Source organism: Gobio gobio, assembly GCF_949357685.1.
Source record: "Gobio gobio genome assembly, chromosome: 12".
In the NCBI taxonomy this organism is placed as follows: domain Eukaryota; kingdom Metazoa; phylum Chordata; class Actinopteri; order Cypriniformes; family Gobionidae; genus Gobio; species Gobio gobio.
The window spans coordinates 42,441,390-42,510,638 of NC_137105.1; the positions used below are offsets into that span (position 1 = coordinate 42,441,390).

Sequence of the window (69,249 nt, forward strand, 5' to 3'; positions counted from 1 at the left end):
ACGATTGGTTTGCAGCGATCGACCTGAAGGACGCCTACTTCCATGTCTCCATTCTACCTCGACACAGACCGTTCCTACGGTTTGCTTTCGAGGGGCGGGCATATCAGTACGCAGTTCTACCATTCGGGCTATCTCTGTCCCCTCGCGTCTTTACGAAGATTGCCGAGGCAGCCCTTGCGCCCCTTCGGCAGCACGGGGTTCGCATCCTGAATTACCTTGACGACTGGCTCATACTGGGTCACTCTCGAGAGCAGGTTTGCGGACACAGAGATTTGGTGCTCCATCACCTAGCCCGTCTGGGCCTTCAGGTCAACTGGGAGAAGAGCAAACTTTGCCCCGCGCAGAGGATCTCTTTTCTCGGTATGGATATCGACTCGGTCGCCATGTGCGCGCAGCTTTCGAGCGAGCGCGCGCAGTCTCTGCTGACTTCCCTTCGTCAAATCGAGGGCAAGAGTGCGGTTCCACTGAAACTATTTCAGAGGCTCCTGGGGCATATGGCATCTGCAGCCGCGGTGACGCCGCTCGGATTGCTTCATATGAGACCGCTTCAGCACTGGCTACGCGATCGAGTCCCGAGATGGGCATGGCGGTCTGGCACGCTCCGGGTACAAGTGACTCGGGCCTGCTTACAGACACTCACCCCGTGGTCGAACCTCAGCTTTCTACGGACCGGAGTGTCCTTAGAACGAGTTTCCAGGCATGTTGTTGTAACAACAGATGCATCATCCACGGGCTGGGGTGCCATGTGCAATGGACAAGCAGCCGCGGGCTCCTGGATAGGACCCCAGCGCCTTCTGCATGTCAATTGCCTCGAGTTACTGGCAGTACGGTTCGCCCTGCACCGCTTCCGAGCGTTGCTGAGGGGTCAACATGTACTAGTCAGGACAGACAACACGGCCGTAGTACCGTACATCAACCACCAGGGCGGTCTACGCTCCCGCCGTATGTCTCAACTCGCCCGCCATCTCGTTTTGTGGAGTCAGAAGCACCTGAGGTCCCTTCGTGCTGTCCACATCCCCGGAGACCTGAACTGTGCAGCCGACGAGCTCTCACGGATTCAGCCTCTCCCCGTAGAGTAGAGACTCCACCCCCAGGCGGTCCAGTTGATATGGGAACGGTTCGGCGACGCACAGGTAGATCTGTTTGCCTCCCAGGACTCTTCCCATTGCTCCCTGTATTATTCCCTGACCTAGGGCACCCTTGGCACGGATGCACTGGCGCACAGCTGGCCGTCAGGGCTACGCAAGTATGCGTTTCCCCCAGTGAGCCTTCTTGCACGGGTACTGTCCAAGATCAGGGAGGACAAGGAGCAGGTCATGTTGGTCGCCCCGTATTGGCACGGCCAGACCTGGTTCCCAGAACTTCTACTCCTTGCGACAGCCCCTCCCTGGCCTATTCCTCTGAGACCGGACCTCCTCACTCAGAGACGGGGCACCTTTTGGCACCCGCGTCCAGCGCTCTGGAAGCTCCATGTGTGGCTTCTGGACGGCTCGCTCTCCTCTCGTTCCCTCTTGGGACCTCTCAGTAGTCTTAAGTGCTCTGCAGAGGCCTCCCTTTGAGCCTTTGCGGTCGGCTGAGATTAAGTTCTTGTCTATGAAGACGGCTCTGCTGACCGCATTGGCCTCGCTTAAGAGGGTCGGGGACCTGCAAGCATTTTCGGTTGACGAAGCGTGCCTTGAGTTCGGGCCGGCTAACTCTCACGTGATCCTGAGACCTGGATATGTGCCCAAGGTTCCTACCACTCCGTTCCGAGATCAGGTGGTGAACCTGCAAGCGCTGCCTTTGGAGGAGGCAGACCCAGCCTTGGCATTGCTCTGTCCAGTACGCGCTCTCCGCGCCTATGTAGACAGTACGCGATGTTTCAGGACCTCAGACCAGCTCTTTGTCTGTTATGGTGGAGAGCGGAAGGGAAGTGCTCTCTCAAAGCAGAGGTTGTCTCACTGGATAGTGGACACCATTGTTTTGGCTTACCAGCAGCAAGGTCGACCATGTCCCCTTGGTGTGAGGGCACACTCCACCCGGAGTGTGGCCTCCTTTTGGGCTCTAGCGCATGGCGCCTCGCTAACAGATATCTGCAGAGCTGCAGGCTGGGCGACACCCAACACATTCGCCAGATTCTACAATCTCCGAGTGGAGCCAGTGTCCGACTATGTACTCGCCCCTACGGGTGGCCGGTAATGGGCCAGGCTCAGGTGTCTTCGCTTGCTCGCCATTCCACTCCAAGGACTGGATACGTGCGATATTTTCCCTCAGGTGAGCTCCCCGAGAGCCCTGAGCTCCTCCAGCACTGCTTACGCCGACATCAGTTCAGTCTGCCCTTTCGAGCCCAGACCCTCATGTCCGGCCAGGTGCTCCGTGTGCATGGTTCCCCTCCGGCGACCCCCACACGAGTATTTCCACCGTAAGCCTCCTCAGCGAGCAGGTGTCTTTCCCTTGGCAAGTCCCTGCCGCCCCTAGGGTTAAAAATCCACCTTCGGCTGGTACCCTAGAGATCTTCCATATGCAGCCCTTAGCGGGTCATATGTGTATTCTCTAAGTCCTCCCCACGGGTAGGCATCTTGGCATTCCCTCACTGGGATATGCTTCCCAGTGTACCTTGGTAATCCTGTGATAAGTGGGAGTCCTTCGTCCGTACTAGTCTTACGACAGGGTACTCACACTTACGCAGGGCACTGGATGACAGCTGAGTGGCGTTGTTGTATTGGAACCCCCATTTGTTAGTCACTAACGTACGTCGTAGTGACTGAACGAAGGGGAACGTCTCGGTTACGTATGTAACCCTCGTTCCCTGAGGAGGGAACGGAAACGTACGTTTCCTTTGCCACGTCAGCTGTGCTGCCTGGAACGCGGAGTTCAGTCTTGGCTCCTGCAGCAGTAACATAATGCGATGTTGCCAGCGTACTTCCTTATATACCCACGAGGTGGGGCGGAGTTACGCATGCAAATTCCGCATGCCCATGGCATTGCCACTGCCATTGGGCGCTGTTGAATACTCGAAGATGATTGGCTTCTAAGCGAAACCCCCATTCGTTAGTCACTAACGTACGTCTCCGTTCCCTCCTCAGGGAACGAGGGTTACATACGTAACCGAGACGTTTTCTGCCTTACCAAGCGTTTACTATTGCTATTGTCTTTGTTATGTTCTGACCCTCTTGCCTGTTTACTGGATCTTCTCTCTGCCTATCGTTTGGAATTTGTTTGCTGTCTGCCTGCCCAGTATTGTTGCTGAACCTTGCCTGGACTTTGACTACGCCTTTTGCCTGTCGTCTTGCACTGTTTGATCATTTGATTGTTCCTTCCCAATAAATTACCTCTGCAACATGGATTCTGATCCGACTCCAGCTATGGCTTCGTTACATATGTACCTTTGATATATACGGACAACCACCAATAACAGTGGTGATGAGAATCAAGTGATGAATCAAAGCTCATCACAAGCAGATTTCAAGAGGACAATACTAATATATAAGGTGCTCAGTGTCATTTACACAAACACTAAATACCATGATGGTAAAACACATGAAATTAAAAAAATGCAATAAACATTCATTTAACAACATCAGATGTAACATAAAACCCTAATGTACATAACTGATTAGAAAAAACAAAGAAGAAACCTAGTTATTGCAATGAAAATGCATCAAATGCGAAGTGTCACGCAGGGAATTCTGGGAATGTCAATTTAAGGGTTTTCACTGTAAATTACAGAATTACTTGTTCTCTTTCACTTCCAAAAACTGTCAATTTAACGGTATTTTACTGTAAAATTAAATGAAATGTAAGGTTAGATCTATTACAGTTATTCACCGTATACGGAAACTTTCTGTTAAACAATTAACTGTTTTTCACCGTAGCATTTTTACAGTAAAATACCGTTAAAATCACAATCATTTTTGAGTGTGTATTTCAAGTAGGCTAATTCTTCAGCTGTGAATTGCTCTTTGTTTGTGTGAACTCTTTAAAATGGGTTAAGAATAAAATCCAGATATCACAAACGACTGTAAAAGTCACTGAAAAGCCATTTGTCAGAAGGTGTGACAGTGAGATCCCTGAAATGTACTTTACAATACGGAATTGTAATAATTAGGCTGCTTGTATTAACGTTTATGTAAAAATGGCAATAAGACACATTACTGCCAACTTGTAGGCTATGTCTAAAATAAGGCAAAACAAATAATTATACAGTAGACCTATACATCAAAATGTAGGCCAGTTAAATTATATAATTATATTGTCACGGTTATGTTCCGTTCTGTTTGCTCTTATTTTGACATTCTGTTCCGTAATTTTTTTACTATTATTCCTGCGATCTCCTTCGTAGGCTATTCTTGGATGAATTTTAATAAAGATTGTTTTGAGGATCCCCTCATCTTTTTTCTTGCGTGCTGACAGCCTATAGACTATTCCTCCATGATCGGTTCACAGAATTGTTCAGTATTCCGGTCATGTGCGATTAATCAGCATAAACGTTATTATGAATTGATTCTAATAGAGTCTCTGTCTCAAAAACAAACAAAAAAAACCTGCGTATCAGCCTGAGTTCTCGCATAGCCTTCAGCATTTATTTTGCTACCCTGACCTCTATCGGTCATAAGATGCAATAACAATTTATTCACTTTAAATCTAATATGTTTGGCCCGGAATGGTCTCCCCCCTCCCAAGGTTTGTTGTTACCATATGAGTTCGCGCACTATCCATTAAATGTGTGTTCATTATACTGTTTATAGGCTATGCAAGAAAAAAATGACATTTAGATTGGTTGCTAATTGAATTGGAAATCGGGTCAAGCTCGTGAACTTGTGATGAGGTCCCTCCCTCCCCTTTCTGCCTGACATGAAAGTGGATGGGCGGACTGAGAGAGAGATGCTCAGTCTGGAGTAAACCCTGGAAACAGCAGGAGCTAGGTCATGAGTGCGTCTATGTACTTTTTGACACAAATGGAGTTATTCTGGGATATATCTGCTTCTAAAAATCCTTATTTTTGGATGCATATGGAAATAAATAACTCTGTTGCACGGCATCTGTGTTCCTGATCTTCAGCTGAACAGGTGCGCAAAACTTCATCGTTCCTTTTCGCGTAAAGAGCAGGAAACTTCGATTTGGGAGAGATATGGATAAACACAGGATTTATGCAACTTAAATAGAAACTTATTTGTGAAAAACGCTGATTCCAGCACTTAAAATAGGCTACACGTGATAAAAATAAACTTGTAGGCTATGTGAGGAGAACATCTTACCAGCATCACCAGCCCCACTAGTATGACACCAGAAGAGAAAACACAGATTCCATGAAAAAAAACTGAATTGTTTGGAAACTGTCGCGTGGAATACAGCTGGAAAAAATAGAAATGTACAGAAACTAATCGGCTGTAAGATGGAGCGCTTTGAGAAGCAGCAGTTCTTCCTGCGGATTACTCTTCTCTGCACTATCCTATGTGAGTCAAGTAAGTTTCACTTCTGTTTTTTCACAAACATTACTTTTTTAAATAGGCCTAACTGTCCAAACTGGTTTTGGCTGGTCAAACAGTTGGCATTTGCCCAAAATAGGCTACTTATCACCTGAGTCTGGTAGCCTACTCAGGTGGTAGATCTTTGTTTGCTGGTCTTTGGTCTGTCAGTTTAAACCAGCTTAGACCAGAAACACAAAGTTCATCTTATTGGAGCCTTAAGACACAAAGTTCATATTTGTTTGCTTTATGTGTGTTTTAGGCATTACTAACGTGACTTTGATCAATTTGATTTATTTGCTTTCTCTGCTTTTTTTTTAAAAAAAAAGCTGTTTTTAAGCTGGTTAGACTGGAAGACCAGCAAATCATCAGAAGGGGTATACACAGGAGTACAGTGTAGGCTATTTGTTGTTGTATATGCATTAGAATGGCACGCACGATTGCCAGTAAAATGAAACGTCCTCTCCACGGCCAGGTCTCCGCCGCGCTTAAATCAAGGCAGATTTATTGGGCTTGCTCATCACTCTGCGTTTACGCGCGCACTCTCCACGAGCGTCTCTTCGTTTATGTGGCCGCTCGCTGTCAGCATCCGCTGGACTCCTGATGAATGAATATCACTGCGGGCATCTGACACCTCCCGCGTGCGCTCGGGCTGCAGCTGGATGCACTTTACCGCCGCTATTTGCATCGGATTTGCTTAAGAACATCCCGAGCTCTGGAAAGTTTCCAGAGTTGAAAGGAGATAGGCTACACAAAGAAGCAGGTTGCCATCCACTTTCAGGTCCGAGGCTTTGATTTTCAGCCTAGTAGACTGTAGTCAAATCCGTCCACCTGCTGTGACTGAGAACAGACGCGCTGTTTGAGAGGCTGCATAACTGACGCTTAACATAACTCATGCATAACCCTCTATCTATGTGACGCTTTGTTCTAACCATGAAATATTTATTTTTTCAAATAAGTTTTTATTACATGAAATAGCTGCAACCATAAAAAAAAATGTTTCTATTTAAATATATTTAGATAGATGTATATACTTGGGACTCATGGAAACCAAAAATTTGTTACACATCAAAAAATATTCTAAATATAAATTGACCCTTTGTTTTGTTGACTGCTTTAGGAGGGGAAGAGAGGGCAAGATAAGGAGAATGAGAGAAAAAGAAAGAGTGATAGAGATGAGGAGAGAGCAGGAATTGGCAAATAATTGACTGCCCACTGACTTAGTTTTAAAGCTATTTTTCATAATTGTTTTGTCCTTCAAACGTCTTAAAATGCACATATGTCAGAGAAATCAAAATTTTCTCGGGGGAGCATACCCACGAACCCCCCTAACTACCTAGGGTGTGTGTGTGTGTGTGCAGCAAAGTATAGGCCAAATAATTAAAGCACCTTTGTTTTCTGACCAATTATACGTTAGTGATCCTACAAATGTACATGACTTCTTCAAAACTTTTTTGATTATCCATACTAAATAACAGTGTGTGTTTAGACTGAAAAAGGTGGTACATGATCTTGGTTAGTAATTTGACAACATTGTAGTAAATATGATGTGAAAAAGGTCCACTTTTTGAAAAAAAAAAAAAAAGAACCTCCCCTTTCACTACACTCTAAAAAAAAAAAGGTTCTATATGGCACCAAAAATAGTTCTTGGCTCGTAATCATACACTCTAAAAAAAAAAAAGGTTCTATATTGCACCAAAAATGGTTCTTGGCTCGTAATCATAGGGGAACCTTTTTTAGTGCTATATAGCACCAATTTTGGTGCTTCAGTGGTTCTTCAGTGGTTCTTCAGTGGTTCTTCAGCGGTTCTTCAGCGGTTCTTCAGAGGTTCTTCACCGGTTCTTTGACTAAGGTGCTATATAGCACCTCTGAAGAACCGCTGAAGAACCACTGAAGCACCAAAATTGGTGCTATATAGCACTAAAAAAGGTTCCCCTATGATTACGAGCCTTTTTTTTTAGAGTGTAGGGGAACCTTTTTTAGTACTATATAGCACCATTTTTGGTGCTTCAGTGGTTCTTCAGCGGTTCTTCAGAGGTTCTTCACCGGTTCTTTGACTAAGGTGCTATATAGCACCTCTGAAGAACCACTGAAGCACCAAAATTGGTGCTATATAGCACTAAAAAAGGTTCCCTTATGATTACGAGACTTTTTTTGTCATGAGAGCTAACTCTGCACTCTTCCTATTGCTCTTTCCGTAAAATATTGCTGTATTAGTTTTCTGAAAAGAAGAAACAATTTTGTCACTTATACATAAACACAACTATACTACAATAAACACATAAATAAATAAATAATATGTATAAAAAATCCCATTGGGGAAATACATTACTGCAATTTCACTGTGGTACAGCATAACTATTTTTCCTTACTGGTACAGCGTTGCCATTTGGCAACATTGAAATTTTCTCAATTTACAGTAAATTTGTTACAGTAGACAAAGTTGATTTGTGAATAAAAATATCTCATTAACTTATCAAAGATGCTGCAAAAAATATATATATATAAAGTATATAGTATTTATTTTTATTTTTTTAATAAATACAAATTGTGAATAAATTGTGTGCTGCCAATATTATGTCTGCAGTGGTTACTTTAAGACAATTATTGGGAGCATTAAAAACTACGAGATGACAGGAACGATTTTAACAAGAGGGATGTATTGACAATGATGAGTAATAAGAAGTTACCATAGTTTACCTGTTTTATTTACTATGGTTAAAAAATAATGTTAAAAACATCTGCACATTAAACCATATTGCTGGTTGGTTATGAACACCTCTTTTATTTTAAGGTAGCCTATAATTTAATCATTTGGGTTAGATAGGCTGTTTTCTTAAAAAAAAAAAAAATATTCCCCAGCCTCAGAGTAATAATAGCTTTGAACCGCATGGTCTGTCCATAATATGCTTAAAAAAAGCTAGAAATGTGCCAGAGGTGACAAAATATTTTCCTCCCCATCTGCAGGCCACTGGCTGTATTCGTTAGCAGTGCTTGGGTTTCACATCATGTCCCACTGTGCTAATGCCCTGTGGTGCAGACCCTAAATCTGACTCATTAATGGCATGTTGTCATTCGCCCAGAGTGTGACTCATTGTGCCAGCATGACCCAAGGGAGCTCACTTCACCATACAGCAAATGACTGCGCCCAGAGAGCAACTCCAGCCACGCTACGGCACTCAAATAGCAGGCCTGACACATACTATGTGCAAACACTGTCCTCGGGGTTCTGTGTTAATGCCTCCTCATCTCAGAGTTGGCCGGCTTAATGGTGTCTAGGCTCTGTCCAGCATAGGTGTCAACCAAAGGTGCAGAGATTACAGGACATCTCCTCCCGGAAAAAAAGAAGAGAATAAATCATCATTCAGTTAGCCACACTGGCCCACATATCATTAAAAACTGTTGGCTTTTTTGCATATCAGGTGTTTGAAGCGCAATGTTCTTGAGATAGTTCGGTTTATGTTTCAGATAGCATTTTTTCTCAGTAAATATACAAAAAAACACAAACAAGATTAGACACAGGGGTTTTTTTTAGAAATTGAACTACTTTTAACGCTACACTATGTCATTTCTGGCCCTCTAGCAGTTACTAAAATTAAAACCGCATGACAAAAATCAAGTCCTGCCCTACATTTCTTTTTGTTTGCAAAGCCGTTTCACTCGGAAATACATCACAATAGGGAAGAAAAGACTATCAAAACTTCCATTTCATTCCGACTTTAAATTTGGGCTATATAAGAGATGTAGGCCTGTGATATGAGTGTGATTCGAGCGGGTCATTGAATCATTTACTCAACTGTTTTGTTAAAACACACTGATTCATTCAGGAACGAAACACCTGCTGTGTTTTGTGTTGCTCGGAGACGCGCACGGGATCTTTGTTTGGAAGTATTTCCGTTGTCGGATCAACAACAAACTAACTGGCCATATTGTTGCCTAAAATATTAATTTCTTAATTACTGTTGTTTATAGGTAATATTACACTGGCGAATAGGTCACAATACCAAAATTCCAGTAGTCGATACCAATACCATTAAATTTTTATGGTTCTCGGTACCAATTTCTGTACCACAGCAAAATCTGTTGGAACTATTTTTTTTTTTTTTTAAAGTAATTAAATTCAATGAGTTTTTTATTTTATTTATGATGGTTATCATTATAAGTAAATAATCAATTTAAACATTTGAAGGCTACATGCTGTTTAAAAGTAAACATTGTTTATAAAAAATGATATTGTAATATTATTATTACAATGAGACGTAGCTAAATCTACTGTACAACATGTTTAATATTTACAGACACTAGTCGTCTACAGTGCATCTAGTAGAAAAAGCGCTAAGATAAACACAGAAGCGACTGAAACCAGCTGCCTATTAGTGGGTATACCGAAAATGCCTGGTGGTACTCGGTAGGTGAGAGTGAGGTAAGATGAGCCAGTGGGTAAGTGGACCCACCCCCTTTATCTTGGCAGCCGTGTACTTATTTCCCATAGACCGTAAAAAAATATGGATGACGCGACTTCATTGACTTACGCTGAAGAGAGTTGAAGCTTTCGGAGGCCCGCACACGGCGCTGATATCTTGCGCAGATTTGGGACTGAGTCTGTGCAGTAGTGATCTAGGGACCGGCGCAGTAGAGAGCAGGAAGTAGAGGCGCGATTATCAAAAGCCCGCCCACACTCTCACAGATGCAGAACAATTCATTATGTTGGTGTGAAATAAACAGTTATGTAAATGTAGAAATTAAAGCTAAAGCTACAATCTCCTCCCAAAAATCCAGAAAAAAGTCCATTAGTGCCTCAGTGACAACTTCACTCAGAGAAGCCGTCAATCTCAGCTGTCAATCATGACGTCACAGTGACACCCCCCGTTTTTATAGCATCAAATAACTCACTAAAACTAAACTTATTTAAAAAACGAACACTTGAAATGAAATCATTGTGATAAAAACTGCCTAAAATGACAGAAACCATCTTTAGGAAAGTTATTTGAAGTGTAATTTGATTGTTTAGTTTGTTTGGCGTCCATTGTAATACATGGAGGGGTGGGGTTTATGAGCTGATGAACAGATGTAATTGCTGTTACTGTTAAAAAGGCCACCATTAAGGTTATAATCATGTATATTAGTTCACCTTTTCTATATGCCCGAAATCACATCATCTGTCGCAGCATCCGACCAGCAAGCCAATCAGCACTCGGGGTAGAACGTGCAGATCAGCGCACCCGCCCACTAAGTTCAGTCAGATCAATCGGTATTGCAAAGGGATGCGAGCTGTACTGTAGCGATTTATCTTTGCTAAAGTTGTGTGCGTGCCTGCAAAGTGAGTAGCAGTCTTTACATATATTGTTCTCTACTTTGTTTATGAACCGTTTAATTGCTTCAAGTGTGTAGAAGTTAATGTCTGCAAGTGACAAACGCGAACGAACTTGTAAAGATGTTCGTGGGTATATTTACATACCAGTTTCCTCATATATATCACTGTCATGCATCAAAGACATAATCTATGTGCCATTTACACATCATATGGTTTATTTAATGGGTATATATCGCTAATTTCTAAGAGTTAAAGCACTCGTTAAGCGCATGCGCACTACTGTGCTAGACAGAGCGGCTCCGTCTCTGTATTCAGCGCTGAAAGGTGTCGTATTTCAACTAGGGATGCACCGAATCCAGATTTTTGGGGTTCGGCCGAATACCGAATCCACTGGTCAAGATTCGGCCGAATCCGAAACCGAATACCGAATCCTACTCCCATCCGCAGTCCATTATCAAAGTAAACACATTAATGAAGTTAACAACGTCCACAGCAGTGTAGGGATGCCATTAACTGTTTTGGTCAAGTTTACTAAAGTAAACATTGTCGTGTATGTTCTTCTCGACGCTATTTCATGATGGTTTATAGAAAAATTACCCCGAGTCGTCCTCTGTTGTTTCAAAGAACAACCCAACGGAGAGCGCAGGAGGCGCGCGCTAGGGTTGTGCCGACATCAAGATGGAGCGCCACCATCGTGATGATGCCACGCCCCCGTTGCGAGTCTGACAGCGTATTAGTTAAACTAAAAACTTAGCAGGGATTGCTCTGTAAATTAAATTGAGAATGTAACTAATGCATATATGCTATTTTAAATACTGTAGTCTATGCCAGATATATAGCCTACATTTTGAAATCATTTGAGGCTGAAACATCCATAAGCATGCGTGTTTATTTTAGCACTTCCGTCAGTGAAACAACACACTACAGCCTATAAAACATCTAAACGATTATCAGTAAATAATGGTAACCTCAAGAATATATGAAAATTAAATATTAGTTAGAAAAATATTTGATTCATACTATTTCCCCGCAAAGATGTGTCATATACCGCTCTGCGCTTTGAGAGGAATGGGACACTGAATAGACACCTTCTTGAATATCTTTGTCATCATATGTTCTACTGATGTTGCAAAGCAACACTTGTTGTAAAAGGTCTGAAGAGTGGATTTTATTTTCCACAGGGTCAAGACATTTAGACAATGTTTGATTATTCACTGCCAGAGAAAACGAAACTAAAATCACCGGCGTGTGTGTGTGAAATGCGCTATTCAAATAAACCAAACTTGACGCGCCTTACCAAGTTTAATAACAAGAACAAACTGTGTTAAATAAAATTTGAAGTAAAAGGCTATTCGTCTTACAGTGTTTTTTATACTTTCCCACAGTAAAGGATGTGAAGTTATAATAGACTTAATTATAAGCAAACGAAAGGAAGAAACGTTTATAATCCCCTGCGAACATGGGTGCGACGCAAGTGAAGATTTGGGAAAAGAAACGAGATGTCCATGTCGATTGGGATAAAATGGACTAGGCCTATTGTTCAAATTCACGGAAAATCGATTGACCAGATACAGATCGCAAAACAGAATTAAAAAGAGCTCTCTGACCATTATTTCCTTTCTATGCTAAACAAAGCTTTGTGTTTCACTCCTGTGGTATTATTCACGTGAAACAGCATTCACATACAAAACACTGGGTTAGTAAAATAACGAAGTTATTTTTTTAAAGTAGAAAATAGTATTTATGTTAAGAGATATATTAATAAAAAGAGCTCAACTCTTAAGTGGAAGGAACCTATTTTTCCCCCTCCCGTGCAACCTAGCGGATGAATCATTATTTGGGTTAGTAAAAATAACGAAATGATGGTTTTAAGAGAATAGTATATGTAAAGATATATAGTAGCCTATATTATCTACCTATTTACCTAATTCCGGTTCTTCAAGCTTACGGATTCAGTGTATTTTCGTTTTGTCATCTTAATTTGGTAATTATTTAAGTGAAAAATATTTAGTGTAGGCCTATTTTATTAATTTTATTTATATTTTATCTGATCTATAGATCTATAGGCTGTTTGCAAGGTAAAATAAAATACATTTTGGCTGCTGTCTGTAGATTCCTTCATGCACAACTCGTATTCTCTCGGATGTTTCATATGCAAATGTTATAACAGCGGCTGTTGTTTAGGGTCCTTGTCATCACGAGACAAATCGGGATTGCAAATTGAACGCGTAGCTCAACTTGAATCGCCTTCTTTTGACTTAAAGTATACTGCCACGTTTTCTGTTCATGAGTTCCATTTTCACTTTCAACAGCGGCGTCATTACGTTCGACCAGCGGGGCGCGCATAGTGCAAGCCTAGTGTTCGGGTTCGGTGGAAAAAAATTCTGAGGTTCGGCAGAAACCGAACCCAGTCAAAAAGCCCAATATTCGGCCGAATCCGAACCCGAACCCTGGATTCGGTGCATCCCTAATTTCAACTGCACCATATTAGTAATTTGTAGCGATGCATTTTCCCTATATAATGGCACATTTGTTCTTCATATTTACTGTATTAATCATTGTAGTTAAATATTCCTTGTGGAGATTACTGTGCTTATATTTATTGTGACTACAGTTATTTGTTATTTTGTACTTATTTCTCTTTTATCTTTTAATTGTAGAAAACCACACACACATGCAAAGAAGATTTATTCAGTGTACTGAGTTGTGGTGACAATAAATGGGTTATTCCCGTATACCTGATCTTCTGTGTTAAACGTCTCTCACCGGACGCTCTGTAGTGGGTCTGTTATCAACCGGCAAATTCACATTGGGAAAGCTACTAGTAGCCATCCTTTTTTTCAGTTACATCAAAGCATATTTGTACAGGTCTAAAAATATATATGATCCATATTGGTGATTTAGCAATGTATAAAACTATGCAAATCGTTTAGCTAAATATTAGCCTCAATTGGTGAGCTAGCTAGGCTTGCTAGAACTGTTTTTGGGAATGTTACAACTTATTGAAAATTCAACTTCATTTGGTTTTGGTTTTATGTTAAATTATTTTTAAGTAAAAGAAATGTGACTATTTATAAAAGGAAATTTGATTATTAAATTACCTTTAAAATTTTAAATGGGTTTGATTCAGATTCTGTTAGAACTTACCTGACCTGGGGTAAATTGGGCCACATGAACACTTCTTTTTATACAAAAGACCCCTTTGTCATAGATGCATTCTGATCATTTATAATGATAGGAAACATCCAGAAATGACTTTGCCGTGAAGACCTTTTCTGTGTGTGTATGATATGACGATAGTTTTCTCTAATGAAACGGTAAAGCACTCGTGAAGTTACTCTCAGAGCGACTCTAAAGATGAAGTTCATGCATTCATGCATTGTACATCTGTCTAATTTTCTTATATCTTGAGGACCACATAAGTTAAAACATGGCTCATCTTACCCCACTCTCCCCTACTACCGGTAGGCCTACTGCAGAAATGCTGGTATCGTCACATTTTCAAACTTTTTCAAACAGACTTGGTACCGAAGTGCCTGTACTTTTAACAACCCTACTGGCAAATCATGCTGTTTTCAGCTGGGATTAGCCGCGGCACTCGGCAGATACTGTACCTTGATTTTCGGAAGCACAGCACTCTTGCTCGTGGAATATTGCTTAAGATTATGCATGTGGAATAATTCGCCTGGAAACATTTTTGAGCAAATCCATTACTGACAGTCGACGGATAAGAAGTGATGGTGCGTGTAATTATATATGATTAAAGAAATGAATGAGAGTTAATCCCCTGATAAAGCGCTTTACTATAAGTTTTACTTATTTAACATGCAAATAGTGCGGTCAGTGAGCCCTAGATAAATTAATAGACTCTCTGTCCCATTAGTTCATTAAATATTTAAAGTCTAGCTTGCTGAATTCACACACTTGCATTTTGATTTTCAAATCTACAAGAAAACTTTCAAAATCCAAGTGTGTGAAACCTCTCGGGATGTTTGAAGTTCACAACAGATCAGATGATGGAATTTAGTTTAAATGTTTGCATGACGGATATTTTATGATGACAAGCTGTGGATATAGGGCAATAAAACAATATGAATTGTCTCCACTTTTCTCGTGATTGTGTGTGTGTGAACCAGGAGTCACATTAACACAGGCTAGATGAGTTATGCAAAATTCTCATTCCATGTCTAAACATATAAAATGTTTTGCTGTTGTCATTGTTCACCAAACAGTAGCATAATAGATTATCAAAAATCGTACTAATCTTATATATTATTATATTTTATTTGACAATTCTAATATAAATAGCTTTGAATGTTTTTAAAAGTTTAATGTCTTTTCCATTGGCAGTTTCTTGTTGTGAGAAGACTCACTCACATGCTGAAGATGAACTCTTCAAAAAGCTCTTTGATGGCTACAACAAGTGGTCAAGGCCTGTACCAAACACCTCTGATGTTGTCATCGTCAAGTTCGGTTTATCTATCGCCCAGCTGATTGATGTGGTAAGGTACTACAGGCTATATCTTGAAAACACTATTAAAGAGTATGTTTGGGTCAGTGGCATCCAAATTATCATGATTTCAACATGTTAACCCCAGAAAATTCCGTCTAACTGTACAGTTTAAAATGAACACGATGAACAACTTTATACACCGATCTGGCATACTATTATGACCACCTTCCAATATTGTGTTGGTCCCCCTTTTGCTGCCAAATCAGCCCTGACCCGTCGAGGCATGGACTCCACTAGACCCCTGAAGGTGTGCTGTGGTATCTGGCACCGAGATGTTAGCAGCAGATCCTTTAAGTTCTGTAAGTTGCGAGGTGGGGCCTCCATGGATCGGACTTGTTTGTTCAGCACATACCACAGATGGTCGATTGGATTGAGATCTGGGGAATTTGAAGGCCAAGTCAACACCTCAAACTCATTGTTGTGCTCCCCAAGCCATTCCTGAGCAATTTTTGCTGTGTGGCAGGGCACATTATCCTGCTGAAAGAGGCCACATTCACCAGGGAATACCGTTTCCATGAAAGGTAGCTCGCCTGTTTAATCGGACCACACAGGCCAGACTTCTCTCCCCATGTGCATCAATGAGCCTTGACCACAGCAGACCGGTAACACCCCACAAGAGCTGCAGTTTTGGAAATGCTCTGACCCAGTCGTCTAGCCATCACAATTTGGCCCTTGTCAAACTCGCTCAAATCCTTACGCTTGCCCATTTTTCCTGCTTCTAACACATCAACTTTGAGTACAAAATGTTCACTTGCTGCCTAATATATCCCACCCACTAACAGGTGACGTGATGAAGATATAATCAGTGTTATTCACTTCACCCCATCAGTGGTCATAATGTTATGCCTGATCGGTGTATGCTCATGTGTCTTTATGAAAGAAGTCTCTTATGCTCACCAAAGTTGCATTTATTTGATTAAGAATACAGTACAAACAATAATATTTCACAATATTATTGTTTGTACTGTATTCTTAATCAAATAAATAAATAAATTATGTACAATTGAAAATAACTTTTTATTTTATTATATATTTTAAAATGTAATTTATTCCTGATGCCAAAGCTGAATTTTCAACAGTATTACTCCAGTCTTCATTGTCACATGATCCTTCGGAAATCATTCTAAAATGCTCTCAAGAAGCATTTCTTAATATCAGTGTTGAAAACATTAATATTTTAGTGGAAACTGATACATTGTTTAAGGATTCTTTGACTATAACGTCCAAAAGAACAGCATTTATTTGAAATAGAATTCTTTTATAACATTATGAATGTCTTTACCGTCACTTTTGATCAATTTAACGAATCCTTGCTGAATAAAAGTATTATTATATATATTTTTTTTAATCTTACTGACCTCAAACTTTTGAAAGGCACTGTAGTAAACTACCGTTTTTATGCTATTTCTATTATACAACTACTACTTTGAGAAAAAACTCTGAGAAGAGTTCAAAGACAAATATCTCTATTAGCTTACACAACTTCAGACTTCCATTCATTTCAAACCTTTAAAAAAATGAACCAGTTGTAGCATACACTTAAAGTGCATCCTTGATCCATATTGAAGAACAACAGTCTATTTTGTCCCAAGGCATCTAAAGCTTAGTGTACTTAGAATAACAATAAATATCGAAATGCCAGTTGTTTTTTGTTTTGCTTACAGATGCAGTGAAATATTCATTTAATAGAGGCAATAACACAGCCTCCTACAGTAAATTGCAATATTAAGGGCCCTGAAACCTTAGAATCTTGATGAAGTAGGGTACATGGTCCTTGAAGGCTCCAAGTCCATCAGAAGATTAAAATAAGGTGTTTGTGACCTCTGAACCAAAAGCTTTCTGCTGGAGCATACCCAGAATCCTGACTCATCTAATTCCCACTGTCCTTCCTTCTTTCTCTCCTCCACAGGACGAGAAGAATCAGATGATGACAACAAATGTCTGGCTAAAGCAGGTATGTGCAGCAGGAACGTTAATACGAGGAACGGAGAAAAAGAAATGGCACCATAAATAAGAGAAAGTTGGTTCATTAATGAAATGATTGTTAAATATCCGTGGCCTCTCTCTCAGGAGTGGAATGACTACAAACTACGCTGGAAGCCTTCAGACTTCGACAATGTGACTTCTATCAGGGTTCCGTCTGAACTTATCTGGGTCCCGGATATAGTCTTGTACAACAAGTGAGTAACAATTTATCTAAGCTTAACCACGCTGATGCGAAGAAATCAATGCAGAGCGAAAAATGTTTACTGTGTAATGCTGTGTAGACTGTTTTAAATGCAGAGTCGGTTCTCAGAAGCGTACAAGCAGTGACATGATCTATAAGGTGTATGTAATGCAATGCCATTGGAGTTAAACTGAAATGAACTCACACGCTTCTTTAGACTACCACCTACTGTTTGAGTGTGGTAATGCACAGAGGCAGTTCATACACTGTTTACTGCTTTATCGTTATTAAAATATGGTAACAAATCTGTCCTGTCTGAAAAAGATTTCAAATAGTCAAGGAACTGTGACATGTGAAAGGCATCATTTATGACATAACAGCTTACAAAATAATATGAATATTGCTTGACTATATTGTTTTTCAAATTATTTCTTTATTTAAAGCATTATTAATCCAGTTAGTTATCTTTTATATAGGTCCATGTGATATAAGAGAACAAAATAACCAAAGTGGTGGAAAACGTATTAAAAATGTCAGCTATTTTTACTGAAAATGAGGCTAAAATGCATCTTGTTCCCTTCATCTTGTACACCACCTGTAGTTAGCCTATACATAATATGACATTTATTAATTAATGAATTAACTTATATTGTTTTGGTTTATTTTTATAATGCTTCATTAATCAGTTAAAATTCTAAAAAGTCCTACAACCAAACTGTGAACATGTTAAAACAGTTTGGAAAATAATAATAAAAATAGTAATAAAACATCTTATCCATTGTTACAGTCATACTTAACTGCAAGCATGAAAGTTTGAATTTCTTCAAATCAAATATTACAATGTGCCAAATTAATCTTGCTGAATTGTATGATGCGTGATAGAGATGCACCGATACTAAATTTCTCTGCCGATACCGAATCCGATTATTCATAATGATATCGGCCGATGCCGATAGAGATAATTTGATTTTTCAAAAGGAAAAAAAATCTCTCCCAAATAATGCTGTAAACAGTACAGGGAACCATCTCATTTGGTACATATTCGAGGTTACAATTAATAACAAAGCTCTTATGTTCAGCTGATATTTATGTTCAGATATAATAATAAATAAAAACTGAAATCTTGTATAAAACTCACTGCACATAAGGTAGATTTCATAAGCACTTGTCTTCATGGCAAATTTATTCAAACCTATAATTAACAGTAAATAAGCTCCTCTCTAGTGTTTTTTATAGCTAACTAGGAACTGTGAACATTGGAAAACATTCTTGAGGTAAATGTGATGTTATGTGACATATTGTTCACTAGTTGTTTTACTGCCATCTTTCCGTGGTTGAAACACATATTGGGCCCTATCTTGCACCCAGCGCAATTGACTTTGTACACCGACGCATGTGTCATTCCTATTTTGCACCCGCGCAAAGCGCGCTTTTCCCTCCACAGAAGCACGTCGCTAAACTAGTGAATGAACTTGCGCTCCCTGGGCGGTTCAGCGCAAAAAAGGAGGCGTGTTCCGGCGCAAACAAACCCTGGTGCTATTTTGCTGTTCCATTAAACAATTGCGCCACTGACCAGAAAAAACCTAGTCTAAAGTCAGTGGCGCGTTGCGCGTTGTTCATTATGCTATTTTAAGGGCGCATGCTTGACCATAATGTATAGCGTGCACAACGCGCATACACTTTGCTCATGTAATCTACACAGATGCAACAGTTATTTTTGCCAATCATAAATTGTTACACTAAAAAAATATTAACACATGAGATGACGGAAATCATTGTGGTGTGCCACGAAGATGTGAAAAAATAGGCATAAATCTAGCTTACAAATGATTCAGGCTAATTGTAATAATTAAGGATAAGACCTGTTTGCCCAATAGTGGCAAGACATATATGTATATAAGGACATCTGACAAATTGGTTTGTCCGTCAAGAACCAGGAAAAAAAATCGACTGAAAAACTGAAAAAACTTAAAGACTGAAAAAAAAAAAGACTGTGAAATCACCTTTACCATAATGTACAACATTACAACTTCACTTCTCTGTCTTTCACTGCTCTTACAAGAACATCAGTCTCCTCGGCTGTGAACCGCTCCTGGCGTGCGCCTGGTAAATACGCCATAATAATAGCAATCCATAATGGAACTTGCGCACCTGCTTTTACAGGGAACGTTGGATGACGCTCTGATTGGTTTATTCACGTTACGCCCAAACCACACCTATGAATAATGAAGCTACTTCAGACCAACCCATTTTAGATTTGCGCCGGGCGCAAGAGCCATTTATCCCGCCGGGAAAATAGCAACAGCGCCGAGACCCGCCCACAAAGTTACGCGCTTCGCGCTTTGACACTTGCGTTTCAGATCGTTAAAATAGGGCCCATTAAGTGATTACATGAGAGATGATACATACCGGTAAGTTGTACTGTATCTTTCGATTTTCATGCCATGCGTGTTTTTCGAGATATAACTTGTATTAATGTGGAAGAAAAGACTCGCGCTGCCGCTTGAACTGAGGTGCTTGAACTCTGTTTCGTCACATTTAAAAGCGTCAAAACTTCCGAATTTTGTGATAAAATGGACAGAATTTGAAAAACTGAGACTTTGTTTCTTATCAGAAGTAACAAAGCACAAAGCTCTTTGTGATTATTGGATGGGAGGCGATACAAATTACCCCAGGAACTAGGGACTTTGGGGTGGTACTTGTTGTGTTTCGACCATAGACTGTAAAAAAAAATATGGACGTAGTGTCTGTGATGTCACCCATAGGTTTCTGAAGAGCATTTTTTTAAGCCTAAAGTGGGCTGAGCCGACCGTCGCGTCACTCTCGGATAACTGAAAATGGGCAAAGAGGCGGGACCTGGATGGAGCTGAGGTGCCTGGTTGCTGAAACCACGCCCGCCTAGCTCGACCATAGTGGCAATCCACCTGCCACTCAAGTGGCCACGCCCTTAATTATGTAGAACTTTAAGTGAGAGGCGCCTTTTTAAAACTGTTTTCTATTGGCAGTGAGCAGTTTGCACGCTGTTTATGTGCTTCGCGCTTTAGCCGACTCACGTTTTTGTAGTAGTGATCTAAGCGCATGAAGATGAAGAAAAATCAACTCCGAGCAGAAAAGCGTCCAACGTCATTTGTGTTTTTTTCCATTGTCCAATCGAATGAATGGAGAGGCGGGCCCTCTGTTGTGGTGACGGATGGGTACCTTGATTACACTGACAGGACAGCTGATTCGGGGGTTGCCTAGCAACATAAAAAAAAACTGCTTTTCTAAATGAAAAAACATCAGCCAAAAAAAGTCAGTGCAGTTCTGTCTGATCGGGGCTTAATATAATTTAGTTCACGCAGCATTTTGAATGGCTGACTCTACGCTGCATTTTATTTCAACCACCATTTTTAAAAGTCTGTTGCGTTGTGTGCAGTAGGAGTTGTTTGCTATTCGAATCAACAATGGAGTTTAAAAAATACAGATGGACCGATGGCGAGGTTCAAGCTTTATTTAGCTTATATGTGGAGGACAAAATCCAGAGGGAACTGGAAAGTCGTGCACAGTACTATTTTGGGTGAACATCACATAGTACCGATGGCCAATAGTGATGATAATAGCTTTTAACGGCCGATACCGATTATTGGCCGATACATCGGTGCATCTCTAGAATGAAACCATTTTACTGCTTTTCCTGGCAACTGCTGTAATAAATGTTGTTGTCCTCTTCAGTGCAGACGGGGAATTTGCGGTGACCCACATGACCAAAGCCCACCTCTTCCACACAGGTAAAGTGCGCTGGGTTCCACCTGCCATCTACAAGAGCTCATGCAGCATCGATGTCACCTTCTTCCCCTTTGACCAGCAGAACTGCAAGATGAAATTCGGCTCGTGGACTTACGACAAAGCCAAGATCGACCTGGAGCGCATCGAGAACACGGTGGACTTGAAAGATTACTGGGAGAGCGGGGAGTGGGCCATCATCAATGCTGTGGGCACCTACAACACCAAGAAGTATGACTGCTGCCATGAGATCTACCCAGACATCACCTACTTCTTCATCATTCGCCGTCTTCCGCTCTTCTACACCATCAACCTCATCATCCCCTGCCTGCTCATCTCCTGCCTAACCGTGCTGGTTTTCTACCTCCCGTCAGACTGCGGCGAGAAGATCACACTGTGTATCTCAGTCCTCCTCTCGCTCACTGTCTTCCTGCTGCTCATCACAGAAATCATCCCGTCCACCTCGCTCGTGATCCCGCTCATTGGCGAATATCTGCTCTTCACTATGATCTTCGTCACCCTGTCCATCGTTATCACCGTCTTCGTGCTTAACGTCCACCACCGCTCGCCCAGCACTCATAAGATGCCCCATTGGGTTCACTCTGTCTTCTTGGATTTGATCCCACGGTGGCTGTTTATGCGCAGACCTGCACCGGACAGCCGTCGCAGGCAGAAGCTCCTCCTCCAGCGGCAGGGCCAAGGAATGACATCACGGGTGCTTGGACCGGTAAACACAACCCTCAGTACATCTACTAGCTGGTTCAGAGGGGAGCAGTCCGGGGAGGAGCCCCGCAGACGCTTCTGTTATAAGGATTTAGAACTGGGAACACTGTCCTCTGCGATCTCGCTTTCACTCCAAACTGCTTCGCCCTGCCCTCTTGGCTCAACTCCACCTCCTCTACAGAAATTCGGTCCCTCCCCAAGACTGGAGATGGGAATGGCTTCCAGGCAGCCCAGTGGAAGAGCTAATGTCACGAAGCGGCCTGACAACCTGATACCAGACAAGCCAGGGTTTCCTCTCTCCCCCAGTGTCCTGCAAGCTCTGGAGGGGGTCCTCTACATAGCAGACCACCTGAGAGCAGAAGATGCTGACTTTAGTGTAAGTTTCTTTAAGTAAGAATATCAACACAATAAAAATACTTAAAAAGTTACATCTAAGGGAAATTTGTATACTCAGGACATTTATTGCTTAATCTTTTAAATAATTTATTTAGCATTACTTTAAAAGCACACTTTATACTTGGAAACACATGTAATTTAACCTGTCCTCAGCATGAGGTCACAATGTAAAACTGCCAAACAAAGTGTTTAAAGGGGTCATGAACTACATTTTTTTATTGTTTTATGATGTTTACTGAGGTGCACTTATAATGTTAGAATGCTTTTTACATCAAAAATTGTCATAATTTATAAATAAAAGGCGTTTTTCCTACCCTTATTTTAGCCTTCTGATCTGAACGCTCTGTTTTAAGGGGCGTGTCCGCTGTGAGAGTTCAGTGTAAACGCCCACTGCTGTGATTGGCTAACGTCTTTGCATTTGAAATAGTATTACTCTCTCCTTTAGCTCGTTTTTACAATTACAAAGTGTTGCATTACATTTAGATCTATGGCATTATATTAAGATCTATGGCCTTGTATTAAGATCGTGGCATTATATTTAGATCTATGGCATTATATTAAAGGGGTGATGAATTGAGAAATCAACTTTCCTTTGAGCCTTTGGTATATAAAAGTTAATCGTGATATAAGAATATCCTGCAAGTTTCAGAGCTGAAAACGTTCTTGTTAGTCAAAGAAAAGCTTTTATAGACACCAGGCCCAGAAAACGAGAGATTTCAGAATATGTCGACCACTGACGTAGTAGGACGCAGCACTCGTGAAGCTAAACGATGCGGAATCGATTGTAAACAAGATAGAGGTCGAGACTGGATTTGCAGACATATTGAGATTAAAACACAATGCTGTGCCTTCTATATTGGATCTGACAGGAACGGTGCAACACACTTGTGTGAGTAAAACATGTTTTTATTTTATATGTGTTAGTATTGCATTGTTACAGAGTGTTTGATATCTATTGATGACATACCTTAGCACGCGGTCACAGGCTGGAGAAGGTGTTATTGGTTCATTCGTGATCAGACTCCGACTTGTAACGCCAGCTTGCAAAGCCCAAAGTCCCGGGGCCATGTGCTTTTCAGACGGGCTCGCGCGCGCTCGTGTGTGTGTGTGTGTGTACGGTTCGCGGTTATATTCACTGATGATCGAGATACAGAATGAGGATGATACAGAAATAACATTCCAATCAATCGCGGGTGGATGAGAGCTGAATCATTGTGTTTGTTTGATAAAGACATTTTGCGAGCCCTGGCTGTGGGCTGGGTGATTCATTCCGGTTGCCGTTTGTCACACGCTGTCACTGACAGGGGAGCAGAAGCTCATTAAATATGCAAATCTTATCCAATCCTAGCCGTGGGCGCTTACTTCCAAGTCTTCAGTGCGGCATGCCCATCAAACCCGATCGTTTTTCAGAGAGCCTCAAAACCAAGGCAGAAAGTAGCCTATTACTTATTCATTATGATGTTTCTGAATGTAAAAACCATGTGAACGTCATAAGTTGACCTCAGACCAGGGGCGGAGCGGGGGGGGGGGGTGGCTAATTGGGCTTAAGCCCCGAATGTTTTGTCAAAAGCCCCGAATCTTTTAGTTTAAAAAAAAATAATAATAATACTTAAACGTTGTTTCATTTCCTCCCTGGAGCGGCAAAAAATGAAACAAAAGCTCTATTACCGTGTGTGGTGGCGGTCGGCAATGCATCGCACATCACTCAGCTTTTTTGCCAATCAATGCCAAATGCCAATAAAAACCAACGAAGATGAATATACATCTTCTTCTTCGTCGTTGTCCTCAGGGATTGGCGGGCTTTTGTATTTCACCGGCGTCGTAGTTAACCGGCTAACATGGACATAACGACATTTTTTAAAAGGAACACTAAACCTCACCGGCCAGAGAGAGATTTAGCGTCAGACGAAACGCGGACAAGTGTTACAGGTTTGTGAATCCGCTGTTGTAACACTTGAGTTACATGACTGTATTGCTGGCCAGCTAGCGAGTTAACATTAGGTGTTGCTTATTAAATATTTGTTGATTTATTTTTTTCCTATAGCTTTCATGCTACAGTAGATCTATCAAACTTGGCACAGACCCATTACCTATTTCAAATGTTCAAGAAAGAATTTGTCAAGTCAAACTTTTCTTTTCTAGTTACATGTTGTGTTACTGCTATAATAATCCACTCATTTGTCTTCTCTCTTCACACAGGTAAAAGAGGACTGGAAGTATGTTGCTATGGTAATAGACAGAATCTTCCTATGGATGTTCATCATAGTGTGTTTGCTGGGCACAATCGGGCTCTTTCTCCCACCCTGGCTCGCAGGCATGATCTAGATTACACGCCAGTGAGTACATTTTATGAACAATAAGGACTCCTAACTTATGGGCTTCCATAGGAAGAACCAGCATGGGGACACAACGCCCCTCCAACAGGGATATATCCCCTGCATGGGGTAAGAAGATGCATGTTTGACATCAGGAATGTGGCATCAAACGCCTGTTGTTGTTGTTTTTTTCAGGACAGAAATTGAGAGGAGAGAAGCTTGTATATGATAACGCTTGTATTTGAATGTACTGTATAGCCTTGAATATTATTGTCCAAATTAAAAGTGCCAACTGGATAAGACACTCTGTGACACTATAACCAATTACACAAATAAAATCACAGAGGGTTGTATTTCTCATGTCTTGTTACTCTACATATCAAGTAGTGCACACCAAAAAGATATAAAGTGGTTTGTGGGTATGCCTGTATCTCTTTGACTGGTTTGATTAAGAGAAGTTCACCTACAAGAAAATTCTATCATTTAACTCATATCTTTACAAAACTGTCTGCATGTCTTTGTTTGGTCAGTGGAACATGAAGATATTTTCAGTTTTGGCAACAGTTTGGGTACCAACGTAAAAGTTATTTCTTCTTTTGTGTTCTGCAGTTTTTTTAATGGTATGAGGGTGATTAAATAATGAAAGAATTTACATTTTTGAAAGGGGCTGGCTAAATGTAAGAATTGTCATGTATTAATCGTCAGCCTGGATGCTAGCCGAACTTAGCCCCGCCCACAACATTTGAGGTCGGGCAGATCGGTCTGGAATTGGTCCGTTGTGGAGCAACTATGCCCGAACAGGAGCTGTTCGGACCAATGAAATTGTCAGGGTGGGCTTTATACGATGATGGACAGATGATAAACAGTTACGTAATCATGCATGTCACCAAAGAGCACTTGGGTTGAATTCGTTCTAATCCTAAACGGAGAACTTGTTCTCCGGAAAAAATGGCGATTGGAGGATAAAATATGTTTTGTTTTGTTTTTGCCTGCTAAAATTCACATTCCTGGGTCTAAATATCACATACAATTTCGCTTCAACCCGCAGACATGGAAAAACAGTTGAGTTCTGTTGACATTTGACAACTAACGTTATGCGTCGCTCAGTTGCTCTGATTGGTTGTAAGTCTATCCAATTGAGGTCTTTCCTGGTTCGATTTAAACACGCCCCATAATCACAGCCCAACGGAGCAGTATCTGACTAGAATCTGAGTATGACAACATCGCTATGCCCAGATGCTTTCTTAACTGCTGTTCTCTCATCGCTGTCATTTTTGTTGTGTGTTCATTTTGTTATTAAGAGGAAAGAAAGTGTGCAGAAAGTGTGCATGCATTTATATATTCTGGATCATCTGGATCTTCGTTAACAGTAGGTTATATCGCTGCAAAGGTATTTACAACTTCTTTTTACTTCTAAGCTAAGAATGAAAAACACCTTCGACGTGAGTATATACATCGAAGCATTGAATCACATTCAGTTGCTGGCTGCAGTTCACTTAACGGCCACTGGTGCCGCTAACAACAAGGGCCCTATCATACACCCGGTGCCAGTGCGGCAAGTGTTTTTTGTTCGTTTCAGCCCGACGCAGTTATCATTTTCACGTTCAGTGCCACGCTGTTTAAAAAGCAAATGCATTTGCGCCCATTTGTGCGTCCATGGTCTAAAAACGAGGTGTGTTCAGGCGCATTGTTGGCGTGTTGCTATTTTGAAGCAATTAAAAATGACTGCGCCATTGACCAACTGAAACCTAGTCTGAAGTCAATAGCGCAGTATTTAAAAGGCGCGTTGGTAATATGTGCCTATAGGCGGGTGCACAACGCGCGTACACTCTGCTTATTACACACACAGGGACGCGCAGCAGCACACAAACATGACACTTATTTAACCAATCGTGGCAATACACACATGTATTTAAACGGACTCCTCAGGTTTAGGGTGTCTATATTCCGCCATGTAAATAGCAAATCTGCCATGGTGCAAGCGCAACTGGCTTTCAAAGGGAATGGGAGATGAGACTCTGATTGGTTTATTGCACGTTATGCCCAAAACACACCCATTACTCATTAAGAGAATAGGGACAACCCTTTTAGACCATGCGCCGGGCGCCCGACCATTTTTCCCATCGTCAAATTAGCAAAAGTGTATTCCTAAGTGCACCTGCGCCGTGTGCTTCAGACCATGTGCTTAGATCGTTAAAATAGCCCCCCAAGGGTTTCTGAATTCAACATATAGCACATTTAACACACACACTAATAAAGGGTTATATTTGCTCTCTTGTGTGGTGTTTTTGGAAGGCAAAATTTACCAGTAACATCTTTTAATGTTGTTTGCAAACATAAAAAGCATCTTTGCTTATATGTGATTCTCTTACATAGTTTTGGTCTACAATAACATAAAACTGTAATTAAAAAGACAAGAGGAATGTTGGGTCATGTAGAGGGTTCAGAAAGCTATTTGTTATTAACATTTATACAAGATGTGTACTCCAAACAAAACCTAAAAACAAACTAAAATACTAGGATTTCTAAATCATAAAAGTTTACATGGAGCACTTAAATTGTAGCCTGAATTTCTAACGGATGTTTCATGTCCCATATTGGTGTTTGTGTTGCCCTGTTATTACATCATAACTCAATCATATACAAACAGATGATTCAATCTGTCCTGGTCCTCTTCACCAATAAGCTGGTGTGTGGGGAGCGTTCTGGCACATTCAGGTGGACGCTGCACATTGGTTGTGGTTGAGGAGATTCCCCCTTCTATATGTAAAGCGCTTTGAGTACCCAGAAAAGCGCTGTATAAATGTAACAAATTATTATTAGTATTATTATTATCACTCAAGCTGCGAGTCGGCATGTCCCAAGCTGCTCCTCTAGTCAGTCGGTGAGTCTGCGTCCTCAGGTTTGGGTCTGGCCAGGTTCGAGCGCACCCGTGCCTGATCTACAGCATCTAACAGGTTCTTGGCATCCATGGCCAAACTGTGGGCCGCTGTCAGCATCTGTTTCTTGCACTCTTCCTTCAGAGAGGTGATGGCGTTCTGCTGGGCCAGACGCATCTTACTGATGAGCTCAGCCAAGTCCTTATTCAACAACTTCTGTGTGCCTTCGATCTGAGAGCAGAGACAAAGAAATTAGTTAATCTTTGTGCTCTTAACATCTAATCTGTATTGGAGAAGATTAAACTCACGTTTAGCAACACTAAGGGGGCATTTCACTTGGAAAATGCAGAAACGTATATGGACCTTTATATTGTTAAGCTCATGAAATCAGGTCTGATACCTCTGTTCTACACGAATCATGCAGAGTTGGAAGTATATCATCCACACTGTTGATCAGATTTCTTAACGAGAGTCCGACAGTCTGCAAATGAACAAACAAAAAACGTTAAAATAACAGTATGTGAATCCAAAAATGTTAATCAGTTTTAAGTCTAGGCTTTTGTTGTTGCTTTTTTTTTCAGATTGTCACTGGGGGTGGGCGATATACCCACAATCATATTTCACAATGAGAAATTGTATTTCACTATTTATGATATAGTTATTTTTATTTTATTTTGTTATTAAAAATTAGTGCTGTCAAACGATTAATTGCGATTAATCACATCCCAAATAAAAGTTTGTATTTACATAATATATGTGTGTTTACTGTGTATAATAATTATGTATATTTGAATAAACACACATGGATATATTTAAGAAATATTTGTATATACTGTATATATTATATAATTTATATTATATATAAATATTTTATATATCATTTTATATTACTATATATTTTATATATAAATATAAAAAAAAATCTTAAATATATACATCCATGTGGGTGTATTTATATATACATAATAATTGTACACAGTACATACACATATATTATGTAAACACAAACTTCTGTTATTTTGGATGTGATTAATCGCAATTAATCGATTTTGACAAAACTATTAAAAATAGGAACATTTACCATGTAACAAATACTACAGAAATTGGATAATAAAATATATAAATAAAACATTATTTTAAATAACATTTTAGTTTTAAAACTAAATTTAAGATTTATGTATTTGAATTGCTCATATAAAATCTCATACGTTTGGATTACACAGTTTTACCATAAATAAACTGTTAAACTTAATGTGATGCATATTTGTAAGTCATATAGATAAATGAAACAGGTAGGATTTCTGTAATAGCAGTAATAAACAATGTTTTTTAAATGAACAATAACCAGGTATATATATATATTTATTAATAAATCCAGTTTGTTTCAATTTCATACGTTTTGACTAATTGAATATTGCTTGTTCCTCAGCTAGCCATATTTGAACCATCTTCATACTTTTTAAATGAATAAATTGTATTGTTTTGACAATTAATAGATTTAAGATGATTTGAATAAATGCAATTTAATAAAATAAAATAGATGCTAATAGTTAATAATAACCTATGCCAAGAAATCTTACCCGTTTCATTTATATATAACTGACAAACATGCATCACATTAAAGCCATAATATGTAATTTTTCGCCACTAGAGGTCACTTATTAAAAAAAAAGGTGTAGTTTGATGATGCCCTGATTCTGCAGATCTTTTGCAGGGTAACGCAGTCCTGTTTTTATCATATTAGATACATTTGAGTGTGTTGAAAGTTATGTTATAATGCTACTCTGTGCGTTCGCTCGGCGGCTACTATGAGACACTTCTTGCACACTGAAGTAAGCTAGATCGATATTAGGCATGGTAAAACATGGTACTCGTGGTAAATCAAGAAAACGAGATTTAAACAATAAGACTAACTGTGTTGAGCTGTATAACAATGAATAGTTTTCAGTCGATGAATGTATCCAAAGAGTTGCTCACCTGTCTAATAAAACACAATATATTAAAGTGTCTTTGGCGTTTCCATGGTTTCTACAAAATAAAACTGGAAATCGAGGGTAACACGGGTATGATGTCACTGATAGGCGACACATGGACACGCTCCATGTCCTGGTTAAAATTGCTTATTTCTCTGGATTTAAACATTCTTGGAAACATTTGGGATAATGTAAGGACACGTCAACAAAAAATATAACATTGTTCTAGTAGATATTTTACTCCAAAAGTCTTACATATTGTGCCTTTAAGTTTATGTTAAAACTGTGAAATCCAAATGGATGGAAATTTGAATGATTTATAAGAGCAGAAAGGGATTTTCTCTGTCTTTTGTTGTTTTATTAACACTGATAAACATTCATACATGTTTCTTTATCACAAGTGTCACTGAATTTAAGTAGTACTTAAGTAGAAAAATCTCTATATAGACACTTTATATTGTCACTGTGATATATCCTCATACCATCCAGGTCTAATCTCACCTTGACAGGAGAGATGTATTCAGTAGATGGCAGTGTGTTAATGTCATTTTTCAGCTGCACCACCACTTTCACCACGTCCATGACACACTGGTACACACTATCCTCTGAGCGGTCCAGCTCTGCTGTAGGTGTAGGCTGCAAGCGAGAAGACAGACAGACGACACATGAAACGTCTCGGTTACGTATGTAACCCTCGTTCCCTGAAGGAGGGAACGGAGACGTACGTCGGAACTGACCGACGAATTGGGATCTGTTTTCAGAGACCGACCTACTTCGAGTAATTAAAAACGAGCCAATAAACATTGGCATGCAATCACGCATTCCACGCACCGCCCCGCATTGCGGGTATAAATAAGGAAGTGGAAGTGCCGCATACCGTTTTCAACTGAGGAGCCGAGATAAGTGGCTCGGGCCTTCAGCTGAAGCACAGCACCTGGCGACGGGACGTACGTCTCCGTTCCCTCCTTCAGGGAACGAGGGTTACATACGTAACCGAGACGTTCCCTTTCAGTCGGTCACGTTCGACGTACGTTGGAACTGACCGACGAATTGGGATCCCTACCAACACGCCAGGAGGCTGGCCCTTCCAGCGTCCTGCCTGAGCTCGCTGGACCACTCCTATGTTAGAGTGGGAGTCAGGGCTCCGGGCAGGGAAGGACAGTCACTGCTGTTCCTGCAAGACCCACTCAGCGTGACTATTGGATAACGCTGGGAAAGCGTGCCCGTCTCGGAAGATGGTACGCTGCGGACCACATCCTTCAATGGAAGGAGAGGTGGAATACACATAAGGACTAACCTAACAGGGTAGTGCAACAAATGGCAGTCTCTGGAGTGGACCCAACCTGGTTCCAGGGGGGGGAAGAACACAGCCAGAGACGACAGAGGAAGCTCTGTCGAGGGAAAGACACGGGGCTAGCCGAGTAGGGTAGCTGGTACCGTGGAAAATACACATATGGGGTAGCCTAGAGGGGACCGCAACATATGGAACCCAGCCTACACACACGTTCCACAAGCATTCGGGTGCAGGCCTGGCATCAGACGGCCGCCACGTCTGAGACCGAAGGGGTGACGGAGGAACTCACAGGGTTAGCCGAATTTCGGGGAACACGACTGGAGCAAAATAGACGCACGTATCCGGCCCAGAGGGCGGGAGTGGCGTTGCAAGCCGACACTTAGAACGGGCACTTAGCGCTTCTGGCCACTGGGGGCGAGAATGCGGGAAGATACCGGCTCTACACGGAGGCTATAAAATCTAGCGAACGTGTTAGGTGTCGCCCAGCCCGCAGCTCTACATATATCTGTCAGCGAGGCGCCTTGAGCCAACGCCCAGGAAGAAGCAACACTCCTTGTTGAGTGTGCTCGCAACCCGAACGGGCAAGGTACGTCTTGGGACTGGTAGGCCAAGACAATGGCATCCACTATCCAGTGGGCCAACCTCTGCTTGGAGACAGCCTTTCACTTCTGCTGGCCTCCGTAACAGATGAAGAGCTGCTGTGAGGATCTGAAGCTCTGAGTCCGGTCAACTTAAGCGCGAAGAGCGCGGACGGGACATAACAAAGCTAGGGCTGGGTCTGCCTCCTCCGAAGGCAGCGCTTGCAGGTTCACCACCTGGTCCCGAAAGGGAGTGGAAGGAACCTTGGGCACGTATCCAGGCCGGGGTCTCAGGACAACGTGAGAGTTGGCCGGCCCGAATTCTAGGCACGATTCGTCGACCGAGAGTGCATGCAGGTCCCCTACCCTCTTGATTGAAGCCAATGCAATCAGGAGAACTGTCTTCATGGACAGGATTTTTATCTCAACAGACTGCAAAGGCTCAAACGGGGGACCCTGAAGTGCTCTGAGCACCAGGGCTAAGTCCCAAGAGGGTATCGAGGTAGAACGAGGAGGATTTAGTCTCCTCGCACCTCTGAGGAACCTGACGATTAAGTCGTGCTTACCTAAGGATTTACCATCTACTGCATCATGATACGGCGCTATTGCTGCGACGTACACTTTGAGGGTGGAGGGAGACAGCCTTCGATCCAACCCATCCTGCAGGAAGGAAAGCACAACGTTAATCGAACACTTTCGGGGGTCTTCCCGGCGGGAAGAGCACCACTCGACGAACAGGTTCCACTTCAGAGAGTAGAGGCGCCTCGTAGAGGGGGCTCTAGCTGAAGCGATGGTGTCTACCACTGCTTGTGGTAGGCCACCTAGAACCTCCGCGTCCCAGACATGGAGATTCCAGAGGTCTTGACGCGAGTGCCATAGAGTGCCCCGCCCCTGAGAAAGCAGGTCCTTCCTCAGGGGGATCGGCCAGGGAGGGGCTGTCGCGAGGAGTGTGAGTTCTGGGAACCAGGTCCGGTTGGGCCAGTAGTTGGGCCTGACGGTTGATGTACGCAATGGCCGCAGTGTTGTCCGAACGGACCAGTACGTGCTTGCCCCGAAGCGGTTTCTTGAACCGGGCCAGGGCAAGACGTACCGCCAGTAACTCTAGGCAATTGATATGCCAACGCAGTTGGGGCCCCGTCCACAGACCCGAAACTGCGTGCCCGTTGTACGTGGCCCCCCAGCCCGTGGATGAGGCATCCGTGAAGACCACAGCATGCCTCGACACCTGTTCTAGGGACACTCCGGCCCGGAGAAACGAGGGGTCTGACCACGGACTGAAGGTTTGGCGACAGTAAGGAGTAACTAGGACCTGGTACCGACCGCTCTGCCACGCCCATCTCGGGACTCGGTCGTGAAACCAGCGTTGAAGCGGTCTCATATGAAGCAATCCGAGCGGCGTTACCGTGGCTGCAGATGCCATATGCCCCAGGAGCCTCTGAAAGAATTTCAGTGGGACCGCTGTCCTGCCTTTGAACGTATTCAAGCAGTTCAACACTGACCGGACGCGCTCTGGAGTGAGGCGCGCTGTCCGGCTGACCGAATCCAGCTCCATACCGAGATAAGAGATCCTCTGCGCGGGGCAGAGTTTGCTCTTATCTCGGTTGACCCGAAGTCCCAACAGGCTGAGGTGACTGAGCACCATGTCCCTGTGTTCGCACAACTGCTCCCGAGACTGGGCGAGTATGAGCTAGTTGAGTAAGCGAACGCCGCGTTCTCTGAGCGGAACAATGGCTGCCTCGACGACCTTCGTGAAGACGCGAGGCGACAGGGACAGCCCGAAGGGCAAGACTTTGTACTGATATGCCCTCCCCTCGAACGCAAAGCGCAGGAACGGTCTGTGTCGAGGAAGGATAGAGACATGAAAGTACGCGTCCTTCAGGTCGATCGCTGCGAACCAATCTTGGGGACGGATGCATTGGAAAATGCGTTTCTGCGTTAACATTTTGAACGGAAGCTTGTGCAGGGCCCGATTCAGAATGCGCAGGTCCAAGATTGGTCTTAACCCACCCCCTTTCTTGGGTACAATGAAGTAGGGGCTGTAGAACCCCGACCTCATATCGGCAGGAGGAACCGGCTCGACCGCGCCCTTCGCCAGCAGGACATCGATCTCGGACCGCAAGACATGGGCATCGCTGCTCCGCACGGAGGTGAAGAGGATGCCCCTGTACTTGGGAGGCCGGCGTGCGAATTGAATCGCATAGCCGAGTCTGATGGAACGGATGAGCCAGCGAGACGGCCTGGGGAGACCTAGCCAGGCCCCGAGAGACCGAACTAGCGGGACCAACGGCACCACAGACGTACCCGGGGTGAGGCAGCGAGGTGGAGTATTCAGACCCAACTCGGGAGGCCCGGAGGCGGCCCGGAGTGTTGTCTGAATACTCCAGGTGGGGCAGAGAGTGGGTGAGAAGGCCCGGGGGCGTCCTCGGTGCCCACTCTGCTGCCCCCTGGCGAGGGGTGAGAGGGAAGGAAAGGAGTGGCAAGGCCCGGGGGCGTCGCGCACTGCCAACCTGTCCCTCTCGGGGCTCAGGGAGGGAAGAAACTGCTCTTTTATTGAGAATGTGGGTACCGCTGGACCCCGGAGGGCCAGCGGCAGGATGTTCACGGTACCAGTCTTGACATTCTCCCCCCGGTCCTCCTCCGGGGGGAGGAGGGGTGCGGACACCACCTCCCCTGGAGCAGCTCCTCTTCTCCCTGGGCTCCCCGTGTCAGGGCCGCTTGCCCTTGCGCTTGCCTGCCGACTTAGCGGGCCCCGACACGGGTTGGGCGGCACCCTGACGGCCGGCACCCTGCTTCCCCGGTGGTGGAGGCTGCTGCTTGGGTTTAGCAGGGGCGGAGGCGGCCGCAGGGGGACGCCCTCGGCGACGAGCAGGCGGAGGTGCAGCCGGCGACTGGGTGGAGGCAGCAGCAGGTCGCCGGGGCAGGATGTTCTTGATGGCCTCCATCTGCTTCTGTGCCACCGAGAACTGCTGGGCGAAGCTCTCGATGGCGTCGCCGAAGAGGCCGGCCTGACAGACAGGGGCGTTGAGGAACCGCACTTTGTCGGTCTCACGCATATCTGCCAGGTTCAGCCATAGGTGGCGTTCCTGGACCACCAGAGTGGACATCGCCCGACCCAGGGTGCGTGCGGCAACTTTCGTCGCCCGGAGGGCGAGGTCCGTTGCGTTACGCAGTTCCTGCATAACCCCTGGGTCGGAACTACCCTCGTGCAATTCCTTGAGCGCTTTGGCCTGGTAGACCTGCAGGAGCGCCATGGCATGCAGAGAAGACGCGGCTTCTCCACAGGCTGTGTAGGTCTTGCCCGTTAGGCTGGACGAGAACCTACACGCCCGGGAGGGGAGACGCGGATGGCCCCGCTAGTCGGAGCCGGTCTTAGGACACAGTTGCATCGCAACCGACCGTTCCACTGGAGGGACCTCCACGTAGCCCTTAGCCGCGCCTCCATCGAGGGTAGTGAGGACGGAGGAACTCGCTGATCGTGAACGAGCGCTGTAGGGCGCTGTCCATGACTTTGTGAGCTCCTGATGCACTTCCGGAAAGAAAGGCACTGGGGCGGGGCGCTGAGAACCAGCACGGGCCGTCCCGAGATACCAATCGTCCAGCCGCGAGGGTTCGGGACACGGTGGAGGGTTCCACTCGAGCCCGACACTCGCGGCGGCCTGGGAAAGCATAGCCGTGAGCTCTGGATTAGACTCGGGCAACGGTGCCACACCCGAAGGGGGCAACGCAGCCGAATCCTCATCTCCAGAGTCCATTAGCTCGTCCCCCGATGCAGCTATCGATAACATATCCTCAGCAGGAGCCCCGAAAGAAAAGGGCGGCCCCCCATGGGAAGGACCACCGCGATCTTCCGGGAACTGCGCCGGCGCAGCGGAGGGGGGAGGGGCCCGAGCAGCCTGTTGACTGGGCGGGGGTGCCCTGACCGTCACCCTCAGATCTCCACCAAAGGCATCAGCCAAAGTAGCAGCCCTCTGATTTGCAGCGGGAGGACCACTAGATCATTTGCAGCGAACATGACTCATCCACGAAAGCCGCCTCTGCGTGCTGAACGCCCAAACACGAGAGACAGCGATCGTGTCCGTCAACTGGGGACAGAAACCGACGGCATCCAGAAACACACGGTTTGAATGACATCTTGAAAAAGACGCAGGGTCAAACCGTGTTGCTCTTTTAGTGAGAGAAGAAAGAAACTGCTCCGACAGTGCCGAGGCACACAGGGGAAATGGCCGCGGCTCACAGCGGTTCAAAGGTGCAAGCCCGCTGTGAGCACTCAATGGGAAAACGCCCAGCGAGCTGTGAAAACAGCTGTTTGTTCTCCTCGGAGTCTCGCGACCACCGCTGCAAGGCACCGTCACACCGACACTGGACCGGAACAGGTAGGACCTTCTTTCTCTCTGCTCGTAGATAATGTTGAAAAACTCTTCGTAGGAACACCAGGAATGCTGAATGCTCGGCTCCGAAGTTGAAAGCGGTATGCGGCACTTCCACTTCCTTATTTATACCCGCAACGCGGGGCGGTGCGTGGAATGCGTGATCGCATGCCAATGTTTATTGGCTCGTTTTTAATTACTCGAAGTAGGTCGGTCTCTGAAAACAGATCCCAATTCGTCGGTCAGTTCCGACGTACGTCGAACGTGACCGACTGAAAGGGAACTGAATTATGGTTACAATCATTGTGCTGGGAAAGTGGGGTCAATTATTTACACATTAAACATATACAACCTGCATAATGTACCTAAGTGTAAACGAGTCTTTACCTGCACTGAAATTCTAGGAGGTTTTGTAGGAGGATGATGCAGTTCAGCTTTAAGTGGATACAGGAAACAGTCAGTATAGGAGGTAACTGGTTAATAGGACATCAAATATATCATCAAATATAAATATAATGTGCAATCACTTGACAGCCGTATCTTGATTTGAAATTATCACATTGAACGCACTTTTTTCTAGAAGGCAGAGGACTTACCATAACTAAGTGGCGGTTCAGGTGCCTGGTAATAAATACAAAATTAATTATTGGGGTTGTCAAGTACCTGACCATAACATTTTACACTCAGGTTGTAGTCATTTTTTACACAGTACATCATATCTATGAACTGGAATCTGGAATGAAAATATAATTGATAAAACATGTAATATGGATTTGAAAAAATGAAAGAACATACACACCTCGGGAATTTTTGTGTCCTCATGAACCATTGGGTCCTGAGAAAGAGCAGCAAGCATGCAATGTGAATTATAAGAAATATTAAGGACAGACCTATATTTCCATACATAAGAAATGGGTAAAATGGTTTTCCTCCTTACCAGAAGCTTCTCCTCCTTCTTTAACCATTTTGTGTCCTCCTCCATCTGCTCTTTCTGCATCTTCATTGTATCCTGCATGCGCTCCTTCTCCACCTGCCACAGCTTCTGGGCATCTTCCTTACTGGATGGCCCAAAGCTGAACTCGCCCTCCTACACACACACACAAACCAATATAGCTTCTAATGAAATTCTACAATCATTTTCTTTTATAATGTTTAAAATAATAATTTAAAAAAACGAATACAAAAATGAAATCAAATAAAAATACATTTAAAATAGACATAATGGCCTAATTTTACCCCAAGACTGAGGCGTCTGGGCGAGGCCTTCGGAACGGACAGGATGTTGGTCGAGTCCACAGGTGACTGGTAATCAGATGGGCTGGCCAGGTCTGGTGAACTGGCACATAAAGCCTCATTAAGCTGGTGAAAATAAGAGCAGAATAGATTAAATTAATATAAAATTAATAGTGCTGTCAAAATTAGCACGTTAATGTATACAATAAATTTTTTCAGTTTAACGCGTTAAAAATATTTAAAGCAACACGCCACTTTTTTTGAAAACAGGCTCATTTTCCAACTCCCCGAAAGTTAAACCGTTGAGTTTTTCTGTTTTTGAATCCATTCAGCCAATCTCCGGGTCTGGCAGTAGCACTTTTAGCATAGCTTAGCATAGATCATTGAATCTGATTAGACCGTTAGCATCTCACTTAAAAAATGACCAAAGAGTTTCAATATTTTTTTTCTATTTAAAACTCTTCTGTAGTTACATTGTGTACTAAGGCCGACGAAAAATGAAAAGTTGCAGCGCCTGAAAATAGGCTAACTTCCGTCAACATAACCAACGTGACAACCTGCTTGCACAGAGAGCATGCTGGGGACTAGTTTCAGGCACTGTGTAATATGTACGGTAGCAAAGTTCCTTAATTATTACGCAGGAATGAGAGTATAGTTCCTAGCCATATCGGCCTAGAACATCTCACGATGTAATTACAGAAGAGTCAAGTTTTAAATAGGAAAAATATCGAAACTCTTTGGTAATTTTTTGAGCGAGATGCTAACGGTCTAATCAGATTCAGTGATCTATAATAAGCTATGCTAAAAGTGCTACCGCCAGACCCGGATATCGGCTGAATGGATACGAAAATGGTAAAACTCAACTGTTTAACTCTAGCGGAGTTGGAAAATGAGCCTATTTTAAAAAATAGTGGCCTTTTTTCCTTTAACGCGATTAACGCAGCATCCATTTTTTCTGTCATCCTTTGGCTACCATTGCATTATATGATCACTCTCTTATTCATGCAAATGCTTTTAAAACAAATAAAGGGCGACAAAAGGGAAGGCACTATCTATGAATATCCTGTGTGTCTATGTGATACACACACAACGCACAGAAAGACGAGCGCCAGTACCGGGTTCTCTTTCGCGCTTGAAGGAACAACACACAGAATTATGCCAAAATGTCAGTTTTGTGAAGTATTGTCAAAAAAAGCAGTCTTAAATGAGTTCAATAAAGTCTTAATTGAACTTGAGAGAAAATGAGATGCGCGTGACAGCACGTCAGTTCCGCGTCTTGTTCGGCAGTGGCCGATCTTAAAGTGACAGCAGCCTAATTAACCAGTTGCTGTGATGTCTGTCATTAATGTTAATCAAAGAACAAAGGTAACAGAGAAAATAATAAGGATTAATCTATTTCTATATATTTAATCTATATATTTAATTTATTATTTATGCAGTGCAGACTGTTTGACAACTTTTTTCAATTTCTGTATATTTCCTACCTGTTAGACAGGTATGAAGACCACAGGTAAATATGACATTTATTATAATGGGTTTATGTGAAGATTGTTTTAAGTTCACTTCCATTAAAAGTTGTTATTTTTTAAAAGCCTAATATATGATATAGCTTTCAATTATGCTGTAATGTTGAATGTCTATCATTAATGGTTAGAAAAAAAATTAATTCATCAGTTAATTAATTTTTTTAATCAATTGACACAGCACTGAAAAGTAAATATATACAAAATATAATTCTTTACATTTATTAGTATATACAATATTTATTAAATATTTTTGTCATATATATAATGTACCTTTTCCTACAGGACATTTAAACAAAAAGAACACACTACCTGAAGATGTAGGCCGACTCCAAGGGTATTTCCGAAGCGGCTAGTATTGACTCTGGAAGGCTGGAGGAGTAAACAAAATACACTGACTGTTAAGAGGAATGTGCTGTTGTAACTGAGTGTAAGGGCAAACAAAAAGAAAATGAAAGCTGAGAGCTACCTTTGGTGGAGGTTCACTAATGTTAAACTTGGGCTCCAGGAACCGGGTGTTACGGGCTTTGTCTCTCTCTCTCTCCACCTCCGCCTCCTTCTCCATTTGGTGGACATCACTGTTAAAAAAGATTGCGTTATTTACAATGAATGTAAACACAATGGAAAAAGGATGAATAATACATCAGTTGACGCAATGTTCTCACCACCAGTATAATTTACAGAAAAACAAACAAGATCTCATATCAATAACAGTGATTATTATAGGGCAGAAACCTGATGTTGCAGGCTAGTTCAGTGAAGGTGGGTCTCTCACGGGGGTCGTAGCTCCAGCAGCGGGTCATGAGTGAGTACAGGGCAGGAGGGCACTGCTCAGGTTTGGGCAGCCTGTTGCCCTGTTCCAGCTGGTTAATCACATCACGATTGTCCAGCCAGTGGAACGGCTGTTTACCTCGGTTCATAATCTCCCACACACACACAGCTGGACGGGAGCAACACGAGAGAATACGTGAGGAGATGAGGACATGAGGAGGAATCACATTTTACTCTTCTCATTCTCAAATGTACTTATTTGATTAGTAACTTAAAATTCCCTTTTTTTTCATTTAACGTCATAATGTTCCTATGTTTTAAAAAGTTCTAATTGTAAAACTTTGTTTATTTCCACATATGGTCTCAGATTTTCAGCCCACTGTACTCAGACAGCAACAAAGGGCCTATTTACACCTGGTTACGTCATGCGTTTTCTCTGATCGGATATTTATCCGATTGTGAGAAGACCAGGTGTAAATGCCCTCTGAAACGCATTTGAGATTGATTTAAATCCGATCGCTCAAACCACTTCAGGAGGTGGTCTGAAGTCTAAATGCATCTGGTTGTTGAAACCACATATATAAATTTTAACTTCTCCCAACAATGCTGAAAAATATACGTGTGTGAGTGCATTATAGGCTATATGTCATGTTATAGCCAGATATGATGTGTTGCTGTCTGGGCATGCATATAAACAATATGCATGATTTCCCAGAATGCTCTGTATGTTTAAGCCAAGTGGCAACCTCCCCCAGTTTCTCTTGAAGCCAATACGGAAGTGACTTAAACTGCAATTCAACTGGCCACTAGAGACAGGCTCCAGAAGGGAGCAGAACCTCATTGAGCCCCATGTTAAAATGCCCAACTTTACAGCAGAAAAAAACATGTTTACAGCCTGGTACAAATTCTGGTTTTGATCTATACAGCTCATTCTGCCCTTCATGACAACTGTGAGGGGGGTGAATATTATTAATATTCATCCGTTTAAATTATATTACGCCTTAAAATTCTGCATAATTAAGGGTGTGGCCACTTGAATGACAGATGGATTGCCACTATGGTCGAGCTAGGCGAGTGTGGTTTCAACAATCAGTCACCTCAGCTCCACCCATGTCCCACCTTTTTGCCCATTTTCAGTTATCCAGGAGTGACGCGCGGTGACACACTGCCACGATGGCAACGGCCGACTTTACGTCCTATTAACCCTAAATCAAACCCCAATCAGTACTTAATGTATAATTACACAGGAACAAGGATACATTTAAATAAAGTGTAACCAAGCATTTGGGTCAGTAAGTTTCTTTGGCAACACTTTACAACAAGGTTCCATTTGTTAACATTAGTTAAAGGGATAGTTCTGCCAAAAACAACATTTTTATGTTTATCTGCTTACCCCCAGGGCATCCAAGATGTCGGTGTCTTTGTTTCTTCAGTAGAACACAAATTAAGATTTTTAACTCCAACCGTTGCAGTGTGATAGTAGTATAATGCATGTCAATGGGGATATTTTAGAGTATGAGAGCAATGAGAGTAAAAACACATAGACATACGAATCCTTATTAAACCATGCGGCTCGTGGCGACACACCAATGTCTTAAGACACAAAACGATCGGTTTCTGCGAGAAACCGAACAGTATTTATGTTATTTTTTTTACCTCTTATCAGATGAATGTCATCTAGTATTCCCAGCGCCATAAATTCCGGCAAATAAGGTCAAAATACTGGCACGATCAAAGATATATATACGTAGATGCCTCATTGATTCGACCGATTTGCGCAGGCACTAATGAGGAATCTATGTATATATCTATGATCGCGCCTGTATTTTGCATGTATTTTGACTTTATTCGCCGGAAGTGATGGCGCGGGGACGACTGATGCAGAGCCATAGAAAAAAATGAAATAAATGTTTAAATATGGATATTTTTCGTACACAAACGCATCGATTCACTTCAGAAGGCCTTTATTAACACCCTGGAGCCGCGTGGAGCACGTTATTTGACGGACAGATGCATTTTTTATGGACTTCAAAAACAAAGTTACTATTACTGCTATTATAAAGCTTGGTTTAGCCAGAACATTTTCAATATAACTCAGATTTTATTAGTCTGAAAGAAGAATGTTATATACACCTCGGATGACTTGAGTAAATCATGGGCTAATTTTCATTTTTGGGTGAACTATCCCTTTAACAAGAACTAACAATAAAAAATACTTCTAAAGTATTTATTAACCTTGGTTCATGTTCATTTTAACATTTACTACTAATACAGTTAGTATCAAAAGTTTATCTGTTAAGTTTATTAATGGTCCTGAGTTCACATGAACTAACAATGAACAGTTGTATCTTTATTATCTAATATTAAGAAAGATCAATAAATACTGTAACAAATGAATTGCATAATGGGACCTTATTGTTAAGTGTTACCATTAAGTAAAATAAAAAAAAATCATACTTACTAATCAGAAAATATGCATTAAATTGATACAAAGGAACATTTAAGGTATTTAATTCAGAATAAAATTTCAGTCCCTCTTTTATGAAAAAGTGAGGCCAAAGCTTTAGTAACTGTGTTGGGATCATCTTTCCGGCACTTTTTCCTTGCTTCAGTACAAATGATGGTGCATCTGGAGGGGCAGCACTCTTATGTGAAGCCATTCATCAGAGAGACTGAGTGAAAGCTCATGATTCACAGAACATAGCAGCTGAGGGCCAGAAACAGAATGGTTTCTGTCTCTCTAGTCGTGTTATTTACCCCATGTGTCAGTGAGGAGCTTCAGAAATAAAATAAAATCTGTTGACTCAAGCTCAATATCAGTTAATCAAAGACTAATATAGATACAGTATGGAACTATTATTACAGATGTGTTTTATACCAATATGATTCTTTAGTAATTGCACCAAGAAATTAGTTTAAAATGAACTGGCAAATTGTTTTGAAGGAAATGAAAGTCAGTTATTGTATGTTAATTTCTATAAATTAAGTTTAATAGTGGGCCTGGAGCACTGAATAATGTTTTCAAGCATGCCAAAACAGGAAATTGGGTTTATAAAAATGAATTATGTGCCCTCTGAGCACTTTAGGATGACTAATCAAAATGTTTGAAATATTTGTTTCTAAACACCAGACTTAAAGCAGCACTAGGTAGGTTTTGCTCTCGGGCTCCCCCTACAGTTGGGAAACAGTATTGTCCTCTACTACTGTCGTAAACTGTCATTCTACATCAGGGGATGCATCGCACGTGCATTTGTTGACATGACAACCATGACGCCGCATTCACACGGGGCGTCGGCGTCAATGCTTCTCGGCCCGTGTGAATGCGGCGTGATAGCCCTGAACACTGCAGGAGTTCACATGCAGGTGTTCTGCTTGCATCACGTGTGAAATGTCTTCATCCCAGGTACAATGGCATATGTTTCAGCATGTCATATGAATATAATTTCATGGGTTTTATTTTTTTTCAAACGCCAAATGATCGCGATGCTCACGTTTACAAGCCAGCATCATTATAGTAGCCTAGTCTATTAGTTCCCGTTTTACAGAATCTATATTATACTTCAATTCAATGTTTGAGTAGTATGTAATAACCATATATCGTCAATATTACAATATCAATCTACCATAGATGAATCTGCGAATTTGAAAAATCGATTTGCATTATAGCTTGCGGCAAGACAAATAAACAAATATCACAGACATGTTAGGTATCCTAAAATATGATTTTGTACGTCTTATGTAGGCTTTACTTGCAAGAATGTAGCCTCCTCCTCCTTCAGCTCACACCAACGAGCAAACGCTGGCCCAATGTTGATCCTCGTCCTGCCTTTAATCTGATCACTTTCTCGTTTCCTCTTTTTGCTTTCCTCCGACAAAACCTTTGCTTTCTTATTTTTCTATGCTGTTTCGGCCATGACTACAACATTCGGCAAACAAATGATAGTTGGGCTCGCACGTCCGAATTTAAAGCTACACTATGTAACTTTTCCGTCCACTAGAGGTCGCCTGTTCAAAACAAAGGCGTAGTTTGATGACGGCACGTTTGAGCGCAGAATCTCGGGACATGTGGTCTTCACCTCACAGCCGGTGGAAAACAGTCAGGATAGGACTCGGGCAGAAATCATGTTCATGGATGCGATTATTAACATTACTGTAGTGAAGCAGAGCAGGACCGAGTGTTGTGGAGCTGAGCAAGGCCGCAGGAGCGATTGAAGAGCGGGACTGTTATTATGGCATAGTCGCTGGCGGGACTTTTATTATGACACGGTTGCCGGCGCAACTTCCTCTTTTCCAGTCATGAGTTTGAGGTAACGCAACTCTGTTTATCGTATTAGATATATCTGAGTGTGTTGAAAAGGAAGTTATGACGTTCGCTCGGCGGCTGCTATGACACTTGTTCACAATGCAGTGAGAGTAAAGCGTTTCACTGAATAAAACCGGAGACCGAGGGTGACGCAGATATGACGCAATCGACAGGCGACTCCTTCAAATGCATAGCTCACACGTCCCGGTTCCTTGGTTAAAATAGCAATTTTCTCACGATTTACAAATAGTTGAAAACATTTGGGATATTCTAAGTACTCAACTGAACAAAATATATAACACTGGCCTGGTGGTTTCTGGATATTTTACTGCAAAAATCCTACATAGTTCACCTTTAAGGAAGTGGGGGTGGTGGTGGAAGTGACGTATATGCCGTAAAGCAGTCGAATTTTGTAGTTCTTTTTGTTCTCGGGTTACTACCCGAAACCCGAAGTTTAAAAGTACGATTAAAAACGATACAGACCCCGTCAGGCTATGGCAGACGTGTCATTCAACCTATTGTAAGTCGATGTATCTTCGCAAGAGTCTTGAAAATATATTATGAAGGTTGAAAAGTTACCTAGTGCTGCTTTAATGAATTTAAATGTGTGAGTATAAATATATACAAACAAATTTTGGCAATATTTATAAGCGAATGTCTGTCTAAATTACTGTAACAGTGGTTGGTACACTGGCCATGTGTTAAAATCTGATGATTTTCTTCTATTCACTCACCATACATCCACACATCACTGGCCGCGGTGAAGCGTCTGAAGTTAATGGATTCAGGAGCCATCCATTTGATCGGTAAACGAGTAACAGATGCTGCAGACATAATGCAAGGTAATGAGAAATTTCTATGCTTGCTAAACAAAATACACAAACACAACTAAGAATGTTTTCATTATTTATATTAGATGAGTTTAGATGCAGTTTCAACAGGGAATGAAACAATGAATCATGCAATGATACAAAAAATCACAACTTTTATAAGTGTGTAAAACAGCTGAGGTAACCTTTGTAATATTCTTCATCCTCTATGTATCTGGAAAGGCCGAAGTCACCAAGCTTCACACACTCAGGGGTGGCAACAAGCACATTTCGTACAGCTATGTCTCTGTCAACCAGATTACAACAATTTAGGATTAATGCATGGATTTCAGAATGTCTTTGCATTTGGTTTGACTCTTTTTCTGACAGCAGCACTTAATACAACACAAATGTGTGTAAAACCTGATGATTATGTTCTCCAGAATTTATTGAGATGATCTAAAGAGCTTCAATAGAATCAAGAACATCTGACCATCCGTAGTTGCATCCAAGAGTTGTCACTAACACTTTTTACTTAATGTCTTAATTTAATGGTAAAAATCTAGTAATCTGTACTATTCACATACTATTCCTTTTTTATTTAGAAAACCCAAGTTAAGATTAATTGATTGGTTTGAGTGCCATTTTGTCAAGCAAAAAAAAAACCTCACCATTATGGTGATCAGTGTTCCATTTTGTTGGGCACTTGGAATGTGTGTACACTTATTATTATAACTCTCTATTGATGCAGCGATGCAACAAGAAATCACAGTTATTTGGTTTCAAAGGAAGATAAGTAATAAATAGGTTGCTTTTAAAAGTTTACATAGCTTCTGACTGAATAATTAACTATAGTTAATGATTTAGTCAGAAATTAAGGCCACCTTTTAAAATTAACCTATGTAATATTTCCCTTTATGTTGTATAATGATCGTTTACAATTTTATTGCTAACACTTACATCATAACACATGTGAAACTTTTTATTGGGATGATATAATCCCTCTATATTTGTAACAATATATTGCAGTTGACCATGCTTGAGTCACACACAGACGTCAACATTCAGCATGCAAAACACAACAATGGTAGCTATACTCAGTCAAGAGTAAATCTAAAGTAAAAGATCAAGTACTCTCTACAGTTATTTTTTAGTTACTAGAACTCGTGTGTAAGTGAACTACACTAACTAAGCATTTGTTAGCATATTCCTATTTCACTTTACTTGTTGTTGTTTTTTAAGGCAATCGGTTTGCATGCTTTTTTTAAGTAAGTCTAACTAATTCGATTTTACAGAGTAGTGACTTAAAATAGTACAGATTTTTTTATATCATAATATTCCATTATTTAAAAAGTATAGACCCACTGTATGTACAGTATATAAACAACAAGTGATTTCCCAGAATGCTCTGTGTATTAAAAATGTAAACGCATTACTACAGTACATGCATTAACAGTTAAAAAGTTTTGGGTTGGTAAGATTTTTAAACTTATTTATTTCAAATAAATGCTGTTCTCTTGAACTTTCAACTTGAAAATGTTTTATGGTTTTCACAAAAATATAAAGCAGGTTTTCAACATTGATAATTGATAATAAGAATAATAAATGCTTCTTGCACACCAAATCAGCATATTGGAATGATTTCTGAAGGATCATGTGACACTAAAGACTCGAGTGAAGGGGCGGTCACACTGCACATTTCATTCCATTGACTTCCATTCAAATGCACGTGAATGCATCAGGCTGGAAACGCAAGCTCATACGAAAAGTTTCTCATTTCGCTGTGTTCCAAAGTTCAACCTTGGTGAACTCTGAGCTGCGAATTTGCATCACATGACGACGTGTGACCAGTAGAAGAATGAAACTTCACGGTGTGACCTCTTAGCTGAATTAAAAGAACAATATTTTTGAAGTAAAGTCGAGTAATTTTTTTACATTTTTAGTGTACTACTATTTGTTATATGTTGAATTCATGTTTATAAAAAAGACACTTCTGAGAGTGACGTCATATCACGACCTTTGCAGCGTCCGAAGAAATTTTGCATGCTCAAATTCTAGTGTGACCGCGGCTTAATGTTGCTGAAAATTCAGCTTTGCCAACACAAGAATTAATTACATTTTAAAATTATACTAAAATTGAAAACAGTTGTAATAATATTTTCACAATATTATTGTTTTTATTGTATTTTTGATCATATCAATGCAGCATTGGCGAGCATAGGAGACTTCTTTCAGAAATTCCCAAACGTTTGAAATGAAAAAATACTGAATTGAATGTCATACCGGTGGACCATGTTCACTCCCTGTAGGTAAACAAGCGCTTTGCAGATCTGTAGGCTGAAGAGAACCAGAGTTATGCTGGTCAAGCTCTGCTGATTTTTTGTCAAGTACTTCCCCAGCTGTAAGCGCAAAATAAGTATATTTAGAGAAGGATTAATGTGGCAGAATTTCCACTTTATTAAAGTGGAGCATTACACATCATATAGGAATAGTCTTTCTGCTGCCCTGAAACGCATTTTTCATTCCCTATTATGGTTTTAAAAGTATTTAGTTACTGTATTTAAGCACACCCATGTTTGTGCTTACCATTACACAACTGCTCAAGCCAGTCATTCTGAACTTGACAAGGATCAGTCATATTGATTCATTTAATACTGAACTTCCTGTGAGTTTGTAAACCGTTTATGACGGTTTTACAGAGCCTGTAAATGTTAATAGAGCCATATCAATGGCATTCACTTAATTGAGTTTGCTACATCAATCACAGCCATTCTGGCAAATGGAATTACACTATGGATTGAAAGGGAATTTTATTGATTTAATTTAAAAGTTACGTAAACCCCTCTATCTCATATAATACATTACCACCCTTGCCAAAATAATTCCTCATAGTGACAACATTATTGGCCCTGCAATTTTCCAAAAGACGTGTTTTGACATATAATAAAAACAAGAGTGATAGCATCCAGCATCAGAGCTGTTGCTTACCTCTCCGTGCTGACACAGCTCCATGACGATCCATACCGGGTCTTCCTCAATGACACCAATCAGCTGCACTATGTGTGGATGGTCTAGGTTCTTCATGATAACTAGACGGGTGGGATGTTATAATGCAAAAAAGAATACAGTTACTTATTATTATTTAGCATTGTACCATGCCTTTATTGTTTAATTATACAAGATTCCAAATATGGCTGTATAGAGATGGACCCAGAATATAAAAATCCATCATTAAAACTTATTTTTAAACCCATCATTAAAAATTACATAAATCTTCCAAATCTATTGTGTGAAAACTATTTATTATATTATTAAATAATGAATTTCTACCCAATAAAATAGTTTAGCCAAGCTTGACAACTAAAAACATGTATATTATTAAATATTAAAAAACATGGAGTGTTCAGATTTGATCAATATTCATGACTTTTTCACTTTCAGACTTCCTCATATATCACATGACAATTCTGTGGTTCCCTTTCAGTCGGTTACTACCTCATCTCGTCAGTCACGTGACTTCTCAGTTCACTCCTTTAGGGAACGAGGGTTACCATACGTAACCGAGACGTTCTTCAAATAATAATAATAATTTTAAGATGATTATAATGTTAATTGAGATGGTGATTTAAAATAGGAATGATCTGGTTATCTAGATTTATTGTTGTTTTGTATTATTTTAAATCTTGGTTACTCTTATTTTAAATATCTTGAGGCCCCATTGGAAGTTTGCTGAAGGCCCCTAGTGGGTCCCGGACCCATGGATGAGAACAACTGGTGTAGAAGAAAAATGCAAGGAAATAAAGGAAAAATCAAGGTGAATATCACCTTTTTTTCCTCTTGTGCATAATTTCTAATCAAGTTTTTTTGGAAGGCGGTCTGCCGAAAGCTAGATATTTTACTTTATAATGTGTTGAATATGGATATTTTTCTTACACAAAGCCCCGGAGCCGTGTGGATTACTTTTGTAATGAATGGATACATTTTTTGGGGCTTCAAATTTTGGGCTGCCGTTCACTGCCATTATAAAGCTTGAAAGAGCCAGGGCATTTTTTAATATAACTCTGATTTGTCTGAAAGAAGGTGCTGGTCATATAATTAGAATATCATCAAAAAGTTTATTTATTTCACTAATTCCATTCAAAAAGTAAAACTTGTATATTATATTCATTCATTACACACAGACTGATATATTTCAAATTTCAAATACTTTTAATGTTGATGATTATAATAATTCAGTATATCAGAAAATTAGAATATTACTTAAGACCAATATAAAGAAAGGATTTTTAGAAATCTTGGCCAACTGAAAAGTATGAACATGAAAAGTATGAGCATGTACAGCACTCAACACTTAGTTGGGGCTCCTTTTGCCTGAATTACTGCAGCAATGCGGCATGGCATGGAGTCGATCAGTCTGTGGATCAGTCAGTCTCCAGGGTAGGGTTGGGCGATGTCCCCTAAATTAGCAGTTGAGATGTTTACAGTAAAACATTGTGATGGTCGATGATATCGTTGTTTTTTGGGGGGGGGGGTTAATTAGGTAAATAGGTTGATAATATACCATATCTCTTTACATAAATACTATTATCTACTTAAAACTATAATTTCGTTATTTTTACTAACCCAAATAATGACTCTTCCGCTAGTTTGCACGTGAGGGGGAAAAAATTGGTTCCTTCCACTTAAGAGTTGAGCTCTTTTTATTTTAATATATCTCTTTACATAAATACTATTTTCTACTTTTTTTAAAATAATTTCGTTATTTTACTAATCCAGTGTTTTGTATGTGAATGCTGTTTCGCGTGAATATTACCACAGGAGTGAAGCACAATCTTTGTTTAGCCTAGAAAGGGAATAATGGTCAGAGCGCACTTTTTCATTCGGTTTTGCAATCTGGATCTGGTCACTCAATTTTCCGTGAATTTTAACAATAGGCCCAGTCCATTTTATCCCAATGGACATGGACATCTCGTTTATTTTCCCAAATCTTCACTCACGTCGCCATTTTCGCAGGGGATTATAAACGTTTCTTCCTTTCGTTTGCTTATAATTAAGTCTATTATAACTATTCACATCCTTTACTGTGGTAAAGTATAAAAAACACTGTGGGACGAATACCTTTTTACTTCAAATTTTATTTAACACAGTTTGTTCTTGTTATTAAAATTGGTAAGGCGCGTCAAGTTTGGTTTATTTGAATAGCGCATTTCTCACACGCACCGGTGATTTTAGTTTCGTTTTCTCTGGCAGTGAATAATCAAACATTGCCTAAATGTCTTGACCTTGTGGAAGATAAAATCCGCTCTTCAGACCTTTTACAACATCAGGAGAAAACATGAAGATGAAGATATTTGAGAAGGTGTCTATCCAGCTTGTGTCCCATTCCTCTCAAAGCGCAGAGCGGTGTATATGACGCATCTTTGCGGGGAAATAGTATGAATCAAATATTTTTGAATTAACTAATATTTAATTTTCTTATATTCTTGAGGTAACCATTATTTACTAAAAATCGTTTAAATGTTTTATAGGCTGTGTTGTTTCACTGACGGAAGTGCTAAAATAAACACGCATGCTTATGGATGTTTCAGCCTCAAATGATTTCAAAATGTGGGCTATATATATATATCTGGCATAGACTACAGAATTTAAAATAGCATTTATGCATTAGTTACATTCTCAATTTAATTTACAGAGCAATCCCTGCTACGTTTTTAGTTTAACTAATACTATAGAAGAGGATTAGTGTGTGTCGCACTCACAACAGACTCGCAAAGGGGGCGTGGCATCACGATGGTGGCGCTCTATCGTGATGTCGGTCAGCCATCACCCATCGGCACAACCCTACTCCAGGGTGCGGTTATCCCTATTGCTTGTACACTTTTTTCTACCATATATTTTCCTTCCTTTCGCCTCTCTATTAATTAGAGTGTGGCACCAGGTGTCTTCAATATTGAACCTTTTCACAATATTCTAATTTTCTGAGATTTGGGATTTTCCTTAGTTGTCAGTTATAATCATCAAAATTAAAAGAAATAAACATTTGAAATATATCAGTCTGTGTGTAATGAATGAATATAATATACAAGTTTCACTTTTTGAATGGAATTAGTGAAATAAATAAACTTTTTGATGATATTCTAATTATATGACCAGGACCTGTACACCTAGGATGGCTTGAGGGTGAGTAAATCATGGGGTCATTTCCATTTTTGGGTGAATTATCCCTTTAAATATTTATTGTCCACAGGTCAAAAAGTGGCCACAGTTGAAGAAACAGCCATCTCTTGACGTTTTCATTCACATACCTGCTTCACCCACAAACTTCTCTCTGACGTCAGGTGCACACTCCTTACAGGTCTTCACCGCAACATTGATCTTCTCCCCATTCTAACCAAGGCAATTATTGAGAATTCAAATTATTCAATTAAAAATTATTAATAATCATGTTAGTTAAGTCACTGATGGTAAGATTGATTAATGTTATTGTGAGACATCTAACAACATTATGCTAAATGTAAAAGGAAAAATCCAGATTCGACCCACAAAAAAAAAAAAACATTTTTGTATTCGTTGCATCATAACACATCTAAAGTGTCTGAAAGTGCTGCTTGCCTTTTTCTGGTAAACTCCTTCATGAACCTCCCCAAAGAACCCTTCGCCCAGCATACGCTTCAGGATAATTTCTTTCCTGTACAGGCCAACTTTTGCTATTGCGAAACACATAAAAAACTATGAGAGGACTTGAACATCAATACAAAACATCAACACAGTACAAACAGTAATGATTTTACAGCGATACAAAAAACAATTCCCTTACATACCAGGTGGTGGTGGTTTTTCATCTGGGATTTCACAATATATATCAGAGTCTGAAATATGGAGTTGATGTTATTCACATTGTTGAGAAGAAGTTGAATAATACAGTAAATATCAAGCTGGGTTCTGATACTCACTGCTGTATCTGAAGTTTTCAGTCTGCTTCCTAACAGTGGGAAGGAGTGAACAGCATTGAGGACAGTGAAATAAAGTATCTAAAAATGTGTAATGTTTAATCAGCATGTCCAGATCCATTTCACTTATTGTAAATTATTCCAGATGAGATCACTTTAGAGTTTAATTAATATTTGTTCTGTGGAGAAGAAAACAGAGATCGAGGAATGCTGATGTACTCACTCAGAGGGAATTTCAGGAAGAGAGTTGCGCAACTGCACACCTAAGATAGCGAAGATAAATCTCAGTTTACAACACAGAGAAATATGGCAATTCCCAAACCCACATTAATCACAAAAGTCATGATTCAAAACACACAACATTCAGACGGCTGCAAAACTATCAACTGCAACACTTTTAGTCATTTATCTCATTGGTAAATGCCTCTGAAACTAGCTCACACAAACTCTTTTAGTTGACACTTTGCCAGATGACTATTGACATTTGCAGACATACATTAAATGGGACTTACCTTGAGATTTACTTTTATTTGGTGCAGCTATCAAAGATGAGTCTGTGTGGTTAAGCAACCGACAGTAGCCATCGATCAGATCAGCCATGTTCTCCGCAACAGCCAGAGACGCCACACTGACAGAGAGAGGCTATGAATGGAAAAAAGGTCACGGCTAGTTTAGAACAAGAGTGGATTGTGCATATAAAGTATAAACAACCTAATACTGAAGTGAGCACATTCTCACCTGTTTGGAACCCTCAATTTCAATAAGTAACAATGTTTTGGAATCACTTTGTGTTTTATACTTGATACTTCGGATCTGTTTAAATTCAGCAAGGCAGACAGCCTGGGGAGAGTCAAGTCAAGTCAAGTCAAGTCACCTTTATTTATAGCGCTTTTTACAATGCAGAGTAAAAGAGAATGAACGTGAAACAATATTTGGAGACTGAAAACAATGGAAGCTTATGTCGCCACGGAATAAAAACATAAAAAAGGTAATTGTGACCTTTTTGTCTCGCAATTCTGACTTTCTGAGTTTATATATCACATTTTTTTATTTTTTGCGAGTTTATATCTTGCAATTGCCAGTTATATATCTTGCAATTCATACTTTTTCCTTAGAATTTTGAGTTTACATCTTTTTTAACTCTGAATTCTGCATGTGCATGTGTTCAGGTCAGGTGTATTAAAATTGAGATGTGGACTCTTGAATCTTGAATTGAGAGAAAAAAGTCAGAATTGCAAGATGTTAATTCAGAATTCTTAGAAGAAGAAAAAAAGAATTGCGAGATGCAATTCTGTGATAGTTTACATCATTTAACTAGCAATTGCGGGATATAAACATGCCATTCGGATTTTTAAAAAGTCAGAATTATGAGATAACTCACAATTGTGAGGGAAAAAAAGGTCTGAATTGCAAGATAAAAACTCGCCATTGTATTTTTATTCTGTGGCAGAAATAAGCTTCCATAGACAACTGACATGAGAATGAACCCTTGCGAAACAAAAATATATTGCAGTATATTGGAAAATATCATGTAATACATTAGGCAATATATTCCCATATATGGAATTTAATATTTATATTTTCCAATATATTGCAATATATTGACAGCGGCAATCATTTATATATTTTGCAATATACTCCAATATATTACATGAATATATAATATATTGTATATATGTACCATCAATATATTAACAATATATTATAATATATTTCAAGCAATATATTGGTAAATATTTTTTCCTTTCGTAAGGGAAAATAAACTGATTGTAACTAAAATAAAGACAAAGTATGACGTTGCTCACCAAGGAGTCTGATTTGGTGCGTTGACGAATGCCTTTGGGACCAATGACTAAATCCACAGCTAAACTCCAGCCTTGCTGTGTAGATTAAGAAGGACTTCAGTAAATTAAGTCGCACAGTTCAATTTCTAACATGGCCACAACTCTTTGAATAACCCCCAACATTTTTCAACACCTAAGTTGGGGAACTTGTGGAAACTTACCACTAGCTCACAAGGGAATATTTCCTCGTCAAAGTTGGAGAATTCCCCATAGGTCTCGAAGAACTTGACCATACACTCGTCCTCTTTTAGTGTAGCATACTGCTGAAATGTCTGCTGGATGAGCTTCCGAAGTGGCTTAGGCTGTTAAAACCAATCGGTAAAAGGTTTACAATTGGTATTATCGGTTGTGTCAAAAAGCGGGTTAAGAATAAATTATTACTAGTACTATTAAAATGGATAGTTCACCCAAAAATGGAAATTCTGTCATCATTTACTCAACCTCAAGTTGTTCCAAACCTGTATATATTGCTTTCTTCTACTGAACACAAAGGAAGATATTTGGATGAATGTTAGCAACCAAGCAGATCTCGGCAGCCATTGACTAGTCAATAGGGGCAAGATCAGCTTGGCTACAAATATTCTTCCAAAAATCTTTTCAGATTAACCCTTTCAGGTGTGATTTTAAAATATTCTAGCAGATCCTCAGAGTGAGTTTTATTAAGGCGACAGTTATTTTAGAACGTTTCACCTTATTGTTTCGATGGCGAAGCGTCATGCTTGTCACGTGACAAGCTGTATGACGGATTGATTTTATTTAGTTTTTCCTTTTTTTATTCAAAATATTCACAAACTTGCTTACCATGTCATCAATTATCTGATATTCCAACTCTCAAATATGTGTAAGTGAGTAGGTGCGTCCCGATTTGGATACTTATGCACTATTCTATGACGTTTTTAAGTATAAATAGAGTAAGTAGTGTGTTCACACTGAAAATTCCAAAAATGAAAAAGTGCACTTTAAATTCCTGGATGATGCACTAAAATAACGGAAAAAACTAAGTGTGGAATGTTGGACACTTAATGCACTCAACTGTTGCAGCTTTAATTACGTTGTGGAGGGGGAGGGGCTACCAGATTCCGATGTTGAATGACAAAATAACCATGTAAAGTTCATACACTACACGGTTGAATACATAGTGCATTAGTACATAGTGTATAAGTGCATTGTGTATAGTGCGCCATTTGGGACATAATGTGTGTGTTTTGTCATTTAAAAACCTTTATAAATGATCTTGATCTATATCGTGAGATGGGTGCCGCCATGTTTGTTCGCACCGCAGTTCAGAGAGTCCTGTCAGTCGGATTAACATCACGTGAATTCATCAGTTTCTCCAGAAATACATGCAAGTAAGTGGCCGGTGAACTGGGAGAACAATAGAGTAAACTTTATAGTTACTTACACTGTGTATCTGATATGAATAAAACACGCCGGTAAATTATATTTGAATGGATTGTTATTGCTGCTTCCATAGACACCAGTGTGTATTTTACAAACTCTAAATGTATTGTTTTACTAGTACTTATGTGTATTTAAATGTTTGAAATCTAAAATAAACATTATGTGGTTGAAAACACTGTATAGTTGTGATATATGACAAACGCTGAACGCGTCTTTCGCTGGCTCAGCGCCAGAGGCTACTCTCAGGGGCACAGAAATAAAAATCCCATATGTGGGACCGTACCGCTCAAAAGGTTAAAGGGTTAGTTCACCCAAAAATGAAAATTCTGTCATTAATTACTCACCCTCATGTCGTTCGACACCCATAAGACCTCCGTTCATCTTCGGAACACAAATTAAGATATTTTTGTTGAAAGCTGATGGCTGAGAAAGGCCTCCATTGGCATTCAGTACATTTACACTCACAAGACCCATAAAAGGCACTTAAAACGTCGTTACAAAGTCCATCTCACCACAGTGGCTCTACAATAATTTTACGATGCGACGACAATAGTTTTTGTGCGAAAAAATAAATAAAAATAACGCCTTTATCCAACTTGTTATTGTCTTCTGTGTGTGCCTCCACGACGCATGCGCGAGAATATTGCGCAGATCCGGCGTTCGGACACATGACCCAGAAGCGAAGCGATTTGTTTACAAGCAGAGGAAGACGCGCGTATCTAAGCTGTTTGATTGTACATTGATCGTGCTTTAGGTCTCGGCGTAGTGCTCAAAATGGGGTTAAAGTGTGCATTTCATGGATTCCCGAACGCCAGCGCTACGTCATATTCTCGCGCATGCGTCGTGGAGGCATACACGGAAGACAAGAAGAGGTTGAATAAAGTCGTAAATTTTTTTTTTTTTCGCACAAAAACTATTGACGTCGCTTTGTAAAATTATTGTAGAGTCACTGTGGTTAGATGGACTTTGTAATGACGTTTAAAGTGCCTTTTATGGGTCTTGGGAGTGTAAATGTACTGAATGCCAATGGAGGCCTTTCTCAGCCATCAGCTTTCAACAAAAATATCTTCATTTGTGTTCCGAAGATGAACGGAGGTCTTACGGGTGTCGAACGACATGAGGGTGAGTAATTAATGACATAATTTTCATTTTTGGGTGAACTAACCCTTTAAGCTGATCTCGCCCACCATTGACTACCATAGCTACTATGGTAGTCAATGGGGGGCGAGATCTGCTGGTTTACAAATATTCTTCCAAATATCTTCTTTTGTGTACAGCAGAACAAAGAAATGTATACATGTTTGGAACAACTTGAGGGTGAGTAAATGGTGAAAGAATTTACATTTTTGGGTGAACTATCCCTTCAATACAGACAACTTCAATGTTAATTTAGGAAATGGCCATTCAATCAACTATTGTCACGTCTGAAAAAGCTGAAAACAAATCTAACCTTCATACTGTCAATAAGTCCCCTAGGAAAGAACAGGTCCAGACCAACATCTTTTCTAAATAAAAAAGCCACAATATTAGAAAACAAAATCACCTTTTTAAAATGACTTTTGTACAAATGATAAATGTGAACTTACTCTAGCAAGTCAAAATTTGTCTTTTTCTCTAGACCTTTGGCATTCATGTCTTTATAAAATCTCCTGAAAGACAAAACAAAACACATGATTCAATGCTCTGACATTACCAATTCACCACAGTTCAATAACATTATTGTTCTGTTCTAGAATAATGTAAATTGAATTATAACTGTGCTCATTTTAGTTCTGGAAAAACAGTTGTTCGTCACAAAGCCGTTACACTCGATAACAGACAAACAGAGTAGGCTGTTCTTTACCTGATCTCTAAACAGCCTAGCTGAAGTGCCATGCCGTCACTAACTTTGCTAGCATGATGCTGCATGTAGTCACTGCGCACCTGCCACAAGAGAAACTGTATTTTCATGGACTGAGCAACAAAAGGTGACCACATACAACCAGAGAGAAAGCAAAACTGGAGATGTTTGCTGACCTGTTGATAGAAATACAACAGGAAGGTTCTGTCTTCTTTTAACCTCTTCATGAAATCAAAAGGAATGTAGCGAATTCTAAGGTCATATCTGAAATAAAACACACATGTACATGCAAATTGAAATAACAGCCAGTTTATTGGGGATGTGAGTGGGCGTGTTGACCACCGTCATTGTCCCTCACCTCCACTCTGCCTCAGCATGATGGCTCTCATAGCGTTGCTCAACCTCTCCTACAGTCAGGTCTGAGTGAAGCCAATGGAGCTCCTCAGATTTGAGGTGTTTGAGCCTCAGCCCAAAGCAGCCTGCGTTCTGCACATTTGGGCCCAAACGCCCACTGATCAGAATAGACTGGATGATAGTCTGATGGATAAGCAAAATACCAAGTGTTCAGACAATGTATTCGAACATTTGCGATATTAATATTATAAATACCGTGACTTTGATTTGCCAATCATAAACATTACCATTCAAAAGTTTAGGATCAGTAAAAAAAAAATATTTCATTCAGCAAGGATACATTCAATCGATTAAATTGATAAAGTGACAGTAAATACATCTACAATGTTCTTTCAAAAACAGCAGTGTATTTTTGAACAGCAGTGTATATACCTTGATCTGCCATGAGCTGTCACATTTGACCAGTTTGAAGTTTTTGCTGAGGTTGTTGCTGCTACTGAAGCACACTTTGATAATCTTCACAGGGCCGCCATCTCCAACAGGACCCAGGCCAGGGCTTCTGATGCCCCCATCCCAGTCCTGTGAGGGTACCGTCCAGGAAAGTGTGCTTGCATCGCTCGCCATGTCCAAGTAATGTCCTCAAAGATATTCACACACCATTACAAAATCATCTCATCTGGTAGTAAGCCCAGTTTGGAAAAACAAGAACAGGGTTCATAGTTAGATGACTCATTGGCAGCATGTGCTAAGGCTTTAACAATTAATGACATTGAATATAATACTTTTATATCACTTTTACTTGTACTTGTAATTACAGTAGGTTACAAAGATTACATTTAACAGTGTTATTAAATTGTTAGTGCTTTTAAAGATTAAGGGCCAGATTTACTAAACAGGGCAAAGTAGCATGAAACGCAGATGGGACATGGGAGTGGAAAGTTCAGCGCATGATCTACTGACAACGCGCAAATTAAAGAATACAGACGGAGTTGAATCATTTCCATAATGACCAACTCAATCTACCAAGAGTAGTGCAAATTTAGCCTCTGGTTTAAGACGTGCTTTTTTAGGGCGGTAAATGATGTAAATACCAGTAAATTCATAAAGGCAAACTTTAGTAAATCACATTGCGTGATTCATTTAAATACTCTCCTCCCATAAATTTTGCGTCTGAAAGGGAAACTCATGATCAACTCAAATGCATATGCAATAATAAAATAACTCTGTCCTCGCCTTTTCAGCGCTATTTTTCAATGCTTGTCTTTAGTAAATCCTGACAGTAGTTATTTAACACCAAAAGAGGGTTTTGCGCTGGTGCTAGCTGTTAGTAAATCTGGCCCCAACTCCATAAATTTTGCCTCTTTGTCGCCATCTCTGTTTAAAAGCTGAAATCAAAGTTATTCGCGGAATTATCGTCTTAACGTGGGTTGTGCATCGGGCATAGCTCCTGACTCACCGGTCTTGGAAGTATGACCAAAATAAGAATTTTCTTACTGTTATACTTTGTTCTCAAATTATTACCAACATCAGCATTGTGTGACTACGTGTATTTAGTGTGCATTAGCGTTACCTGTAGATTTCAATTTCTGTACTTTGTACTTGTTTTTTAACAGTACTTTTTTACTGTTGTCACTAATGATTGTCATTTGGACCTTTCTGGATTACAAGCCGCCATCAAAATGATAGATTGAATTATTCCAGCTGCTGTGAGAAAAGGCTATAAATGATCCACCACCTGCATCATCCTCGCATGCGATACTACTGCTAGCCGGACTCCTCCTTTATGTATAAAGACATGATGTAAGGACACAAAGACAAACGCCGCCATGCTCAAATTTCCAACAGAAAGCTACCAGCACCACTCAAATTATAACACATTATTACAAGTTTACCATTTTGAATTGGGCTAAGGTAAGGAGATTGTTTTGAAAACTGACTGGTTATGTACTTGCTCAAAAACATTTTTTTAATAATTTTTAAAACGGACTGCAGCTTAAAGTTAGCATTAGATGATGAGGCTCTTCTGTATCCACAACAAGATGATGGCAAAGGTATTCTAGATTTAAACTAAATTACAGTGCACAATTAAACATGAAATTAAAAAAAATCAGCTGATGATAACTGATACATCGTAGGCTAGCCATACCCATACATATAGACTGTGCATTGTTATTCAAAATGTAATGTCCACATCCTCAAAATGTATTAGACCAAAGTTTACATTGTGTTTGCTCACGCTGGTTGTGTTTTCTTCATTGTTTTAGAACTTAACACTGAAATACTTTTTCCAGGTATTTGAAAATGATGTTTGCATGTAGAACTCCTCCCTTGTGCTAGTTCTGTTTTTGTGTGATTTGTTGCTCTGAGCTAGCGTTAGCTTGCAAAAACTATAGCCTCCAGAGGTCAAATCCCACATACTTGTTATCTGTGTAAGAATAACTATTTCATAACAACTAGTCAAGTCGTTCTGGTTGCTACACAAATGTTTTAATCTTTCTTTAACTAATCAGTCTTTAAAAACAATGTCCACTTTACTCATGTGACACTGAAACTTTAGCCCTGTGTAAACAAATGATTAGTCACTTAAAACAAATGGCTTAACCGAAACAAAAGTAAGCTGGCAATTTTTTTTATTATATATTTTTTGTCCCATTCATGACTCATTTTTTAACATTAACTGCAAGGGATTATAATTAATCTCACAGTATTTAAAGAAACAGAGCACACAAAGGTTTTGTCATATTATGCATTGCATTGCACAGGACTCTTTCAGTTGCCTGTGCACAAATACAGGTAGCGTGGCAGTCGTGCTTGAGTGAGTAAAAAAAAAGAAGAAGTAAACTTCTAGGAATTCATTGCCTTAGGCAGACAAAACAGCAAGACAGGCCCTTAACGAGAATGCACAGATGGACACATACATTCATAAACCTCCTTTAAACTAGAATCTTGCTGTGCCTTTAGATTTTATGGTCAAACACCCTCTGATAATCTCAGAACGGTCTGACACAACACTGCAAATCAATCATCAATATTATATCAGCTCTGTATGTGAGATATTAGCACAGGAATTCAGGTAGACGGTTCGTTTGTTTATGTTGACTTTTTTTTTTTTTTCAATTACACTTTTATAAGTCACTGAATTATATGGCTCTGTGTTTTGTTTATATACTGAAGCATATGCCCTGACTGAGAGCAGAAAGCAAGAATGAATGAATAAATAAATATATCATTTATAAATCATAGATTTCGCTGCACACTTGTGTTTTGGTGTTGTTATTTTACACTTTAAACGCCTATCAAAGGGTGTAATACGTAATTAAGAAACTGACAACAATAAACCCTCCTAAAGACGATATAAACACTAGGCTAAAGCAGACCGCACTATTAAATCCTAGATAGCAGTGTGGACAGAATATCTACACGCTCTATGGAGACATTGGAATGCGCGTGCACAGAACCGTACCTGCGCAGACTTGTCCACCCAAAACACCACACCACACTACATATACTTACGCATGTAAAAGAGTTTTACTATAAAATTGTTTTAATTAGTAGCATGTCCATATATTACAACACATTGGATTCTATTGCACGTTTTGTGATTTTAATGAGTGACTTAGCTAACTATTAAATTAACAATTTGACGTGACAGAACTTGGAAAACAAACAGCTCGTACGATGTTTTGCCCATCACCGTCAACGCTGTATTACTTTAAATTGGTCACTAACCTTGCAAAGTTGTGCTCTTGTTTTTTCTTTCCTTATTTCCTTTAAGTTCCCCAGTCAAAGTCCAGCTCTCAGAGTCAGGTAGATAGAGAAGACTGTTCAAGCCACTCCCTTCACTTGAGTGCACTTCCTACTCTAAGCACACTGTCAAATGTTACCCGTTATAGGTGAGCGCAAACGGTCACCTCTAATACCTGTTCTCATAGTGTCATATATGCATTTGATTAGAAACTCCATCCAGATAGCAAACGTCATAATATGTTTTAACTGATATTTTATGAGCAATGATCAAAAGTTAGGAATGTATATATTTAAAAAAAAAAAAAAAAATCAAAAATCAAAAATGCATTTCTAAGATTTTTTTTTTTTTCCATCAAAAACATCGATGTTGTTTTACAGTAGACACGACTGATATCTAGTGGCCAAGTAAGTAACAACTACTTTAGACTTTGCCCTTTCGTAAAGTGACGCACAGATGACCTGTCCTGAACAATAACTTAGTTGATTTATAAAATGTAAAAAAAACTCTTAGTTGCTTTATGATGTATACATTGTAAATCTGTTTAAATAACAACTGGTGACATTGTAATTTTATGCAACACATTTGAATAAAGGAGGAACAATGTAACATGTAGCATTCCTAGATTAACTTTATAATCTTAACATTAGTTCTGGTTGATTGTTAAATTGTTTTTTTTTTTATTGTTAAATTGTTTTTTTTTTCTTTCACAAAAAAATCGATTTTAACATTAAAATAAAGCTTGAAATCTAAAATTAAAATAAAGCTGAAAAAAATCAATTCAAATATTAAGTAAATAGGGAATAGTATACAGCCTAATTCAGGGGTTTTCAAACTAGGGTCCAGGGACCCCCAGCCCCAGGGGGCCGCAAAGGAGTGAAAAACCATGAAAAATTTAAATAAATGAATGAATAAGATTAAAATAAATAAACAAGTTATTAAATTAACATATGATAAAACATGTAAAATAAGTAAATAAAGAAATTTTCTTTATTATAAATTTAATTAATGTCCTATTTATACATAAATAAATTTGATTAAATAATTAAATAAAGAAATAAGTAATTAAATGTTAAATTAACATAAGATTTTTTTAAGTGATTCATTTAAATTAATAAATAAATAAAGTAACTTAATAGAAACTAATGTTAGATATATCATATTATTTTTTAGCAGGTGTTTATTAATTTAATGTTTATTAAGTAAATATTAATTGGGTGTTTATAAAAGACATGCAGATGTCTTTTAGATGTCAGGATGGGGGTCCCTTACATGAGGATGTTCATATTTGGGGCTCCGTGGCATCTAAAAGTGTGAAAAGCATGGCCTAATACTAAAATAGCACTGCGGTTCCAGTTGAAGACCCCTGCCTGCTCTATATCAACTGCTCAGCCAATCAGATTATGGCACCGAAACTAACTGTTATGGATTATATGCAGAGATGTAGGCTATAGTAACGAAGTAGAACTACTTCACTACTGTACTTAAGTACTAAAAGGCAGTAGGCCTATCTGTACTTTACTAGAGTATTATTTTTTTTCTCCTACTTCCACTTTTACTTCAGTACATATTTTCGATGAGTTTAATACTTTTACTCCAATATTTTTTTTTTGTGCTGCATCGTTACTCGTTACAATTACAAAAATGTTACGAATCATTCCATTCCAAACCCACATTACCGCGCATGAGAGAGAGAGAGAGAGAGAGAGAGAGAGAGCCCCGCGAGCGCGCATTCACTGTCTTTAAAACAACACGAGCGTCTTGAGCTCAAATTGCTCTCTATTTGTTTACATAGTTAATGTGTGCACTGTGAAGTAACATATACAAACAATGAACAGCTGTATTTTTTATTAACTAAGATTAACAAAGATTAATAAATACAGTAACAAATGTATTGATCATGGTTAGTTCATGTTAGTTATTAGTCTAATCCAGGGGTGTCCAAACTTTTTTTAAAGGGGGCCGGATTCGATGACATACCCGGGGGCCGGTCCCTTTTCTATTATATATATATATATATATATATATATATATATATATATATATATATATATATATATATATATATATATATATATATATATATATATATATATATATATATATATATATATATATTTATATATATTTAACAATATCTGTAAAACTTTCATCAACCAAAAAGTTTTAATGGGTGAAATTGTAATATTATTACGGAGTTAGAACTCTATTCTTATTTAAATTTAATAATTGCTCTATTTAGATCACCACAGGTAAAACCACACTACAAAACATGCTTTTCTGACTTGGTATTTCTCTTTTTTACAGTCCAAATATCAAAAAGTTCTTAAATCAAGATGCTTTTACTAAGGAAAATTACATATTTTTTCTTGATTCCTGGGGGGGGGGGGCTTCGGAAGGCTGTTTAGTGGGCCCGTGATCGAGACATTCAACAGGTAAACACATTTGTTCAGAGTCAGAGCTCGCCAGTTACGCAGAGCACAAGCAGCAGCGCTGTTTCGTTCCGCTTTGGGCGCTGTTTCCCTGGCCTAAAGTCTAGTACTGCCACCTTGCGGCGACATCGTGAAACTGCATGATTTGTAAATGATCAGTGGCGGGCCACATATAATACATTTTAATAGACGCGCTGCGGGCCGTTTGAAATTCATCCCCGGGCCGCATTTGGCCCGCGGGCCGGACTTTGGACACCCCTGGTCTAATCAGTGCTTTAAATGGGCCGGTACGCGCCGGTACAGTAGGCTACTGCCACTTCCAAATATAGCTCTTGAGCGTACCGCCACCTCTCCGTGCGCCCAGAACGTGCTTTTAGCGTACCGGTACGCTCATTTGCGAGCAGAGACTTCCCATACACCCTTGAGTTTTACAAGTGAAAAGCGCATGCGTCGCTTTTGCCGCTGTCAGTGTCAACAACTCAGTGGTCCGGAGAAGGTGTGTGAAACGCCGACTGGGTTGGAAACGCGCAACCATAGCTGCTCGTTTATCTATGGTTAAAATACAAAGCACTTGTGCCGCGGACGAGGACGAGAGTGGCACCACTTCTACCGATGACAACAGCCGCATGTTGTAGCTGGGTCGTTCCTGTTATACAGTGACTTTTCTGTCTTTATGATTTACTTACTCATATTTTCTATAAAATGAGTCACATAAGAAATGGCTTAAATTATAAATGTAGGTCTTCTTTATCACTTAAACAGATATAATAGGTATTAAAAATACTATTTTGTGTTTTGCACACCTTTTTATTGATATATGCATTCAATTTTATCATGTCCTCAGTGCAAAGTAATCATTTTCCACAAGAACTATAAACCATGAAATGATGAAAATCTCAAAATATTTTTAGATTATGTTATAGAATAGGCTAAACTACCTCTGGTTATACATATAAATCATGTGAAACTATAGGCCTAGTTATTATTTTTTTTTTACAATTGTCTTCATTTACTGTGTCCCTGAAGTCATCTTCCACCCTGTTAGTATGTATTTCTCGACTTCCAAAAAAGACCACAATTTCATTGAGACAATTTTCTGGAAATTACATAATTAGTTTTTACTGCTGAAATTCAACCGTACAAAATTAAGTAAGCTTCAACTCACCTCTACCTTTTTTTTTAGTTTTTGAAATGTTATCCTGCTTGTCCCACTCTTAAAGTTCCACCCTGTTAGGCTCTGTTATGAAGAATGTTTGTCCGGTCAAAAAAATGTTAAAACATATCTGACATAGTTATAAAAGTTATTTTTATCTGTAAAAGGTTAGTTAGCTAAACGTTGATCCCTCAAAGAGCTACGGCTAACTTATCTTAAAATTTTCCATCCTGTTGATTCCGCCCTGTTAGATCTATAAACTTAACAGGGTGGAAATTCTAATAGAATAAATCGTATTTTGTGTATATTGCAAATTCTATAAACACATATATGCATATATAAATATTATATATAAAACCATGTTATATAGGTGCAGTGCCACACATTACTGATGGCAAATCATGCAGGACAATGAGGGAAAACTCATCCACTGTTATGGTCTTCCACCCTGTTAGGCGAGTCATTTTTAAATAATAATTTGACAGCAGCGTTACATGTTTTGCATACGTATGTTTCATTTTGGGAGGTGAGGATCATTAAAAGCATAAACAATATATGTTTTTAAACACATTTTTTTATTATTTACCATCCTGTTGGCAAAAATGGGTACAAAAAGTACCTGTTCTTAATAATCAAGACATTCTATTCATCAATAATAGTTTTGTTATTGTTTCAAGAATTAAAAAAAAAATACCATGATGGCATAAGGGACATATACTATCCAAGAAAAACTTGTTATTGTTTAACATTTACATTGTTAACATTTTGTGATAACTATGTATATGTCCCTAACAGGGTGGAACACCTTCACGGCCCGTGTCTGAACAATGACCCACAACAATTACCCATAATTATTATTTTTTTAGTCCCTGAGCTTGACCAATATGTATTTCCGACTGTTAAACATGTCACCATTTTGGTAGAATGCTAAAAACATGAAAATCATGTACTTTTTTTTCAAACATTTATGAAGCCAAAATGTTACCGCATACTAGGAATGACCCAGCTATAGTTTCTAACTGTGTTGCTATTTGATTAGAAAAAAGAAAGAAAAAAGTTAACATTGGCCTGCATGGTAGCCTAATGAGGTGCCGTCAATGGTCTTGCTTTGTAAATAAACCCTTATTGTAACAAATGATATATTTACACAATTACAAGAACTATATGTAAGTTCTAAGGCTGAGAACAAGTTAGAAAGAGCTTTAAAAAAATAAAGACCTTCTTGAATTATTGACTAAGCAATCCCCCCATAACCACGCCCCCAACAAAGCCCCGCCCCCTATAGTGAGTACCGGCACTTTATTTTTTCCACTTAAAGCAATAATACATTATACATCTAATACATAATACATCTAATACATTAACTAATGTAATGTTAACAAATCAAACCATATTGTAAAGTGTTACAAACAAATCATTTACTCAGAACACCTCTTGAAATGAGAATATAAGTGTGCTTACCCCATTTTTTTTTAGTAAGAGTGGTTATAGTAAGATTTAATCTTAATGAACTACAGTATTTTCAGGTTATTTATATGACAATATGTAGAAAAATTACCTACCAACATTGTGATTGTCCTTTAGCTTAATCATTTGAAATAATAAAAACAATATGATGTTCAAACTTTTGACTACTTTCTTTAATAACTACATAACACAATACTTGTACTTTTACTTTCAGCACTTGAGTAGTACATTTTAAAATAAACTACTTGCAATACTTAAGTACAAAAAATGTTGAATACTTTAGTACTTCTACTTAAGTGTGGTGCTTAAAGAGCACTTCAATTTCTACTCAAGTCACTTTTTTGATAAGGAACTTGTACTTTTACTCAAGTATGTGTCTCTAGTACTTTATACATCTCTGATTATATGTTAGTTCATTACTATAATATGTGCAAAATACACCACAAAAGTTCTGCAACAAATGTGTACTTGAATTTATCATTGAATCATAAATTGTTCGCCTCAGTAGATGGCAGTATATTCACAGCAGCACTGGGGAAAAAACATCCCTTCCATCCTCTAATGAAAAAAAGAGTTAGCATCAGCCATTATAAAACAGCTGAATATAATTCTTTGTGCAGTGTCTAAAATGACAATATGGTTGATTTCCAGGTCACAGATACTGCATGGACCTTAAACTTATTTCTGACAGCTTGACCCCTTCAGGATGAATGAGCCATGCGTGATGGACTTGTGCAGACTCCAGTGCTGTGGGCAGAGGGAAGTCACTCTGATCAGATGTTAATAATCAGACTGTTTAAAGTGCAGAAGAATCACAGTGTAGACACACACACCATTTTACAAAAATAAGCAGCCTACTTCAAGTTAATTTTATTAAGTATACTTAAGTTCAAGTATATTTTGAGTATACTTTTATGTAGTAAGTATACAAATATCAATGTAGTAGAAGTAAACTTGTAAGTGCTTACTTAGTTTTTAGTGTAGGCCTATAAAAGTAAACTTTAAGTGTATAAACTTCGAGTACACAACTAGTTTACTACTAAAATATATATTTTTTTAGTTTATGAAAGTACATGTTGAAGTGTACTTTCAGTAAACTAGCCTAGTTTAATAGTTTTATACTGCAAGTATACATGCAAGTGGGACTGCATGGTATTGGAAAAAAGAAATGTATTTTTTTTCATAATGTAAGGCAGTTTTGACAGCCCCCTACCGTATAACAGTGAACACATGGATAGCCGGAAAATTCAAATGCGGGGAGAGTAAAGTAGATTTGAAGTAAACTTCTATGTACACTACCAGTGGACTTGCCTAGACAAAAATTCAGATACTCAGAATTAGGAATATATCTGTTTTCTTCATAAATCAATATTTCAAACAATGTAAGTTTATAAGACAGTGTGTAAACTATGTGAAAAGGTATTTAAAGGATTAGTCCACTTCAAAATTAATTTACTCACCCCCATACCATCCAAAACGTCCATGTCTTTCTTTCTTCAGTGGAAAAGAAATTAAGATTTTTGAGGAAAACATTTCAGGATTTTTCTCCACACAATGGACTTCAATGGCAACCAAAATGTTGAGCGTCCACATTAATGCAGTTTCAAAGGGCTTCCAACGGCTCTGCGCGATTCCAGCTGAGGAATAGGGTCTTATTTAGCGAAACCATCGGTCATTTAAAAAAAAGAAAAAGAAAATTGTATATACTTTTTTAACCTAAATTGCTTTCTTGTGCTGCTCTGCGACACACCACGGATTGCGCAATCATGGCGGACAGGTCACGTTAGACATAGGCAGAAGTACTGCCCCCGTGTTCACAAAGTGCTCGTGCAAAGACTAACACAGACATCCTTTAGCAAAAAAAGGTTAAACAACGATGTTGGGCGTTTTTGAAGTTGGAGATGGAGTGTTTTTTGGTAAAGGGCGTTTGTATTAGTCTTCGCACGTTCACTTGGGGCGGTACTTCCGCCTACGTCTAACGTGACATTTCCGACGTGATTGGGCAATCTGTGGCACGTCCCAGAGCAGCGCAAGATGAGCAATTTAGGTTAAAAAGAATATAAATGTTTATTTTTTCTTGAAAATGGCTGATGGTTTCGCTAGATAAGACCCTATTCCTCGTCTGGGATCCTGCAAATCCTCTGAAGCGCTTTGAAACTGCATTGATTTGGACCTTCAACATTTTGGTTGCCATTGAAGTCCATTATGTGAAGAATCCTGTTATGTTTTCCTCAAAAACTTAAATAATTTTGACTGAAGAAAGAAAGACATGAACATCTTGGATGAGATGGGAGTGAGAAAATTATCAGGAAATTTTCATTTTAAAGTGAACTAATACTTTAATAGGCTACTCAATCAAAATATTAAACACAATTACAACCCAAGTATACTTAGAATACTTAATTAAACTTTTACATATCTTGATCAAAATATTGAGTACAAGTATAGGCCAAATATACAAGTACAAGCATATTTCTGAGAAGTACATAAAAAGTAGACTGAAAAGTACTTTTAATTAAAAAATAGGACACTTGGATCAATTTCTTTTTTCGTAAGGGTTACTGCTTCAGTTAGGTTAGATTTACCATTTCAATATTGTAAATGAACAACATTTTGTTTAGTGATTTTACCTGTCAGTTCCATTCTTGGATCTATGCATGTCCGACTGTATAATGACTGTAATGAGAGCCGTTCCTGCATCAGAGGTTGTGCATTGGTGGCCTGTTCTGAAGTAACTCAACCAAGAAGAATTCCAACTGCGAAGCCTTAATGGGACACATTTAACTGCTCATTATATTGATGGTCACACCTATTGCTCTTTTTGCTGCCATTCTGTTTCCACATTGATATAAACATGCCGTTTAACAACACTCTCAGAAAAAAAAGGTACAAAAGCTGTCACTGGGGCGGTACCTTTTCAAAAGATACACTTTTGTACCTAAATGGTGCATATTGGTACCTTAAATGTACATATTAGTACCTAAAGTGTACATATTAGTACCTAAAAGGAACAAAAGTGTACCTTTTGAAAAGGTACTGCCCCAGTGACAGCTTTTGTACCTTTATTTCTGAGAGTGTATGCACACACGCTCTCTCATGGTGGTACACTGTAAAAAAAATAAGATTAACGTGGATCCTTTACCGTTAAATGACAACTGCATTGTGACTTCATAGTGAACACACTCTTAGAAAACCAGTGTACTTCATATGAAGGAATATTTTTCCGTATTGTTTTTTTCACAGCTGTTTTACCCATAATTTACCTGTAAATATTTAATTACACATCCTGCCTTTTTCTTTTTACAGCTTAATATTTATCAGGATCATGACACATGCACACATGACGTGCATTACAGTGTGTAGTCCATGTACTGATCCGCAAGCAAAGTGCCGAGCTCGTCCGGAACTGGCTCATTTTAATTAGAGTCAGGTATCTCATCTCTACACGGAATCATCCTACATTGCTCAGAGAAACATGTGGGAGGACATTACACCTGTGGCTCATGACACCCCAATTACTGCTTTGCTGCTTATCAGAGTACAGGCCGGCTATTACTGCTGCTTCCCACTGTACCACTGAGGGCAAAGTGGGCTGTGCTGGGTCTCCTATGTCATAATTAAATTAGACTTTATTACAGTGACATCGAGCTTGAGCGCAAACACACACAGACACACATGTGCACTTAAATGTCAAGC

At 39.9% G+C, this 69,249-nt stretch overlaps 2 protein-coding genes across 2 annotated transcripts; one reads left to right on the forward strand and one right to left on the reverse strand.

The window, feature by feature from the left end:
• Positions 1-15,149: 15,149 nt before the first annotated feature.
• chrna2b (cholinergic receptor, nicotinic, alpha 2b (neuronal)) lies at positions 15,150-24,647 on the forward strand (the record flags this gene model as incomplete). Its single annotated transcript, XM_079830541.1, has 5 exons — positions 15,150-15,218; positions 17,184-17,228; positions 17,345-17,454; positions 21,153-22,302; positions 24,522-24,647. The coding sequence occupies exons 2-5, from the start codon at positions 17,199-17,201 to the stop codon at positions 24,645-24,647; spliced, it is 1,416 nt and encodes a 471-aa protein (XP_079686667.1). The 5' UTR covers positions 15,150-15,218; positions 17,184-17,198.
• A 2,269-nt stretch (positions 24,648-26,916) lies between these two features.
• Positions 26,917-60,620, reverse strand: ptk2bb (protein tyrosine kinase 2 beta, b). Its single transcript, XM_079831050.1, has 31 exons — positions 60,486-60,620; positions 57,189-57,432; positions 56,761-56,939; positions 56,579-56,666; positions 56,406-56,485; positions 56,149-56,211; positions 56,013-56,067; positions 53,323-53,463; positions 53,123-53,197; positions 52,056-52,157; positions 51,830-51,959; positions 51,541-51,580; positions 51,321-51,349; positions 51,189-51,236; positions 50,980-51,074; positions 50,673-50,754; positions 47,356-47,456; positions 46,651-46,766; positions 44,574-44,674; positions 44,293-44,382; positions 39,220-39,424; positions 38,954-39,062; positions 38,797-38,856; positions 36,965-37,087; positions 36,666-36,815; positions 36,528-36,563; positions 36,325-36,349; positions 36,116-36,162; positions 29,991-30,125; positions 27,917-27,997; positions 26,917-27,747 (listed from the first exon to the last, which is right to left on the reverse strand). Exons 2-31 carry the CDS (start codon positions 57,378-57,380, stop codon positions 27,511-27,513), a joined length of 3,015 nt encoding a protein of 1,004 aa, XP_079687176.1. The 5' UTR covers positions 57,381-57,432; positions 60,486-60,620; the 3' UTR covers positions 26,917-27,510.
• Positions 60,621-69,249: the final 8,629 nt, after the last annotated feature.

What these genes read in the sequence shown, in the direction of transcription:
- ptk2bb (XM_079831050.1), bottom strand. Translation starts at nt 57,380, where the DNA reads ATGGCGAGCGATGCAAGCACACTTTCCTGGACGGTACCCTCACAGGAC. An exon ending in AAATAAAAGTAAATCTCAAG is followed by an intron (nt 51,581 to 51,829) that starts GTAAGTCCCATT and finishes TCGCTATCTTAG; the next exon opens with GTGTGCAGTTGCGCAACTCT. An exon ending in TGAAAACTTCAGATACAGCA is followed by an intron (nt 51,237 to 51,320) that starts GTGAGTATCAGA and finishes TCCATATTTCAG; the next exon opens with ACTCTGATATATATTGTGAA.